The sequence below is a fragment of the Patella vulgata genome, chromosome 9 (assembly GCF_932274485.2).
Source record: "Patella vulgata chromosome 9, xgPatVulg1.2, whole genome shotgun sequence".
NCBI classification, from domain to species: Eukaryota; Metazoa; Mollusca; class Gastropoda; family Patellidae; genus Patella; species Patella vulgata.
This window is the reverse complement of record NC_065887.2, coordinates 2346376-2417549: the sequence shown is the minus strand read 5'-3', so window position 1 is coordinate 2417549 and position 71174 is coordinate 2346376. Positions and strand designations below refer to the sequence as shown.

General features: G+C 37.1%; 4 protein-coding genes across 4 annotated transcripts; all 4 read left to right on the top strand.

Annotated features, from left to right (window-relative positions):
- The first annotated feature begins 12070 nt into the window (after positions 1-12070).
- On the top strand, positions 12071-15267 carry LOC126832187 (sulfite oxidase). The gene is made up of 2 exons (XM_050562899.2): positions 12071-12402; positions 12969-15267. The coding sequence occupies exons 1-2, from the start codon at positions 12174-12176 to the stop codon at positions 13790-13792; spliced, it is 1053 nt and encodes a 350-aa protein (XP_050418856.2). The 5' UTR covers positions 12071-12173; the 3' UTR covers positions 13793-15267.
- A 1999-nt stretch (positions 15268-17266) lies between these two features.
- LOC126832184 (sulfite oxidase) lies at positions 17267-23728 on the top strand. The gene is made up of 2 exons (XM_050562893.2): positions 17267-17563; positions 20432-23728. The coding sequence occupies exons 1-2, from the start codon at positions 17347-17349 to the stop codon at positions 21907-21909; spliced, it is 1695 nt and encodes a 564-aa protein (XP_050418850.2). The 5' UTR covers positions 17267-17346; the 3' UTR covers positions 21910-23728.
- A 2886-nt stretch (positions 23729-26614) lies between these two features.
- Positions 26615-66421, top strand: LOC126832182 (muscle M-line assembly protein unc-89). Its single transcript, XM_050562890.2, has 7 exons — positions 26615-26740; positions 57034-57315; positions 58666-61647; positions 62224-62470; positions 62995-63092; positions 63911-64108; positions 65236-66421. The coding sequence occupies exons 2-7, from the start codon at positions 57054-57056 to the stop codon at positions 65403-65405; spliced, it is 3957 nt and encodes a 1318-aa protein (XP_050418847.2). The 5' UTR covers positions 26615-26740; positions 57034-57053; the 3' UTR covers positions 65406-66421.
- LOC126832188 (uncharacterized) lies at positions 26806-30176 on the top strand. Its single transcript, XM_050562900.2, has one exon. The coding sequence runs from the start codon at positions 26906-26908 to the stop codon at positions 27857-27859; it is 954 nt and encodes a 317-aa protein (XP_050418857.2). The 5' UTR covers positions 26806-26905; the 3' UTR covers positions 27860-30176.
- Positions 66422-71174: the final 4753 nt, after the last annotated feature.

The window sequence follows — 71174 nt, the reverse complement described above, 5'->3', positions numbered from 1 at the left end:
TGAGTGCATATTATTTAAAGAGGCGTTCCCATGATCAACAAATTAAATGGGGTTTAACGTCCTACTTTTCTGCACCGACTGGGCTAATGAAGACAGCGTGCGATGAGGGGAAATTTTGCCCGGACAGCGGCGCTACGGTTTACTCTTATATCGAAATCCAATTGTCCATGGATCTTTTACGTGCACGACAAGGTGTACACACGACTTCGGGTTTTAGTACTTTCCGAATGACTAGACACTATCCATATCAGGAAACCGCGCCGGCTAATTCCGAGGAACTGTATAGCCGTTCGGATGGGACGTAAAACCGAAGTCTAGTTTACACATGGGCGTGTAGTAAGAGAACCCCTGACAGTTGGATATCAATATAAGAGTATGCCTTGGCAATAATTTGACTCTAAGTACACTGTATGGTGTACGCCCATCTTCATTATCCCAGTCGGTGCAGACAAATAGAACGTTAAATTACACTTCAGTTAAACATGCATTATGCAAGAGCTAAATCTGCCTATTGCAGGTCTTTCTTTAGGCCTGAAATGTTTTCTAAAGTATTAATTAGACATTAATTAACTGATCCAGGCCTTAATCAACTATCGATGGCATCAGATTTCTCCGATATTAAATAGATTAGAATGGTTCAGCGATACTTTGATTTAATCAAATATGGAGGACCGAGACTTAGCTTCGATCAACCAGTACGGTGGTTGAAATTATTAAACACGTCTGTCAAACCTTCAAAGGCTAATATCTTCGCTTGCAATAGAGTAATTTGAATGAAATTTTTAAATCATTCATTTTACATCATCTACTTTCGAACTATTATAGCAAGAAGGGCTAGTTCTTTATCTAAATCTTACATAATGTATCTTTAACCGGTGCACCTTATTGGACGTATTAAATATGTTGCAGGTTCTTATATAAGCCTTTTGATTTCCTGTCTTTTACATATGTCAGATCGTCCCAACACCGGGTTCTTTTTAAAAATACATCATTGATTATTTCAAATATCTATTGTGTTTTAATAATATAATTGTACAGGAACCGTGGCTGTTTTTATCGCTGGGAATTACCTACAATAAAATATTCAACACGTAGATTTAATGTTAGCCTTTTACCCAAACATAGTTTATCTCGGTTATATTCTAAAATCATAAAAATTTTATGATGGAATTAATTATCTCAATTAAACATCTGCCCCGGTAATTGATATGTGCACGTGATCACGAGCATATCTTGCACGTGCAATACTGTATATTAGATTTTATGTTCTATTAATTTATGTTAATTTATGTTAATTTATTCACAGATGAAATATGTTTTTCATCATGTGGCATATTTAGATATTTCTGTCGGAAGACCAGACAGGAAAAAAACCCAGATAGAGATGGTTCCATTTTATTTCAATAATTCGTTTGCGCGTAGGGGTCTTTAGCAATGGGAAAAAACGGGAGGACCCGGAGAAAACCCACAATGTTGGAAGGCATCCCTACTCCTTGGCAAAAGCGGGAAATCGAAACCACGCCACTTGACTCAATGACAGACCTTGGCTCAATGGAACCTTGGTGGATCAGTGCCTAAGGCGCTGGCTCACTAGGAGGTTCGCTTTTCGATCCGTGGAAGTTTCTCGAGATTTTCCGGCGTGGTTTTTCCCTTGTCAATGCCATGGAGGGCGGAGGGACTGACAAGATGTCTAGTCGTTCATATGGGATAAAAAGCCGAGGTCCCTTGTACATATTGGAGTGCAGGTCAAGAACCATTGGCAGTTGGAATTCGATATAAGAGTGGGCTGTAGCGCTACTGTCTGGGCAAACTTTCTCTCACAGCACACTGTATGGTGTATGTCAGTTTTCATTAGCCCAGTCGGAGCTGAAAAGTAGGACATTAAACCCCATTTCACTGATTGATTGGCTTTTACAAACTTCCAATGGTGTTAAGTCGCACGTGTAAATCCCCAAATACCAATCAAATGAACAGCCATTTTGAAGGAGTTCTAGATCGAATTAACACTTCAGTGGATTTCAACTTTTAATTAGCCACACAAAAACCTTTTCAAAATGTGTTAAAGTTTTCTCAATAAAACCATGTTTTGACAAATTAACAACTAATGCATTTTAGGGTTTTTCTTTAATTGGCCACTTGTGTTGCGGCTAGACCTGGTTAAGTCGTGTTAAGGGTGATTTAAGGGTGTTTGATTAGGGTCTCGAATGTTAAAATAACACCTCCCTAATACCTAGCCACTTATTGCAGAAATCAAGGGGACAATTAAAAGATTCAGGGGCGACAATCGCGTGTTGAATGTGTGAAAATAATGAGTTTTTATAAAGAAAGACGGGATTTGATATGACGTCAGTGTTGAATGTGACACTAGTTTATATAAATCTGACGTAAACAATGGAAGCCATTACGGTGTGGAATTTTACACCTTTATGAAGCATGACTGAACCGTCAAGATATCTGATGGATTCATTAAAGTGGTTCTGGATTAATACGTCTCTAGATTAAATAACCGGTTTCAACTACCAGCAGTGGAACACATGGGCAACCCTCTCAAAATACAGCCCACCGAACGCCACCATTGTTAGGCCTATATTATTTAAATGGTAGGCTACGAGAGGAGCTCCAACCATAGCGAGTTCTTACCATTGCACCTAGGTTTTGCTGGCCCCTGCGATCGCCCCAAACATGTGTTAATGACCTAGTTCGTGACGAGTGGGCGTTACCCCCCCCTCTCTCTCTCTCTCTCTCTCTCTCTCTCTCTGTCTCAACACTTACACGTATTAATGTATGATTATTGAACATTTAAAACAAAAAACAATCCAAATATCAGTCGTGGATAGTCCTTCACCTTGGATTATATCGGGTGAACAAAGGGGAAATGATAATCATGTTGAGAGGGGTTCACTAGCCCGCAGCTATAAGAAAATCTATAAATATGGGTATCAATAAACCTAACCCTAACCCAACCCTAGCCCTAATAATAGATATCGCTTGACTAATGAACCCTTACCCTTACCCTTACCCAACTCTGACCCTAATAATAGATATCGGCGGACTAATGAACCCGCGCACTAGTGAACATTCCACATTATGTGACGCTGGTTTGTGTTTGCAGTGGATGATGGATGTTGACAAAGTTTCATTTCATCATCTTTATAAATACTGATCGGTGTTTCCTTTTAGTGTCTCAATCGAGTCGTGGTGGCTCAGTGAGTTAGACGATGGCTGGCTAGCCTGGAGGTCCCGACTTCCATCATGGTGTTGGTCGACAAAGTGCCTCGGGGTTTTCCGGCGTGATTCCCTCTTGTCAATCGTACAGGCAAAAGGCCTGGCACTGATGATGACGATAATGATGACGACGATGAAAATAACGATGATGACGATTAAGGGTACATAATCGGAGAGAGATAGAGAAATGGGGTTTAACGTCCACTCAACACAAACTAGGTCATTTTGGGACTAACAATAATTCGCTTGCATGTAGGGATCTTTAGCAGTGGGATGAAACCGAGGACCCCGAGAAAACCCACGAGGTTGAACAGGTGACCTTACACGTTGTCGGGTACTGGCGGGAATTTGAAACCACGCCACGTTAGGCGTGAACTAGACTGATAGAATACTCGCTAGAGTAATCATGAATCAAGACGTATCGCCCAAACTCACTGTCAAGCCGTACTTGAAGATCAAACGAACCAAATAAATAGTTTAACAAGAGCCTGGTTGTAAATCAATACTTCGAGCGGTGATATAAATACACTGTTTGACGTGACGAGCTTTATAGTACACGTCAACTCTGTAGTGGTCATTTTTGTCTTATTTATTTGTTCTGAAAGAAGTTTTAGATGGCGTTAGGGTGTTTGTTTGTTTGTTTGTTTATTTGTCTGTTATTTATTATGTGTATTAGATCTATATTTGTTACACAATTCTCCAAGTAAACTGAACTATTTTATTTATACAATTTCTGAATATGGAAAGGGCGTTTGTAAGTTTTAATAACTTTTGTCCAATCCAATTGTATCAAAATTGTTTTTGTTGGTGCAATATAATATGTTTTAAGAGAGAGAGAGAGAGAGAGAGAGAGAGAGAGGGAGAGAGAGATGGGGTTTAACGTCCACTCGACACAAACTAGGTCATTTCGGGACTAACATATGGTTTACTTTTATTTCAATAATTCGCTTGCGCGAAGGGGTCTTTAGCAGTGGGAGGAAACCGGAGGACCCGGAGAAAAACCACGAGGCTGGACAGGCGACCATAATCCTTGTCACGTACAACCGGGGATTCGAAACCAAAAATACGTTTTAACCAAAACCAACAAATTAAGATACAAACGTCTTACTTTTCTGAAGCAACCGGGCCAGTGAAGAAAGGTGTATCCCTTGCAGTGTGCTAAGAAGGGCGTACCCCATGCAGTGTGCTATGGAGGGAAATTTGACAGGACAGCGGCATTTACGTCTACTCTTCGTCGAATGCACATTGACATGCACGTAAAAGATCCCTTGACAGTTGCCCGCTGTCCGGGCAAAATTTCAGTCGTAGCTCACAGGCCGGTCTTCATTAGCCCAGTCGGAGTAGATCAATAGGACGTTAAACCCCATTTCATTTAATTTCGTCGTCAAATTCCAACCGTCAAGGGGAAACCACGCAGAAAAATCCCTGGGGAGACCCTGACTAATCGTGACTCCCTATTACGCCTTAAAGGGCATGTCGTCCTTGATTTGGACCAAAATAAAAAGTGTTGATTAAATTTTGTGGTGAACATTTCGTCTTGTTTACGATTTTACGTGTTATGATTTATTAACATAATTTACTTGTGTGTTTGTGTTGAGTTATAACATGTCTTACTTGTGTGTGTTGATTTATAACATATTTTACTTGTGTGTGTTGATTTATAACATAATTTACTTGTGTGTGTTGATTTATAACATATCTTACTTGTGTGTGTTGATTTATAACATATTTTACTTGTGTGTGTTGATTTATAACATATTTTACTTGTGTGTGTTGATTTATAACATATTTTACTTGTGTGTGTTGATTTATTAACATATCTTACTTGTGTGTGTTGATTTATAACATATCTCACGTGTGTTAGTTTAGAACATATAATTTCAATGGAATGTAGTTGAACATCATTACAATATTGTTAAGACGAGCGCACGATTAATTATTTTTTTAAATTTTAATTTTGCCCAGACAGCGGTGTGCCGGCCTACTCTTAACCGATTGACAGTCGTCTGGGGTTATTTAACGTGCACGTCGATGTGCACACGGGAAGACCTCGTTGTCTTCGTCCCTCCCGAATGACTAAAAATTCCAAAGGTTATTTTCGGCGCTTACTGGGATTCCAACCTTGGACCTCTACCGTTCCCTCCCTGTAAATTTTGGGGAAAATTGTCCATTTCATAGTATTGTATATGTTGATTTGATTGGTAAGTTGATAGGAATCGTGTGTCTGCGATATCACCATTGATGGAAGCGGACGTTAAACCCATAATAAATCAATCCAATTCAATACTTTATTTTGACTATAATCAAACAGGTTCCGCACCTTTAAACAATTTATACTTAAACGTGAGAGCGAGCTATCCTACGTCAACATTTAAAATAAGGAAATTAAAATGAAGTTTAAACGATATATAATAAGTCCCATTATAGTCAATTAAATTAAATATAATATACAACAATTATAATATTATTGACAGAGTTGTACCTCTTGTTATGTATAGTTCAACCACTGAGATATGTGAGATAGTATTTGATAGTATTTAATTAGTATTGGGCGATATCGGGTAGTATTGGGTAAATCGTCCTGCCCATAATTTCACTTTATTAGAGTAACCATCAGAGATTTAATTTCAGTCAATTACAACAAATTTATATTGTACCTAATTTTCTCCAGTTCATCCCAATTAATTTGATCATAATTTACTACAGAATATTTTGGTTATTATATTGATGATGAGTGTACCTGTAATTAAACCGGGAGACATTGGCGTGCACGTAAAAGATCCATAGACTATTGCTTGATACTGATAAAAGATGATGTGTCGAAACGTCGTAGTGTATAAACCAGTGATTGTTTCCACATAGATTATGCTGTTTTTTTCAATTGTGCTCAGTAGGATTAAAATACTGATCTATATTTCGTTTCGTTATTTTATACTTTCGCTTGCCCCTACTACAGCCTACTAGTGAAGTAAAGACAAGTAAAACGAAATTTTGAACTATAAAAAACGAAACGAAATAGGATGTGTGTTTTAATCAGATTGTTTGGTGTTCAGTCGTTAAATGTCCCACAAGAATTAAATATTATAATTTGTAAGACATTTCTCAAATAAGGACCAGATATTGTAATTTATCTTATTAAAGAGTGTGGTACACGAACCAGGGTATGCACGGATTTTATCCACAACCCCTTATTGTTACTTCCAGTTTTTATATATAATTTAAACAGCTACAAATGTTTGTTTTATATTAGCTAGGTGGTCTAGTGGTTTAACGCGTGCGCGTGGAATCATGGGGTCTGTCATTGAGTCAACTGGTGCGGTTTCGACCCCAAACGTTTACGTGACAAGGAGTAGGGTCGCCTGTCCAATCTTGTAGGTTTTCTCTGGGTCCTCTACTTTTTACTTTTCTCCCACTGCTAAAGACCCCTACGCGCAAACGAATTATTGAAATAAAATTGAAACATATTACGCCGATCCCAAATGACCTAGTTTATGTCGAGTGGAGTTACCCCCCCCCCTCTCTCTCTCTCTCCCTCTCTCTCTCTGTTGAATTTAAAGTCAAGTTATTATTACTTTCGGACGTCCAAAGAAAATAAAACCGAACAACAAAAAACGTGTTCATCTTTGTGATTATGAAAAGAGCACATGGCTCTTTGTTGTATTTCCCATTAAATATTTCGCGACTTATCAAAGGACAGTGTTTAGAAACCCAGAGAAAACGACATTTTGTTTCAAAAATAAAATTAAATTCCATTTTAAATAAACCTGAGAAACGTCAACATTTAAAATTCAAAAATAGAAATAATCTATAATAATATTATAAGTTTAAAAACAAACCATATTTTGTTGAGAAATAACACGGATTCTTGGCGATATTATTTTAAAATTTATTTACAGAAAATCTTAAAAATTATGTTTTTGTGATAAGGTAACAAGTTCCTAGTTTTAAAAGATTACTGTAAAGAAACATGAAATATTTATTTAAACAGCTTATTTGACTTTTAAAATAGATTTATTAGTTTTTTTAACGAAAGTTTCACCTTCTAAAAGCCTAAACGTGCCTAAATTCTGAGACAGTATATTGTGTAACTGTTAATCTATAAGGAGTAAAGACTTGTTCATGTATTTATTTACTCATTAAATATTTACATGATATATTAAGACACCATTTAATTAGTGGATATGAAAGCTTATATAAATTTGCCTCCTGTTACAAATTATTTATAATTGTTTGAAGTTATAAATTATTTTTAAAATATCAAATTACAAAGAAAAATGTAAACATTTTAAAGATACATTATGTAAGACTAAATCTGCCTATTTGAGGTTTTTATTTTGGCTTCAAATCTTATATAAACAATTATTTAGACATTTATTCACATGAAAATCCTATAATCAATTCCCTAGACCATCGGGTGACGGATTAAAATATGACCGCCATTTATTGATTTAATTCAATAAAGGAGAATCAAGACTGAGTCTCGATTAACCAGTAACTTTGCTACGATAATAAACACAACTTCAAAAAGTGATAACTTCACTCAAAATAAAGTAATTTTAAGTTATGACTCGAATATACCAGTGCCCTGGTTACCACAATGCACACATCTTGTCAAAACTACAAACAGTGATAACTTGGCTCAGAACGAAGTAATTTGAATGAAATTTTCAATATTTTCATTATCTATTTTTGAGCTATTATAGCAAGAATGGTCAGTTCTTTATCTAAATCTTACATAATGTATCTTTAAATCGGTATTCAAAGGCTTTTTTTTTTACATATACTTGGCTATGGGACTAACTTAACTGCGCACTTCAAATATGGAATACCCACACTAGCCAAAAAGCGTGAATATTTATCTTATGGAATAACCTCCACTACTAAAAATTACTCACGTCGCGCGCAAGTTATGTCCCCTTAACAGCACCACTATACTGTATTAAAATCACATCTCGCAGTGTTTCGTTCGATTAGACCTAATCAGTCCATTGCTTCAGAAATATGGTTAAAATCTTAGTTGTGTCATATTATATAGAGGATATTTGTCTTTTTAGAGTGAATAACATATTTTATTTCATCGAGAAGCAAGAAAACTTATATTTTCACGAATGTGTAGCATGAGTGAAAATATAAACGTTTTCTTGCTTCGAGATGAAATAAAATATGTTATTCACGACAAAACGACAAATGTTCTATTTATTTTATGATTTTACAATCATTTTAGGTAAAAACAACATGGACTACTGCTAGCCAGTGGAATAACACTTTTATTTCATGGATAAAACGCGGTATTCCACTACTGATCATAAAATAAATTGAAATATTATATTGTTACACATGAAAATGGTATGACTATAATTTATGATAAATTATGATTGTACGCATTCGTTGTCGGAACAGTTGTTTTCGTAGATGGTTTTCAAGAACTATAGATTCCAATAGCAGTTATCGAATAGTATAATGATGGATATTGTAAACCTTATCATTTTTACAATGAATAACGAATAGAAAACAACATATTGCCAATACGCAGGGCAAATCATTCGGTGTTGTTTACCGATCTATTATTTGAGAAATTCATAGAAATTATGTCAGTGCCTACAATGTAGGATGCCAAAGGCCTGACCAAGACGGTACATTGCGTTATTTTATACCTGAATTAATACTAACGATTAAAACGCAATAAGTATCACGAGACATTAATTGTAAATTATTGGTGGCACGCTTCGTTCAGCGGTCATCATTATTATATTTGTAAATTTATACAAACGAAGACAAGAACATGTTGCTATCAAAACTTCAAATATGTATATACATGCCTTGTTCCTCGCGGCAGTATAGATATTTGCTGAAATCTACAATGGAATGTCATAGCAATGTCGAATTTATAAATGAATTTAACGCACCAAACTTTATTATATGACAGTCGTGGAAAACCTGATTAAGAAATACGAACATGACAAATGATCGAAAAAAAACCCTTGACCATCTCGGTGGTGGTAGTAACCTTATACACTATTATGGCGATACAAAATCAAAGCTGATGATGAACAAAAAAGTTTAAGGCCAGCTACGCTCGGCGAGATTGTCATTGTTTCAACCTCAGTCCCCTAACTTTTAAAATCGCCATTACGGACTTGCTACTACATTGTATACTCCGTTTAAAGAAGTCCTTATAATCTCACTTAACTTTAAGGTACCTCCCATAGGTCTCTTAAAGTTAAGTGGATGTTTCTCACTTAAACTGGCCTTTGAATACCGCTAAAAGACTAAACACTTATATCCTTTGAATCCGGACCCAGCTCTTAAATTACATAAGGCATATTTAACATTGCAATTGATTAAAGAGCTATATAGGATTTATTATAAATTAAATACGTATAAAATTATATATACAGAAAACGGGCACCTGCAAATCAGACACCTGTCACCGACAGTGACAGGTACAAATTAAAGGGCGCATGTCTCTATATTTTTAACCTTGAAATAGATAGAGAGAGAGAAATGGGGCTTAGCGTCCACTCGACACAAACCAGGTCATTGAAATTAAATTAAACCATATGTTAGTCCCGAAATGACCTAGTTTGTGTCGAGTGGACGTTAAACCCAATCCCCCCCCCCTCTCTCTCTCATCACGGTATTAACGAGGATGATGTCCGTGTGTTGTTAATGGGCCCAATCTCATTCTCGTTAACATTGTAATGATTTCGCAGACGGCTCGTTTTTAAAAATCACACACGTTAAAACCTCAGATAAGCTACTTTTATTTTCACTCAAGGTAATTAAATGACGACCGAGTCCAATAAAATTTAAAGACTGAGGTTTATTTAATTACAATTAGGTTTAGTCGGTGAAGTGCTGTATAGAAAACCATCGTACAATACCGTGGAACAAGTTTTAGTCGAACAAAAGTTGTATAGAAAGCGATCGTACAATTACTGAAACCCTCTCAAGACTTTTTATTGAGACTAAAAGTGATTACAATTCCCTGTCCGATTTTTCTTCGATTGGCCTAATTAATTATAAATAGTTTTTTTTGTTAAAACTGTATAATCTCAACTCACAAAGCGATCGTAAAGTACGTCGTAAAATTACAGACGATAAAACTCCAGAAAATCTCGCGTTACGTGGTCATATATGTCTTTAAATGGCGTGTCCGCTTCTGATAATTCTTCGAATGACGTAATAAAGTATTGAATGACGCAATAAAGTATCAAAATAGAAAAGTTTCAGGGTATTCCGGAAAAGGTTTTTAAAAGGCTAATTGTGGGGGTTTAATCGCTGAATCCTATTGAAAATAAAGTTGTAAAATACATTGACTTATAAACAATAAAGTTGTAAAATACATCGACTTTTTGACTAACGGAGACATTATAAAAATGTAGCAGGTGTTCGTGTTCCTATTTAAATGTAATTGTCCAATACTAATGCAATGACACAGTAAAAGGGAGAGATGGAGGGGAAAGGGGAGGGAGATGTGCGAGGAGGAGGATCAGCGTGTGGACGATAGATCATACTGAGACAAGTATCCTGTCAGCTCGGCCATGTTGTATTCTGGTAGATGAAACAGACATGGAGAAATCGACAATTTTATCATTTTAAAATAAATTTCGGTATTTTCAGATCCATGGAGGCCGGTATAGCGTCCATTTAGATTGTCGTGTTACTAGATAATACGGGAAAGTCGCCGTGAAGCCGGCATGAGAAAAAACGCATCAATTGGTGATTTTTTTTTTGGGGTACTGTCTAGCCGGCGATCCGCGATTTTCAAATCATAGTACGATCTATAGAGGCGCCCTTTTCATGAAATGAAATGGGGTTTAACGTCCTACTGTTCTGGTCCAACTTGGCTAAAGAAGGTGTGCATACGCCATACAGTGTGCCATGCGGGAAATTTTGAATTCCAACTGCCAGTGCCAAGGGGTCTTTTACGTACACGTCGATCTGTACACAGGACCTCGGTTTTCCATCCCATCCGAACGACTATACGTTGTCCCTCTGTTCTGCACCACTGACAATTGGAAACCACGCCGGAAAAATTCGTTGGACTTTCTCGGTCAACACTGAGATCGAACACGTGACCTCCAAGTTAATAGCGAGTCAGCGTCTTACCCACTAAGCCACCATGCCCCCACCCCGCCCGCCCCACATACACTTTAGGATATCGTCGTACTGGCATAACGTTGAATTGCCCGGTCAAAATTTCCCTCCTAGCCCATCTTCATTAGCCCAGTCGGCGCAGAACAGTAGGACGTTAAACCCCATTTCATTTCATTTCGCATTCTCTTTTATGCTGGATTCACGATGATTGTGGCGTTACCTAGAATACGACGATCTAAATGCGATGGGTGGGCGGGGAGGGGGGGATGGCGTTTAACGTCCACTCGACACAAACTATGTCATTTCGAGACTATTATATGGTTCAATTTTATTTCAATAATTCGCTTGTGCGCAAGGGTCTTTAGCAGTGGGAAGAAACCGGAGGACTTGGAAAAAACCCAAGAGGTTTGACAGACGACCCTTCTCCTTGTCAGGTTAAGCCGGGGAATCGAAACCACGCCAGTTGACTCAATAGCAGACCTAATGTTACAACGCGCATGCGCTAAAACCCCCACCTCCCGATCTAAAAGGACGTCATCAGACTCGGGTGATAGCTCCTGTTCTTCGTAGTCTTAAACTCTAGAGTGTTCTATTAAGTTATTTTTAATTTTAAAAATAGTAGCTACTGGACGTCTATGTCTATAATTTGATAATAAATTACCGACATGAGTTACTCGGGTCAAAGAAGTAATCATCCGGTAAACCTCCCATATTCATGATGAGCCGTATGGAATAGACAAAGACGCTTTCATGACCTTGACTTGTCTCAATAAAACGTTATCTGTGAAGGCCGTCTACTGCCTGGACCTTGGTTTAAGTCCATTTTATCCGTGGCTTGGCCAACAATCATGCTTAATATACGGTTGTTGACCCGGTGTTGGAATGCTGCAGGGATCCCCAGAAAGAGTCGGGGAGCGCTGTACTTATGTGACAATGTACACAAATATGAAGAACAGCCATATACAGCAACAAGACATTTCAGCTCTGATCGCAGTACTTCGGCGTCTTCCGCCTCGGGAGAGAAGTCATCAAAAAATTATGATCTGTCCAGAATTGGAGCCGCAGGGGTTTTGTTAGGTATTGATAATGTTTTTTTTTTTTTTTTTAGTCCATTTCACCACGCAGTTCTCTGAAAGGGAGAGTATGGTGGTCGGCAACCATTAGATAAAGGTGTAGGCGATTTCTATAAATTCACATCCCCAGTTGGCAAAGATCTGAACGTCTGCAAACCTTTCGGATTTGGAGGTTTATTTGGTATAAAAATTCTAGATGACAAATTTTATCAATGCACAACAGCCTGGTTCCGAACCTTACGTCACAGATATGAGGCCACGCCACGTAGTCGTCAGATGACCCCATTGTACCAATAAATTGCTCCAGTGTTGTAAATACACATGTACTATGTAGATCCCGTTGTAAATTCTCATATTTTAGAACTATATGTATTGTGGCGTTTATTATCTAATTCCCCCGAAAACAAAATGAAATAAAATTGGATTTAACGTCCTGGATCAATATATCCATACAGTGCATTATACAGCGACCTTTACGACTATGTCATGAAAGCCTTATTTACACCAGGGTGCAAGTCAGGCGTGACATTTTGGGGGCTGAGTTTCACACTATCTGATCCTTCATTGCAGGTATGGGGTTATACTGGAAGCTAAAGAAGGATGTTGTCACCGCAGCAAAGATTGACATTGGCGAACATAGGAAGGATTTGCCGACGTATACGACCGAAGATGTCGCTCAACACAAGACAAAAGATGCACAGATTTGGATGACGTACAAATGTGGCGTGTATGACGTCACGGATTATGTGTCGAAACACCCGGGAGGCCCGAAAATACTTTTGGCTGTTGGAAGAAATCTCGAACCGTATTTTGAATGGTACCCGGTGCATAAAAAGGCGGAAGTACTGGGTATTATTGAAAAATTCAGAATTGGAAATATTATTCCTTCTGAAAAAACAGACCAAAAACCTCCACGCATCCCAGAGATCGACTTGAAATCCTACAAATTGGAAATAGCTGTTGATGGTAAAAATAAACTGAAATTAAACGTGGATGAATTAAAAAAGAATTTTCCAAAGATGAGCACCCAGGCTGACGTGCACTGCTCAACGACCAAAAACAAGATTTCAACTGTTGGGCCAAACGTTACGGCTACTTGGACGGGCGTGTCATTAAATGAAGTATTGAAAGCTGCAGGAATTGACGTGGATAAATGTAGTTATAAGCAGGTCGTGTTTGAAGGGATGGATAAGAAACAGGATGGATCTCCGTATATTTCCGTCGTTCTCATGGAACTCGCGAGAAAACACAAGAACAACATTGTGATAGCCTACGAGAAGAACGGAAGTGATTTACCACGTGAGCAAGGTTATCCTGCTCGAGCTATCATTCCTCGTGACGCGGGAGGTCGACATATCAAATGGCTGAATAAGATCTATATAAATAACGGATAAAAAAACCAGGGAACTACAAAAACAATTATATGATACATACGACATAATATACTTTCCCTTTTAAAGCCGCTGTGGGGGATTTTAAATCCCAAACAAACTACAATATTGTGAAAGTTAATCTCAGAAAGATCATCAGATCAAAATGGTTGAATTCCATTCTTTGGTTACAACAATATGATGAATTGGAAATTTCGCAACATTTGACCGACTTTGTTATAATCCCATTGAATTCAAATCGAGCCTTGATATTTGGGTTTCTTAATTTGGATAAATTTTACTCTGGATTCAACCGTAGGCCTACCCGTAAAAAGTAAATGGCGATTAATCAGCGACTTTTTACACGCCATATTTAATATGGTTCTGTCGTGAAAGCCTTAAACTAATTGTTGTAATTTACGATAAAATTTATATTTTGTGATTTTATGTTGTAAAGTAATATTATTGCCTTATATTGTCAAAATAACAGGGGAGCTACACTTTATGGTCTCGTACTGTCTTATGACATGAGCAGGCCCCAAGTTCCCAAAGCATTATCAGACTTAATTTAAGAAATTACTCAAAATTGTTGGCCTTATGTTATTTTAACTAAAATATAGGTTTTTATAAAACTTTTGTTTTTTAAATGTATCAAATAAGAAACTATGTGCAGAGTTTTGATTTTCTGGCTCAAATAAAGATATTTCTCATAAACAGTGATTGAAAGTTGAGTAAATTCTAAACTTAACTGAACTGAAAATGCTTTTTGAACTCAAGGCCAGGGGCCTGTTTCACGAAATGTTTAACTAAAATAAAATCCAAATTTAAGTAATTTGATTGGATAATACTAGATTGATTTTAGTGCTTAGCCAATAAAAATTGAAGTATCTAATAAAATTTGGATTTTAACTTTAGTTAAGATTTCGAGAAACAGGGCCCAGATCTGGTAGACCCGTACTTACGACATTGTGGAACTCGCTACGTGAAAATCTTTGATCCAGTCCATCATTAGACTCCTTAAAATCCAGATTGAAAACATAATTATTTGAGAAATATCTGTAAGAGTGATTGTGTGTTTTGTAGCGCCACTAGCACGACTATATGTGGAATTAGCGCGATATAAATGGACTTATTTTATTATTATTATTATTGTTTAGTAAAGTGGTCCTGTTCTTACAAACAAGGCCTGGTCGTGTGGAGGCGTTCTTGTGACAAGGCCTAGTCGAGTGGACTCGTTTATGACAAGATGTTGTGAAACGATATACCGTTGACAGATTATCGTTTAGATAATGACCCCGAAAACAAACCTTTGTGTCAAATCCATAAGTCTTAACAAAACTGATATATACTTTTTGATTTATTTTGATGAATATTTATAAATTATAAACTTCCTCTATTTTGTAAAGATTTTAAATATTTGTTGGAAAATATATGTTTAACATACATTTACTGTTGTAATTATTAATGAATGATGAAATAAAATGGTACTATTGTGGCTACTTATGTGGAGTGGAACAATTAACATGGAGGGTGGGGGTACCTTTCGAGGGATGTTCAACTGATTATCCCCAAAGGCGTTGTTTTGATATCGGCGTATTGTCTGTCTGTATTATGTAGACTATATATCGAATGAGTATTCTCTGATGTTTTTTTTTTCTTTCTCCCAGATTTTCCGACGCGGTTCCACTTGTCAGTGATGCAAGACGGAGGGCCTGACAAGGACAGTTGTCTAGTCCTTCGGATGCGACGAAAAACCGAGGTCACGTGTAAACATTGGTGTGCACGTAAAAAAATCTCTTGACAGTTGGAATTCGATATAAGAGTAGGCTGTAGTGCCGCTGCCCGGGCAATATTTCCCTCATAGCACACTGTATGGCGTATGCCCATCTTCATTAGCCCAGTTCGGAGCAGAACAGTAGGATGTTAAACCCCATTTCATTTCATTTTTTCTTTTGCGGTGCGTGCAAAAACGAAGCAAATGGTTCCCCACTGATCATGCAAAAGCTGGTTAATTATTTATAACATATGGTTTAATTGTATTTCAATAATTCGCTTGCGTGTAGGGGTCTTTAGCAGTGGGAGCAAACCGGAGGACGCGGAGAAAACCCACAAGGTTGGACAGGCGACTCTACTCCTTGTCACATACAACCGGGGATTTGAAACCACGCCAGTTGACTCAATGACAGGCTTTATGATACAGCGCGCACGTGCTAACCATTCGGCCATCCAACCCCCTTACCTATCAGAAGAGTTATAGCTATTTCCGCTAAAGCCCCACGTTTTACACCCCCCACCCCCCCACCTCCACCTACCCTCCACACACTACTTTGAGAAACGTTTTCATACTTGAATTTTGAACAAAGATACCCAGAAGGAAATAGGACAATATTAATGAAATTACGTCGAACCATTTGCTATTTCTTCGGTGACCCCCCACCCCAAAAAATACACAAATACACAACAGTCAATATGATTAAAACACAGATAATATTTCGTTAATTTTTTTTTATAGTTTTGTCTTTACTACACTAGGATCTGGAAGAGTTGTTATATAAACCCACGTTCTGGATGGCGGGAGGGGTTAGCCAATGAAACCATCTGTTACAGCGACTTCTTTGCGTGTGTGTGGGGGGTTGGATGGCTGAATGGTTAGCGTGCGCGCGCTATATCATAAAGCCTGTCATTGAGTCGACTGGTGTGGTTTCGAATCCCCGGTTGTACGTGACAAGGAGTAGGGTCGCCTGTCCAACCTCGTGGGTTTTCTCCGGGTCCGCCGGTTTCCTCCCACTGCTAAAGACCCCTACGCGCAAGTGAATTATGTAAATAAAATTAAACCATATGTTAGTCCCGAAATGACCTAGTTTGTGTCGAGTGGACGTTAAACCCCATTTCTCTCTCTCTCTCTCTGCGTGTGATGCACGGAACTGTGGGTAAACCACTAGAAACGTTAATGCTGATTAATTAATCAATGTCTGTTGTCATAGGGTTAAAAGCCGATCATACGGCCCCTGATGTGACCTTCCAGTACAATTGGTCAGATCTTCATGTATTGTAGGCCATCGAGAGTATAAAAAAAAAGAAAGAAACGAAACGAAATATAGATCTGTATTTTAATCAGATTGCACACCATTTAAGTTTACTTGTTCAAAAATCGTAGCTGAAAATGCGAAGTGAACAGGAAATTTGGTTTATTTGGGGATAATGACAGTAATAGACCTTAAAAATATAGAAGCCTACTGACTCCAAGTCCAAATATACATGTATATATATATATATATATATATATATATTGTAATGATGCTACGATATTGTTCGGGGTCTTGTCATCTTGTTCAAGGACATATTTTTAGTGATAAGAAAGTAATGTGTGAGACACTAACAAAATTTGCCAATCCGTGCGTTTGATAATGTGAGTAATGGTGCGTGAGTTACTCGTGCTAAATTGGTAGTATGAGACGTTGTGAGCCGAATGAATGCAAAGCTGCGGAAGTGGCGGCCTTGACCTTGATGAGTGTCAACAAAACTTGCAAAGGCTGTTGTGCTCGGAAATCCGTATCAGCGTGGCTTGTTCTAGGAAAATGCTTAATGTTAATTTTTTAAATAGGTGTGTAAGTGCTGCAGCGATCTCGAAGAATGGATGGAGGACGCTGTACTTCGCTGACAACGCACACAGAAGTAAAGCACCGCCATTTCGAACAGCAAGAAATTACAGCTCTGATCATAGCACTTCGGAAGAGGCATCAAAAAATCATTATTATACACTGATTGGAGTTGGAGGCGTGGGCGCTCTGTTAGGTAATGCAAAATGACATTCATGTTTTTCTTTTCTTTTCTTTTGTATTTAATTTACTGTGAAAATTATAAAGAATGCTTCTCAAAATGTCAGATTTAGATCTTGTTTTGTTAATTGTCATCTAGCTAATAGCTGCATGGACTGGCACGGCAGCATTTGAACTGTTGCACCCATAAAGGGCGGAGGAATTGTCGATAACAAGGTCTGTCATTGAGTCAAGTGGCATGGTTTCGATTGTACATGACAAGGTGTAGAGTCGCCTGCCCAACCTTGTGGGTTTTCTCCGGGTCCTGCAGTGTGCTCTCAGTGGTTAGACTGATTGCAAACGATTTCTCGAAATAAAATTAAGCCATATGTAGAATGGACCTTGAATTCTCTCTCTCTCTCTCTCTCTCTCTCTCTTTTGTTTTACAAGGAACGCCCAACCTTGTGGGGTTTCTCTGGTTCCTCCCACAGTCAAAGACCCCTAGCTCTCTATTTCTCTCTCTTTTACTAACCATTTGCCCAGTCTGTGCTGCAAAGAAGGACTTTAAACCCTATTTCAATCTGCTACTTTTTCTGCACCAACCAGACTAATGAAGATGGACATCATACGTCATAGTGTGATATGGGGTAAATTGTACCCGAACAGCAGCATTAAGGGCTACTCATGGGGGTCTTTTATTTACATGTCAATGTCTACATGCGACCTCTGTTTTTCTTTCCATCTAAACAACTATTCACTGTTGATTGCCAGGCCCTCTGTGCTGCATCACTGACATGCGGAAACAATGCTTAGAAATCCTAAGATAACTTCTGATTGGCCAACGCAAGGAATGAAATCAGGGCCTCTTGATTAGTGAGGCGGCTTCTTCTTCACTGAGCCACCATACTGAAACAGCAGTGATAACTTTTTGCGATGCAAAGAACAGTGTTTAGTCCTGTGTACTAATTGCCTGCACATAGAAGATCTGCTGGCATTTAAAATTTGTCCAACCTTGTGGGGTTTCTCAGTTTCCACCCACTGCTAAAGAACCCTACATGCAAGCAAAATATAGAAAAACAAATGGCACCTTATGTTTGTGTTTAGTGGATGTTAATCCTCATTTGTCTCCCTTATTGAATATGAGAGAAAAAATATGGTTCCATGTTAGTCGAACTCTCGACCACCATCGAAGATCAACCATCAAGATCAATCGCACCATTTCTCTTACATCTTTCTTGTAAACATTTTTTTTTTTTCATTTTGAATGAAGTCTGTATCATTACAGGCTTGAGATTGTACAGCACAGTGGACGCTTGATTTGATATTTGTTGTTTATTTCTTGCAATGTCTATGTAGTCTGCAGGTTTATCTTGTAGATTTTGTTTTGTGTGTAGTGCGGTCCTCCTGCACTTATTATTGTAATGAGAGAGAAAACAGGTGAAAAATTCTGGCTGTCCGTTAGTACATGGCTACTTGCTTTGATCTGTAAATCAGTTCGAGATGAAATATTAATCTACATTGTAGTTGTAAGATAAAAGATATCTAGGCTACCATTATCATAGGTCAGATACATGTATATGTACTATACCAAAATATAGGTCAGATATAACATATATCACTGTCAGCAATAAAAATTGTTGAGTGTCTGCTGAAATGGTGACACAAAAAAAAAATAGTGTAAGTGAGAGAGAAATGAAATGGGGTTTAAAGTCTTTCTTTTCTGCACAGACTGGGCAAATGACCTAATGAGAGAGCATAGGCGTAGGAGCTCAAAGTAATTCAGGGGGGCATAAGAAATGAAATGAAATGAAATGGAGTTTAACGTCCTACTGTTCTGCTCCTAACCTGGGCTAATGAAGACGGGCATACGCCATACAGTGTGCTATGAGGGAAATTTTGCCCGGACAGCGGCACTACGGCCTGCTCTTATATCGAATTCCAACTGCCAAGGGATCTTTTACGTGCACGCCAATGTGTACACGGGACCTCGGTTTTTCGTCCCATCCAAACGACTAGACAGCTTTCCTTGTCAGCCCCTCCGTCCTGCATCACTGACAAGGGAGAACCACGCCGGAAAATCTGGATGAACTTTCTCGGCCAATGCAGGGATCGAACACCTGACCTCCAGGCTAGCGAGCTAGCGTCTTACCCACTTAGCCACAGGGGGGCATAAGAGAAAATTGCCCGAAATCAATACCGTTTTTTCGGGCATACATATCATAAGAGAGCTTCGGGCATATTTTCGGGCATGCAGTGGACAAGAAAAAGACAACAAATACATTTCGGGCAGTGTGGATCTCATAGAAATAAGTTAGTTATATTTTTTCTCTAAACATTAATAGAAAAAAAAGGTCGTCAAATTTTTCATTGCCCGAAAAAAAATTTTTTGGGGGGCATTTCCCCCGGCTCCTACGGCTATGTGAGAGAGAGAGAGAGGTTTAACCTCCACTCACACAAATTAGGTCATTTTGGGACTTGCACACATTAAACACTTCAGACTCCCCCCCCCCCCTCCTCCAAGATTGTAAGTTGTGTTGCTAAAGTGGATAACTGGTGACAATATATAATGTACATGTATTTTGTCAGAAGACCTGCCTTGGATACTCTCTATATAGTTTGTTTTCCCTCTCACCTATTTGCGTTTAACAAAATCTCATAACCGTTGGAATTCAAATTAAGAGTAGGTCGTCCAGGCACAATTTCTCTCAGATCACAGTGTATGGCATATGCCTGTCTTGATTAGCCCATTCAGATTAGAACAGTAGGACGTTAAATTTCATTTCATGTCTTGTGATCTAGGAATTTCTAGTTTTACTGATGTACATCGGATGGGACAACAAACTGGGGTCTCATGGTGTGCACGTTGGACGAAGAGTAATAAATTCATCAATTTATTATTTTTCAGGTATGGGATTATACTGGAAACTGAAACAAGATGTTGTCTCCGCAGCAACGATTGATGTAGGTGAACAAAGGAAAGACTTGCCTACGTACACGGCCGAAGATGTCGCTAAACACAAGTCAAAAGATACAAAGATTTGGGTGACGTACAAATGTGGGGTGTATGATATCACAGATTACGTATCGCAACATCCGGGAGGTTCGAAAATAATGATGGCAGTGGGTGGATCTATTGAACCATTTTGGGATTTGTATGCAGTGCACAAGAATACGGAAATATTGGAAATATTAGAAACATTCAGGATAGGGAATATTGTCCCACCTAAAAAAACGGATGTTAAAGATAAAAACGATCCCTATGGCAACGAACCAAAGAGAAATCCAGTTCTTATCCCAAGTTCCCTAAAACCGTTTAATGCCGAACCCCCATCTCTCTTACTCACGGAGCAATTCTTGACCCCTAAGGACCTCTTCTTTGTCCGAAATCACCTCCCTGTTCCAGTCGTTGATATGAAAGCGTACCGGTTGGAAATAGGCATTGAAGGTAAAAATAAACTGAAATTGAACATCGACGAATTGAAAAAGAATTTTCCCAAGATGTATACATCGTCGGTGGTGCAGTGCGCGGGAAATCGACGTAGCGAAATGACGAAGATTAAGCCTGTTAAAGGATTGAACTGGAATAATGCGGCAATTAGTAATGCATCCTGGGCAGGTGCAACTTTAAACGATGTTATGAATAAAGCAGGCATTGATTTAGACAAATGTAACCATAAGCATATTGTGTTTGAAGGGATGGACAAGGGTCCTGAGGGAGCCCCGTACGGCGCCTCGCTGCCGATCGAACTGGCCAGACAACTTAAGAACGATATATTGCTGGCATATGAAATGAACGGAACGGAATTACCTCGGGATCATGGTTACCCTGTCCGAGTGATCATCCCAGGTGTCGTTGGTGCACGACAGGTAAAATGGCTGAATAATATTTACCTCAGCAACGAAGAGAGCACCTGTCATTGGCAGAGAAAAGATTACAAAGGATTTAACGCGTCGGTCGACTGGCATAATGTCGATTTTGAAAAATCGGAAGCCATTCAACAACTTCCTGTAATTTCGGCGATTTGTGATCCAGCAGAAGGAACTGAACTGGAAAACGGAGCAGAGGAGGTCACGGTGAAAGGTTACGCATGGAGCGGAGGAGGACGAGCCATTTTACGAGTGGACATTTCAGCAGATGGAGGCAAGACATGGATGACAGCAGACCTACAACCAACCAATCAAAGCCTTTATAAGACATGGGCGTGGACGTTATGGGAGGCAACTGTGCCTTTACCAGCGAATCATGGCGGTAAAGCTGAGTTAATCTGTAAAGCTGTGGATGTGTCGTATAATTGTCAGCCTGATAACGTGGAGGGTATCTGGAACTTGAGGGGTGTTCTCAGTAATGCCTGGCATCGAGTCAATGTTAAAATTCCATCATAATCTTTGTTTATTTTGTTATGCTCATTGAAAGATAATCTAAGTACAGGCCAATGTAGCCTAATAATTTAAGTACGTAGCCTAATAATTTGTGTTTAAGTACAGGACAATGTAGCCAAATCATCTAAGTACAGGACAACATAGCCTAATAATTTTCTTTTAACCGAAGTTAATTTAGTGACTCACAATCCTCATGTATTGAGAAGTTCTTTAATACCTTTAAAGAATCATATTATTAATACACAACATTTACTATACATTGTATATACATGTATACACCATTTAAATAGTTATATAGGGACATTGGATGGCCGAATCAAACGGTCTGTCATTGAGTCAGCTGGCTTGGTTTCGATTCCCGGTTGTCCGTGACAAGGAGTTGGGTCGCCTGTCCAACCTCGTGGGTTTTCTCCGGGTCCTCTGGTTTCCTCCCACTGCTAAAAACCCCTACGCGCAAGCAGATTATGTGTTAGTCCTGAAATGACCTAGTTTGTGTCGAGTTAAACCCCATTTCTCTCTCTCTCTCTCTAAATGTTTTTTTATAATCAGTGCACTTAAATATTCAGGATTTTTTTATCCGCATCTATGTAAGGTAATAGGAGGGGAGGTGGAATATTGAGTCCCAATTTTTTATCCAAAAATATCTCAGGAACCACTTTAGATATATTTATGGACATTTGTATTCACATTAGCCTATTATTAGTAGTAGTGGTTAGTTTTGCTAATTAGAAATGAATGTTTATGTTTCCCATGGAAATTAATTTGACTGGGTTTTTGTGCAGACGTGTAGGACGTTGAAATGTTATATTTTTAGTATTCATCTACCATATCATTTACATGTAGAAGACAGGAAAACATTTCTTGGAGAAAAGTTAAATTTTTTTAATATTTCATAACCATAAAAGGGGTTCCAGTTCCAGGCTAAAGGATAAATTTTATCTGGAATTTCTATTTTTGCTCAAAATGTATTAAATTGTTTCAATGGCATTTAGTAATTAAACTGGCGTATACAGGTCACAATTTTATGGAATATAATTACTGCTTATTACTGAGCGACATTTCGACTAGGCTTCTCTAGTCATTATCAACCAATGATAGTCAAAATGTCGCGCAATTATAACAATAATTGTATTCCATAGAAAGTGGGGGTTGGGTTGTCTGTGTGTGAAATCTTAAGGTCTCTCATTCCCCACTTGTACGTGACAAGGAGCAGGGTCCCCTGTTGAACCTCGTGGGTTTTCTCTGGGTCCTCCGGTTTCCTCCTACTGCTTTAAGACCCCTACGTTCAAGAGAATTATTGAAATAAAATTGTATCGTATTTTAGTCCCGAAATGACCTACTTTGTGTCAAGTGGAAACCCCATTTCTCTCTGTCTATTCCATAGAATTGTGACCTGTGTATTCCTATTTATTATTGGCCAGAATTATGATAAAGAATTTTGTAATGTCTGTTTCCTGTATCTCTGTATAGCTATGTTTAAACGTAGGATTTAAAAATAATCTTGTGATAAAATTCTATTTCATGATTTAAAAATAATCTTGTGATAAAATTCTATTTCATGATTTAAAGATAATCTTGTTTTATATGTAAATGTATTTCATGATTTGAACATATTCTTTTATAAAAATTAAAAATGTTAAAACAGGAATGTTGTTTAAATGTTAAATATATATTTCCTGATTTAAATGTGACAATGTAAATATGAAGATGTAGTATAAGTGCCTTAAATTCTTTAATTATTGTGGCTTGTTGTTGATAATATCTTTATTACTCCACAATTGTTTACATAATATACTTACATATTAAATTTAACTTATCTACATACTTGTTGTTTTTTTTCAATTTATCTACCTGCTCAGGTGAGGTTCAATTTATCTACATACTCGTTTGTCATTCAATTTATCTACATGCTTGAGTCATGTTCAATTTGGTTGTTTTTCAATTTATCTACATACTTGGTTGTTCAATATATATTACCCCAATCCAAAAGCTGTTTAAACACTGAAGGAAATGGTATCACGCCATACTTAGGGGCTCCAGGATCCCCGTTCAGTTCAATAAAAGGGTGTGCGGCTTCCGTATAACATTCTGTGAGACCTATCTCAAATAAAGGAGACTTGGGTGACCGTATGGTTTGATGCATGCACTTTAGATCATAAGGTCTGTCATTGAGTCAAGTGGTGTGGTTTCAGTTCCCCACGTCTACGTGACAGGGAGTAGGATCGCAGTTACCTCTCACTGCTAAAAGCCCTAAATAAGAAACCTCATCTCCCAAACCCGCACATCAGTATATCTCAACGTTTTTTTAGCTACGTGCTCGTAGCTACTAAAGACCCCTACATGCAAGCGATTTATTGAAATAAAATTGAAACATTTGTTAGTCCCGAAATGACCTAGTTTGTGTCAAGTGGAGGTTAAGCCAAAACTGAAACACATTTTATACCGAGCTGCCAAGATCTCAGAATTGCTATTGTCTGTTGACATTCAGTTTGTGATTTGTTTTTGTGTAAATTATGTGTGGTGCAGCCCCACTGCATTTACTATTTGAGTGGAGTGTAAACCATGTAATCAACTTGGGCCATTATTTAACTAAGTTGCTGCTATATTGTTCTTTATGTGTATATAATGTCACACCATATTTTATGGTTGTATCACTCGCTCAATAAAGTCTAGGGAAGTTAGTTGAAACGTTGCTCAGTGAAAAGTGGTTGTGAATCAACGTAGATTGTGATTGTAGTATAAGGGAGATAACCACATTTAAAACACGTTCGGCTGCTTCAAGATCTAAAGCAAATTACATCTGAAATAAGTATTGTCATGAACTATTATAGCAAAAACGGCCAGCTCTTTATCCAAATCTTACATAAAGCATCTTTAACCCAGACAGTGTATTATTATGTAGAAATGTTGGTGGTTGGTAAAACCGAAGAGGAGTAACTTGGCTTCTCGTCCCATTCGAATGACGAAACCATGTTCCTGTCATAATTGCTTGCGCGTAGGGGTCTTTAGCAGTGTGTGTGTGTGGGGGGGGGGGGGGATGGGGTTACAGCTTCAATTTCCAACTGCCGGTGTTTTTTTATTAGGTGTATGCCAACGTGTGCATTGGACTTCGGGTTTTCGTACCATCCGAACGTCTGGAAACTTTTCCTTGTCAGGCCCTCCGTCCTACACCACTGACAAGGGAAAACCACTCTAGTGAGATTCGTGCTTTTGTCCCACCCGTGCGACTAGACAGACTTTCCTTAACTCCGACTGGGCTAATGAAGACGGGTATACGTCATGCGTACAGTCTGCTCGGGGGCGGTGGGATTGTGCCCAGAAAACGGCGCTATGGCCTACTGTTATATGGAATAACGGGGCCTCGGTTTTTTGTGTCATCCGAACGACTATACGCTGTCGCTTGTCAGACCACCTGCCCTGCACCACTGACAATAATGAGGGGCCACGCCGGAAAACCCGATGAACTTTCTCGGCCAAGGCTGACGACTTGGGCTTGATAGTTCTTGTAGAATATAGTGAGAAGAATATCAACTTCGTCCTGGGTTGGGGGGGTAACAGTCCGACGGGTTTGACTGGGGGAGAGAGAGAGGAGAGGGGGGAGAGAGAGAGAGAGAGAGAGAGAGAGAGAGATAGGTTTTAACGTCCACTCGACACACACTAGGTATTTTCGGTACTAGCCTATGGTTCAATTTTATTTCAATAATTCCCTTGCGCGTGGGAGGAAACTGGAGGACCCGGGAAAAACCCCACGAGGTTTGACAGGCGACCCTACTCTTTTCTCACGTACAACTGGGGAATTGAAACCACGCCGGTCGACTCAATGGCAGACCTTATGATACAGCGCGCACGTGCTAACTATTCGCCCCCCCCCCCATTCAAATAATGAAGTTGGGATAAAATTAATAAATTAAACGATTTATATGTTCAGGCAGTAATCAGAGATTTGTCGGTCAAAATGTTATTTCAATTAATACTATCTAGTGTTATTTCAGTTAATAGTCAATAGTGTTATTTTCTATAGTCATTCAAGTTATTTTCAATCAACAGTCATTAGTGTTATTTTCAATCGGTTTCCTCCCACTGCTAAAGACCCCTACTATACGCGCAAGCGAATTATTGAAATAAAATTTAAAACCATATGTTAGTCCCGAAATGACCTAGTTTGTGTCGAGTGGACGTTAAACCCCATTTCTCTCTCTCTCTCTCTCTCCCTCTCTCTCTCTCTCTGTCTCTCTCTCTTATTTTCAATCCATTCTGAAAAAAATCTAAAGAGCTCCCCTTCCTTATCCCCAGACAGTAAATAACCAAACAATTATATCAGCAAATATCTATTTATTTCCATATGTATAGCGTATATATAATACTTGTCAGTCACGTGAGCACGCGTCGAATAAACTACGTTTATAGCCTATACATATTATATATGTAAATCGGTAACAAATAAATAAGCCGTGAAGATAACACGGAGATCAAAATGTCGTCTGCTTAAAGTAAAGAAATTCACCTGTGTATAACGGACACGCGTTTTCTTCGTAATCAAACTGTAATTAAAAGTTAAAAGTGGCCGACGCACCCGCAACACAAATCACAGGTAAGTATAGAGTTAGATAACGTGATTATTAATTAACCTGCTCGGTTTCATGTCTCAGTTTCAAAAAACGTCCCGTTATTTGCTGAGTGATTCACGGGATTATTGGGTTAGAGGTCAAGTTAATGAAGGTCAAGTTTAATCCAGAAGTTGACAGTTTGACGAGACAGTTAGTGCCCCATCATCAAACGTGGCCACGTAGAACGTGAACAAATGGTGGAGTAAAACTCTGAACAGACTAAAAAGGTAAGTCGACAAAACATATGTTAACGAACAGAGAGATAAACCGATAAAGTCGCTAAGCAATATTTGACGTGTAATGAGCCGCGAACAGGTAAGTGATCAGTGAGTTATAGATCTCCTCGTTCTCACCTAGCAACTACAAGTGTCAACTTCCGGATAACTGTCAAAATGGCGTCCGAGGAGCGATTTTACCAGGCGTTCCACAAGTACGTGCTCGATGACAATCCTGTACGAAGAAGTATTTCAGCTAAATCTATTAGAAGGTTCCGAGACCCACACGAAGCGCTCGAGAAAATTTTAAATAAAACGACCCTGACAACACAGCGAGCCACCCATGGCAATATTATCTCACTTGGGGGTGATATGCTCTCTAAAAACAATGACGATAACTTGGAAGGCTTCGAGAGGTCCGTGCAGGAAGCAGTTGATGCGGCTGAAGTACGAGCAACACGTGAGCTGAAGGCTGCACTCACGAGACTCCGAAACCAGAAGGATGAAGAGAGGCACTGTGCTCTCCAGAAGCAAAAGGAGTATGCTGAACGTCTTGCTCAACGCATCTCGGATCAAAGAGATCGCGCGGAGGAGGAACGGATGAAAGACCTGATGGTTAAATTAAATCTGGAAAAACAAGAAGAACTTCGTCAACAGTGGAAAAAAGCGGAGAAAGTCAAGGAAAGGGCGATAGAAAAAGCGTGCGCAGAGCTGCGATTGGAACTGGAAAAGGTTCACGAAGCTGAAAAAGACAATGCTGTGGAAGAGGCCTTGAAACAAGCGAACATCGAATTTGATCATCGGGAGCAGGAAACAATCAAAACAACGAGAGCTATCTGTGCCGCAGAAGAAAGCGTCAGAGCCGCTCAGCAAGAAGCGAAACATGCCGATCATGTGGAAAGGCTGAATAAACGTTACGAAATATTACAAGATAAATGGCGTCGGGAAACAGAGTTTAGGATTAAAGTGGAAAAGGATTTTACGGCCATGCAGGACGATTATAAACGATTCTTGGATTATACTGATGGACAGTTTCATTCTGACTATTTGATGCGTTTACGGAATCTGGGTGTGATGTTGCCAGGGCGACGTGTTAATCGTATTTCTTACGAAGATATAAAGGAACTCTGAAATGTGTTAAAGATAATTTACTTTATGAAATCTGGACGTGATGTTACCATGCGTTAAAGATGTATTATGTAAGATTAAGGTAAAGATCTGATCGTTCTTGCTATAATACATGTAGTTCAAAAACAGATAATGAAAAATGCATATCTTGAAAATATAGCTGCTACTAACTTGATGCCATTGTTACGATGATAAACAGTATCGGATATCCAGTTTTGAATTAGATAATTAAAAAGCGATCATGTCTCAATCTGTTCAAAATCACAACCATGCGATGATCTAGAGAGTTGATTATCACCTTGTTATGTGAATAAATGTCTAAATACTAATTAATATAACATTTGAATTGCAATAGTCAGACATAGCTCTAACATAATGTATCTTTAATGATTTCCTTTCTGTATTTTTATGCATTCACAAATGGCCTATCTTTCCTGGAATATTAAACAGATAAGGAGCTCTAGTTACAGGCATGTTTCGGATTAGTCCAAATGCTAAAATGACAACAAATTGATATTTGCCCACATTTCTAGCTAGACTTTAGAATCGGTCCACCACGTGCCTTACCTGTATGGAACATGCATTGAATGAGGGTTAGAGTTTAGGTAAAGTATAATATTTGAAACATTGGTGGACGACAGATTCTGAAATCACTCTAAAACTCTGGATATTCGTCTCACATTGTTTCTGTATGTGAAATTGTTATTTGTGTGAAAGATATGTGCAGTAATAACCTGTATAGAAGTCATACGTAGATCCATATGTCAAATTGCAATTGATTTGAAAAACATGCACAGTAATATAACGGTATATATGTATAACACATTTATATAAGTCATTTTTAGACCTTTATCATGAATAGTTTGCAGTTCAATAAGGTATTGTCTTGGTTCAAGGATTTGAAAGCAGCAACTCATGACGAAGTCGATCAGTCACTATCAGAACAAAATTTATTCAGTTTTAATTTTGTGACAGCTGGGTTACCAATTGTAGTTCCCACAAAAAATATATTAGTTAAGTCTTAAAAACAACGTATATGCATGTGTTATTAATACTGCACATGTTTTTCAGACGAAATAATCATTTGACGAATATCCAAGACGATTATTATTTGACCCAATGTGCCTACAGATATCTTCTGTTTATTTATTTCATTAAAACAAGAACTTACACCTTGCCTATACAAAGTTAAGAAATAAATTTTGTTATATTTTTGATATTAGTTAGAAAATTTAAAATGCTTATTTTTATATTAGAATTATATCAAAACATGAATTTATGCCTTGCCCATGCTGATTTACAAGTTTACAACTGTAAGAAAATAATTTTGTTATATTTTTGATATAGGTTAAAATTATAGAATATATATAATGTTTGAAATGTAAAAGTGTGTGATATTAATGATAGATAATTTTATGTATCATGTGAAATATAGTAATATGCAGAGAGAAAAATGGGATTTAACATCCACTCGACATAAACCAGGGAATTTCAGTACTAACATATGGTTCAATTTTATTTCAATAATTCGCTTGTGCTTAGGAAAGTCTATAGTTATGGGAGAAATGTGGAGAAAATTTTGTTGTATATTAAACACAGGATTGTAGAGCATTAACATCATACTCCCAATATAAATACCAAAGAACATATTATAATCAAAACAGTTTTTACCCTGGTGATTCTAGCACCATGAGGGTTATAATCGTCGCTTGCACTCTATTCTGCTTTGATTTTTATGTATAGTTCTTTTGTCACCCTAATCACCCGTTCACGTTCACAACTTGATGAAACTTGTTAGAAACCACAGTCATTCTAGACAAGAGTTGAAGTTTTTAGACTTGATCATTTCTAAATTCGGTTATGGCCATTTGAAGTTTACATTGGTATCAGTTGATTTCATGCTGTCATTTTTATGTGTCTTAGCTCAAAATAAAAGTTAATGCTATATCATTGTTTAGAGCCTACTGATTTGTTCTGCTCTACAGTGTTTTATTAGATGGTAGTAAATTGAGCTCACACAAGTATTTGAATATTCACATTCAAATAGTTTCTTGAGACTATAGAGAAAGCTTAAAGTTTCCATTAGGAGCACTTGATCACTGCACCATGTCATTCTCTAATGATTGAAACCTTAAAAGTCCTCTACATTTTAAATAGTTTTTTGAGACAATAGAGAAGGCTAAATGATTTAAATGGTATAAAATCAACAATAACAGTCCTTTTAATTTGAACCAGGAATTGTTTTTCTACTTATTGATTTATTTATTTATTTTTGTCATGTTAACTTGTTATATATACATGTATATATATTTATCATATTCACCTGTAATAATATATATATATATATATATATATATATATATATATATATATATATATATATATATATATTTGTCACCTGTAATAATATATATTATATTTGTCACCTGTAATAATATGTAAATGAGTCGTTTTGATATGTATATATTTGTCATATTGGCCTGTTATATGTATATTTATGTATATATCGATTGTAGATTCTGTTATTTATATATTTATTATAATATTTATATTTTATTCTATATATATACATGTATGTTTCTATCAAAATATATAATCATGTGCCTATCTATTTAAACCAAATATTTGTAACAGAAATTGTAGTAAAAATTATATTTTCTAGATTTGTTATAACTATGATTTGTTGTTTTGGGGGGGGGGGGGGAATCTCTATAATCTTGATTAGGGGAGGAGTGGAGCTCTCACTAACACCCAGTATATATCAGCTATTTATAACATTCATTTAGGGAGAACTTCTCACTATAACCTTGTTATTTATGGAATCTTTGTTCGTGAAAAAGGTCTGTCTAGAATATGTATTTGGAGGAACCAGCAATCTATGGCAAATATTTATATGATTCCTTTGCTGATAAAATCAATCACCAGATATGTGTTTTTTATATCGGGGGAGTGTGTGTGGGGGGGCGTGGAATGATCTGTGATATCCTGAGTGAAGGGGGGGTGGGTTGGGACGGGGACCAGTAACGAAGCATTGAATTTATTTATAACTAAATTGATGGTTTATTTACACTGCTCCACCCCTCAACAACACCTGTTCAACAAATTGTATTTATAGCCAGAAGTGTTCCGAAACCAAGATATCCAACCTTTAAAAAATAACATAAACCCCGGTCTGATCTGATCTAAACTAGCATCACATCTCATAACCAGAAGTGCTCCCAAACCAATAAATCCACCTTTTAAAAAATAATGAAAACACGATACTGGTCTGGTCTGATCTGGTCTGACTTCACGGCAATGTTTAAAGACTACCAATTCTGCCAATTTATACAAGTTACATAAACAAGAACAGATGGCCGTAGGTTTTTAGCTATTTGAACTGAGTAACCTCCCCTTGGATTACGTTTCTGCTACTGCTGTTTGATGTATAAAACCTGATGGATTGAACTTGTTGTATAAACCTAATGTTTATTTCTGTATCTGATAGAAATCTATCGTTGTAGATATTTTGTATACAAGTGTGAGCATGTGTCTGCATGTTTGTAACAACAGTCATCGCGCGATGAAACATTGCTATTAAAAGAATTAGATTTTTTATTTCTGTATCAGAAGTAATTTAATACGATTGTCTGAAACAAAATAATAAATTGCCATGGGACTATTGATTTGAACATCTCTTGACAATAGAGAGAGTTTGTTTTTCTTATTTCTTTATCACTTAGATATATAAATCTCGGTAAAATGAAAAAAATGAAATTGGGTTTAACATTCTAATCTTCTGTATCGATTGGGTTAATGAAGAAGGGGTAATTGATAAGGGAGTTTTGTTTTTCTTTCTTTGTGACGTACATTAATCCACAATTAAAGATACATTCTGTAAGATTTAGATAAAGAGTTAGCCATTCTTGCTATAAAATTTCAAAAATAGACGATGTAAAATGAATAATTTCAAAATTTCATTCCAATTACTCGATTGCGAGCGAAGATATTAGCCTTTGAAGGTTTGACAAGATGTGTGCAATAATTTCAGCCACCGTACTGGTTGTTCGAAGCTAAGCCTGGCTCTTCCATTTTTAGATTAAATTAAAATATGGCTGAACCATTCTAATCTATTAATATCGAAGAAATCTGATGCCATCGAGAGTTGATTATGGCTTGGATCAGTTAATTAATCTCTAATTAATAATTTAGAAAACATTTCAGACCTAAAGAAAGACCTGCACTTGGCAGATATAGCTCTTGCATAATGTATGTTTAAATGGAACGATTTTAAAGCTTGTTATTGTAAAATGAATTATCGACTGTAAATAAACTGCCCACCCCCCACAAGATACGATATTCACTTTGAACAGTATATATATATACACATATACTCAACACAAGCTACCACTTATGATGTTCTCCAAGCTAGGATATTATCTACTGTTGGTGTTTTGATTTGGCTTTTTTTTACTTATTTAAATACATTTCCGCATGGATTAAGCTGTGAACCATTAAATATTGTCCACAAACTGCACAATGATGACGAGAGACTAGAATCAGATAGAGTTTAACAACCTGAAAGCATGACGGTGAACGCTCCTTTTACAAGACTCTCTTTATTTAGAATAAACTCACACTTTTTTTATTACACAAAGTGATAGTGTATCTCTTTTAAAATCATTTTTCAAACCCTGTTCATTTTTATCAACCTTTTATTGGCTTTATTCCGCAGTAAATATTATCTTGATATGATTTATTATTGTGTATCATTTTCCATATTTTAAAACTAATTTATGTTTGTTGGGCAAGGGAGAGCCACGGTGGTTAAATGGGTATGATGCTGGTACTCTAGCCTGGAAGTTGGGTGTTCGATCCCTGCATTGGCTGACATTACCCCTTGTCAGTGGTGCAGGATATGGAGGGCCTGACAAGGACAGCTGTCTAGTCGTTTGGATAACACGAAAAACCGAGGTCCCGTGTATATTTTGGCGTGCATGTAAAAGATCCCTTGACAGTTGGAATTTGATATAAGAGTAGGCCATAGTGCCACTGCCTGGCAAAATTTCCCTCATAGCACGCTGTATGGTGTATGCCCGTAATCATTAGCTCAGTCGGAGCAGAACAGTAGGATGTTAAACCCGATTTCATTTCATTTGTTGGACAGGGGGGAACTGCGGTGGCTCAGTAAGTAAACAGGAGGTCTCGTACTCGATCCTTGTATTGTCCAAGAAAGTTCCTCAGGATCTTCCAGCTTGTTTTATCTTTGTTAGTGGGGCAGGACTAAGGGCCCGGAATATACAAGCGTTCGGATGGGTCAAAAAACCAAGGTCCCCGGGTACACATTGGCATACATGTAAAAGAGCTTTGACAGTTGAAATTCGAAATATGAATAGGCTATAGCGCTGCTGTCTGGGCAAAATTTCCCTCATAGCACACTGTATGCCCAGTCGGTGCAGAAAGTAGGACGTTACACCCTCATTTCATTCTCATTTGTTGGGCATGATGATGGACCTAAATGTTTAATAACACAATGAAATAAATGTAATGAATACTTCAAGACATTTAGATATGGCTGAAAAATGGTAATGTTTTAATCAATCAATCAGATTTATTTATTTATCTTGACCATATGATGGCAGAAATTTACAAATTTAACAATAAAATGAATAATCAAAACTTAGTCTCATTTGTCCAGTACCATTGCTACGATAATAAACAATCTACGCTACAGCTTGAAACAGTCATAACTTCACTCAGAATATTGTAATTTTAGATATATTTTTTTTACATTATCTATTGTTAAACTATTATTGCAAGTAATTTAAATGAATAATCACTCAGAATATTGTAATTTTAGTTATATTTATTTTACATTATCTATTGTTAAACTATTATTGCAAAAACTGTCAGCTTTTTATCGAAATCTTACATAAGGCATCTTTAACCCGTTAAGTGCATAGGTCGTTATATAACGTCCTGGACAACTGCCGCTCACTGTGTGTAGGGCGTAATATAACGCCTTGGAGGTATTTTCCCAACCTATTCTTAGAACATAGTACATAGTTCTTCGTCACTTCGTCAAATTAATTACACAATAGGGGGTAGTTAATGTTTTAAAAACGTCATGCTTAACGGGTTAATACAGAGAAATTATGCATGATATAAATGTATGAATTATTAAACAAATATAGAAAATAAGGGACCAGTTACTTTTCGTTGTACTTTTGTAGGAAATGTTTAAACCAAAAGACGATGATTATTTTAATACAAAGAAATTATGAAATGTTCGAACAAAAAGATGATAAATTTAATTATTTTAATAAGAGAGGAATTATATAAAAATGATACAAAATGATACAAAATGATATAAAATGATATAAAATAATACAAAATGATACAAAATGATACAAAATGATATAAAATGATACAAAATGATATAAAATGTATGAATTATTAAAGATACATTATGTAAGATTTAGACAAAGAGCTGGTCATTCTTTCTTGTTATAATAGTTCCAATTTAGATAATGCAAAATGAAAATATTGAAAATTTCGTTCAAATTACTTCATTCTGAACCCTGTTATAGCTAATCTTTAAGAGGCATTTAGTAACTGGGTAGAGCAATACACAAAAAACACATACTTATGGAAAAACAGCTACTTATTTATTTGGGCGACGTTTCGAAGAGTATTCTCTCAACGTTATCAAGCTAATACAGTAATACAAGAATAATGAGATCAATATATACAGAAAACTGTAACAACAATTCATGAAACCATACAGGACAACAACAAGATCAAAGGGGTTTATTCTACAAAAACTGAGGCGTAGACCTTTGGGGATGATGTTGTTGTCTCTGCATCGCATCAGGAATGTGAGGTTACACTTCGTCTTAACATATTTTCCCTCCAACCTGTTGACTGTATTGATAGAGGTTACTGCCACATCTCCATATTGATGGCGATAATAATCTTTAAGAGGCATTTAGTAACTGGGTAGAGCAATACACAAAAAACACATACTTATGGAAAAACAGCTACTTATTTATTTGGGCGACGTTTCGAAGAGTATTCTCTCAACGTTATCAAGCTAATACAGTAATACAAGAATAATGAGATCAATATATACAGAAAACTGTAACAACAATTCATGAAACCATACAGGACAACAACAAGATCAAAGGGGTTTATTCTGCAAAAACTGAGGCGTAGACCTTTGGGGATGATGTTGTTGTCTCTGCATCGCATCAGGAATCTGAGGTTACACTTCGTCTTAACATATTTTCCCTCCAACCTGTTGACTGTATTGATAGAGGTTACTGCCACATCTCCATATTGATGGCGATAATAATCTTTAAGAGGCATTTAGTAACTGGGTAGAGCAATACACAAAAAACACATACTTATGGAAAAACAGCTACTTATTTATTTGGGCGACGTTTCGAAGAGTATTCTCTCAACGTTATCATGCAGAGACAACAACATCATCCCCAATATGGAGATGTGGCAGTAACCTCTATCAATACAGTCAACAGGTTGGAGGGAAAATATGTTAAGACGAAGTGTAACCTCACATTCCTGATGCGATGCAGAGACAACAACATCATCCCCAAAGGTCTACGCCTCAGTTTTTGCAGAATAAACCCCTTTGATCTTGTTGTTGTCCTGTATGGTTTCATGAATTGTTGTTACAGTTTTCTGTATATATTGATCTCATTATTCTTGTATTACTGTATTAGCTTGATAACGTTGAGAGAATACTCTTCGAAACGTCGCCCAAATAAATAAGTAGCTGTTTTTCCATAAGTATGTGTTTTTTGTGTATTGCTCTACCCAGTTACTAAATGCCTCTTAAAGATTATTATCGCCATCAATATGGAGATGTGGCAGTAACCTCTATCAATACAGTCAACAGGTTGGAGGGAAAATATGTTAAGACGAAGTGTAACCTCACATTCCTGATGCGATGCAGAGACAACAACATCATCCCCAAAGGTCTACGCCTCAGTTTTTGTAGAATAAACCCCTTTGATCTTGTTGTTGTCCTGTATGGTTTCATGAATTGTTGTTACAGTTTTCTGTATATATTGATCTCATTATTCTTGTATTACTGTATTAGCTTGATAACGTTGAGAGAATACTCTTCGAAACGTCGCCCAAATAAATAAGTAGCTGTTTTTCCATAAGTATGTGTTTTTTGTGTATTGCTCTACCCAGTTACTAAATGCCTCTTAAAGATTATTATCGCCATCAATATGGAGATGTGGCAGTAACCTCTATCAATACAGTCAACAGGTTGGAGGGAAAATATGTTAAGACGAAGTGTAACCTCACATTCCTGATGCGATGCAGAGACAACAACATCATCCCCAAAGGTCTACGCCTCAGTTTTTGTAGAATAAACCCCTTTGATCTTGTTGTTGTCCTGTATGGTTTCATGAATTGTTGTTACAGTTTTCTGTATATATTGATCTCATTATTCTTGTATTACTGTATTAGCTTGATAACGTTGAGAGAATACTCTTCGAAACGTCGCCCAAATAAATAAGTAGCTGTTTTTCCATAAGTATGTGTTTTTTGTGTATTCCTGTTATAGCTGTTTGTAGTTTCGACAAGATGTGTGCATTGTGGCCTCCTTTCCCATTTTTAAATTAAATTTTTAAATGTTAAACCGTTCTAATCTAGTTAAAGTCTTGAGTATCTGATGCCATCGAAAGTTGATTATGGTCTTGTATTTTTAATAAATGTCTAATTAATAATTTAGATAACATTTCAGGCCTAAGACCTGCAATTGGCAGGTTTAGCTCTTGCATATTGTATGTTTTATTAAAGAAAACAATTATTTTAATAGAAGGAAATTATGAATGATAATAAATGTATGATTTATTAAAGAAAACATTTATTTTATTACAGAGAAATTATAGATGATATAAATGTATGAATTATTAAAGAAAACAACTATTTTATTACAGAGAAATTATAGATGATATAAATGTATGAATTATTAAAGGAAACATTTATTTTATTACAGAGCAATTATGAATGATATAAATGTATGATTTATTAAAGAAAACGTGTGGCACATTGCCTTATATACCGTAGGTTCTTTCTATATTTACCGGGATATACAGACCAATAGACCATATGTTCTACACATTCTCTCAAAGTCATGGCAATTATTCTAACACCTTCCACTGGCTATCCCAACATTCAATATAAACCGATATCCACAAATCATGAGTGCCGCGATTACATCTTTAAATGTCACACAGATGTATGATGGGAAAGTTACGTTACCTGTCTAAATAACGGTGATATAGATATATATAGATATACACGCACCAGGTAATTGTTTTTATCATATGGGAAAATCTTTTGTTTTGTCTTGGCTGTGAATTATTTTCTGGGATATTTATTTGGAAAACTTGTTTTTTCTTTTAAGATTTTTATACTATGTTTTATTTTTTTTTGTTATTTCTAAAAAGATTTGAAGGTGACTTGTAGAGTATTTTGATCATGATTTTATTCCATGTATATTGGGAACATTTGAAATGTTTACTTTTTTGTGGAATCGAGCAGGTTGGGGGGCTGGGGTGGGGGGCGTTGAGAGAGTTTTCCTATATTATTTTTTGGGGGAAGGTGACTTGTTGAATAATTTGATCATGTTCTTATTTTACTCATATTTGGTACATTTTATATGTATATATTTTTTTTAGGGGTGGGGGGGGCATATGCTACATCGATCATGACATCTGTCAGGGTCGGGTCTTCTGTGGGTTTTTTGACCGGGTGCACAGGTTTCCTCCTACTTCTTGAGACCTCGACATGCAAGCAAATTATTTAAATAAAGATTACAACATGTTAGCCCCGAACAAACCTATTTTGTGTTGAGTATAGATTTCTATTAAATGTTGGGGGTTAGGATGGCCGAATAGTTAGCACATGTGCGCTGTATCATAAGGTCTGTCATTGAGTCAACTGGCGTGGTTTTGATTCCCCGGTTGTATGTGACAAGGAGTAGGGTCGCAATTCCAACCTCGCAGGTTTTCTCCAGGTCCTCCGGTTTCCTCCCACTGCTAAAGACCCCTACGCACAAGCGAATTATTGAAATAAAATTGAACCGTGTGTTAGTCCCAAAATGACCTAGTTTGTGTCGAATGGATTTTACACCCTATTTCCCTCTCTTTCTCTCTTCCCTATTAATGTCTGAAATAACCTAGGTTGTGTTGAGTAGACCTCTTTTAAATGGTACCATATTAGTCTGAAATAACCTGGTTTGTGTTGAGTGGACTTCTATACCACATTAGTCCTGAAATAGGTTTTTTGAGTGGATGTTAAACCCTATCTCTCTGTATACTACACTCAATGGTATGTAATATATGTGTAAGTATATTGAAGAATCTCCAGGTCTTCAAGTTAATCAACTAGGATATAAATAAATACTTATCAATGATATATAAAACTATACTGGTATATAAAAAGGTTATACCCCAGGTCTCAAGGTCACCTACTGATAACCTTCTCATGGCTAATCAGGAGATTTTGAAATAATTTGTTCAATGTGCTGATGTGGATATTTTTAAATAGACCTCCTCTGTTAACTGTGGTAGTAGTCCCTTGATTGTATAGATTATAATGATAATTCCCTAGTATTGCATGTATATATGATAATAATAATAATTCACCAGTAGTATAAATTGTATATATTATAATAATAATAATCCACCAGCAGTATATATTATAATAATGATCCACCAGCAGTATAATATTAATACACCAGCAGTATATATACTATTCAAAAAAAGTAGGGGATATTTGATTTTTAAGTGTTATTAAAGTCACCTAATGAAACTGACGAAGAAACAAATGACAAAATGAAATGAAGTTCACATTCATCGATTTATTCCAAATGATCGTTAGACTAAGTAAGACACAGACTGACCATTATAAGGGTAAAATGATACCCGGGGTCAAACAGCAAAGTTACCACAGCATCACAACCAAGTCAGTAACGGGTAAATCCTCCTCTGTTTGCCAAACAAGCATTGATCCGACGTGGCATACTCCTAATGAGACGTCTAAGGTCATTTTGGTCCAGATTGTCCCATTCCTGTTGCAACGCAGCAGCAAGTTCTTGGACATTGGCAGGACGTTGTTGACGTTGACGTAACCTCTGTCCAAGCATGTCCCAGACATGCTCGATGGGGGAGAGGTCGGGACTCAGTGCTGGCCAAGGTAATGTGGTGATGTTCTGTTGTTGGAGGTAACCTGTAACGATCCTGGCCCTGTGACATCTTGCGTTGTCATCCTGGAAGATGAAACGGCGGCCATGACGTCGTGCGAACGGCACAACATGGACTGCCAAGATGTTGTCCCGGTAGTACTGGCCTGTAACACGCCCTGCAACAACATGTAAAGCCGTTCCTCCAGCAACAGTGATGCCTCCCCACACCATAACAGAACCACCCCCAAATCGATCATGTCTGATGACGTTAACGTCTTCGAAGCGCTCGTTTCGACGACGCCACACCCTCCTACGTCTGTCCAAAAAATCAACAGTGAACCTTGACTCATCTAAAAAACATCACATTGCTCCAGCGTCGATTATCCCAGTGTTGACGATCCCTACACCAACGACGTCTTGCCTGAATGTGATGATCTCTCAAACAAGGGATCACGCGAGGACGTCGGGCGCGAAGGTGACCCCTATGCAGTCGATTCCGAATCGTCTGGCCACTCACTCTCACACCAGTGTCTGTTTGAAGACGAGCGCTGATCTGATTTGCTGTGATGACACGATTTCTCAAGGCCAAGGTACGGATAAATCGATCCTGGGCTTGAGTTGTCGCCCTTGGTCGACCTGAGCGTGGTCTGTCCTGTACAGATTGTGTATCACGGTATCTGGACCATAGCCTGCTTATGACAGACTGAGAAACATTCATCGTCCGCGCCACAACCGCCTGAGTTGTGCCGATCTGTAGCATGCCAAGGGCACGTAACCTTTCATTTTGGGTAAGCCGACGCATATCAAAATTTGTTTTCTGGTCACTAAAACAATTAAACTGATGTTTCCACCCTGGAATTCAATGCCACAATGACTGTAACATTCAAAGTCAGAGTCGTGCAAATATTCGGTTGGACCCCCATGATGATCCCAAGCATCACCTGCATTCCATGCGGTAGCTATTGGTGCGTTTGGGCGTCACATGTAACTGGAAATGTTTCTTCTGTTAGGTTCTATAGTGACTTTTTTCGTAGTCATTTGCATATTTTAGTATTATGCCCCCAAAATCAAATATCCCCTACTTTTTTTGAATAGTATATTATAATATTAATACACCAGCAGTATATATTATAATAATAATACACCAGCAGTATATATTATAATGATAATCCGGCAGTATAAACTATTAGCTAGAAATATATTTATAGAAACGAAACAAAATTCTGTTTTGGTGTGTAAAAACTTTGATTACCTCTGTGGAGCGAAATAAGTTGAACATTTATCCAGCTGTTTTAAACACAAGTCAGTTACATAATTAGCTCAAGTAGATTAAACCAGTCAATTAGTTTAATGTATTAAATTCTGATTAGTTCAAAAAAGATCCCCCTGCAGTTTAAATTCACTTTAAATGACCCTTTGCAGTTTAAATTCACACCAATGAACTATCTAAATGATCCTCATGCAGTTTTAAAAATCTAATCGATTAGGTAAATGCTCTATAGCATTTTAAATTAATGTTACAATAAAGGCATAAATATAAATTTAGCTTTGCATTTTAGATATATCCTCTCGCAGTTTAATCAGGGGCAGATCTAGGAATTTTGAAAAGGGGGGGGCGCTGCAAAATGAAGGCATTGACCGCGGAGACGGGGCACGCCGCTGAGGGGGGGGGGGGTCCCCAAGAAAATTATCCGTCATTTCCTTGCATCTGTAGCCATTCCAAGAGCTATTTCCCAGACTGGTGTGTTTGAGTCGATGGTTTGAGTCATTTTGGATCCCTACAACGGGTTGGGAACGGACATATTTGAGTCTGAGAAAAGGCACTTTCAGCAGTAAAAAAGGGCACTGTCGAAAATTAGGGGGGCGCACGCCCCTCGCGCCCCCCATTGAATCTGCCTCTGTTAATAAATTCAACTTGATCAATTAGCTAGATGTAAATGATACCCCAGCAGTTTGAATTTAACATGAGATGTTTTATAAGAAAAACAAACTCTTTGATGTAACTGCATGGTCTTTCAACTGCAGATCCCTCTGCAGTTTCAATTCATATTAAATAATACCTCAGTAGTTTAAATCTAATGAGTTCAATTATCTAAAGATTATTAAAACTGTATCAAGTTAGATATATCGAGAAATAACTAGCTATATATGTAATAAATACCTCAGTAGTTTAAATATAATACCCTAGCAGTTTAAATATAATACATCAGAAATTAATACCTCGGCTGTTTAAATATAATACGTCAGAAATTAATACCTCGGCTGTTTAAATATAATACGTCAGAAATTAATACCTCAGCAGTTTGAGTATAATACCCCAGCAGTTTAAATATAATACCCCAGCTGTTTAAATTTAATTAAATTATGTTTATAAAGTATAAGATTTAAATCTGGATGTTTAAAGCAGTATTAAGTCAAGTTTATATCAGTTGATGCTAGCTATGTGGATGTAGATGTAACGGTATCAGTAACAGATATATCCTCTAACATTGATATCATACCAGCTGGCTGCTGGCTTACTTCATGTCCAGATTACAGCTGGGAGGATCTAACATTTATTAATAGAGAGGGTTGGAGGGGCTTTCTTTATGTCCAGATTACAAGCTGTGGGGATCTAATATTTTTTCATAGAGAGTCGGAGGGGGCTTACTTCATGTCCAGATAACTAGCTGGAGGGATCTAACGTTTATTAATAGAGAGGGTCGGAGGGGGCTTACTTCACATCCAGATTACAAGCTGGGAGGATCTAATATTTATTGATATAGAGAGTCGGAGGGGGCTTACTTCATGTCCAGATAACTAGCTGGAGGGATCTAACGTTTATTAATAGAGAGGGTCGGAGGGGGCTTACTTCACATCCAGATTACAAGCTGGGAGGATCTAATATTTATTGATAGAGAGAGTCGGTGGGGGCATACTTCATGTCCAGATTACAAGCTGGTAGGATCTAATATTTATTGATAGAGAGGGTCGGAGGGGGCTTACATTCTGTGAGATTATATGTCAGAGCGGGTCATGGTGTTGAAATCTCTTGACCGACTTATTTATGATCTAATTGCATCCAGACTTGAAGATTATCTACCTTTGATAATTTTGGATTTGTTTTCTTAATTAAATGAATCAGATTTAAAAGTCTTATTTATAAAAGATATCAAAACCCCAATAGCCCATGTTATAATGTACTCAGATGAAAATTAATGATGAAATATCATGTAATTAAAACATATTTCTTACCCAACCCACCCCCCCATATAAATTAGAAGATGTCAACCCCTTGGATTAACCCTACTTTTTGCGGGGGGGGGGGGGATTCTTCCTGGTAGTCTACTCCAATTTGTGTCAACCCCTTGAATTCACAAGATACTACATGACTCTCAAATATTCCCACTTTATCAACCCCCTGAATTAAGCAGAGAGTACATGACTCTCTAATACTCTCACAGTATCAACCCCTTGAATTAACGAGAGAGTACATGCCACCTGAATACTCCCACAGTATCAGCCCTATAGATTAATCTATGTTTTTTTTCCTCTGTTCATCTTTCTATCTGACTAGTGACTGGGTCGATCTAATGTTATGTACTCCACGCATGTTACGCACACCATGTGTGTAGTCTATTGTTCTACTTGCCTTATAAGGGGACGTAACTCCTTCACCTATTGTAAATGTCAAAGGTCAGAGTATATTGGCTAAAGATAGAAGAAGTCTTAGACTATATGTAACATGGAAACAATTGTATACACGGATTCAATAGAGATGTAATATATGATGTACGTGCATTTCATATCGGATGTGTGTTTTTTCGTGAATTAATGGACTTGTTTTCGATATTGCTGGGATTATTTCGTATATAATTAACATTAACTGGATATATTTTAAAAAAGATTAATTGATTTGGTGTGAAGGTAAATTTTTTATTTTTTTGATGATGATAATTTTTTAACCTTCAGATATCATTTTAAGAAATGAATTCTAGTGGATAAAATGTATATTATCTCTAGTCATTTTCAGTAGGTTTGAATTAAACTTACTTTTTTTAACATTTATATTGCTCTTTTTAAAAGAAACTTTGAAAAGAAACTAAATTGAATATTTTTAATTTAAAATGATTTGATGTTGGATTTTAAATCCTTTTCCAACAACAATACCTGGGGCCTCTTTCACCAAATTTTAACTAAGATAAAATCCAAATTTTAGTAGTTTGATTGGATAATATTAGATGGATTTTAGTGCTTAGCCAATCAAATTGAAGTATCTACTAAAATTTGGGTTTTATCTTTAGTTAAGATTTCGAGAAACAGGGCCCTGTTTTGTGGAAGTTGAATCTCCAAAAAGGACTATAAGTCCAATAACGATTGAATTTCGTTGAGTATTTACTGCAGACAAAATAAACAAATTAGTGCCACTGTTTGAGATGAGGGTTTTTAATCTGAATGAATCCAAGCCGGTGATAGTTTGATAAAAGTTTATTTTAATTTGATGTTAAATCATCAATTTGAGTACAATTTAGTATTCATTAAAGATGCATTATGTAAGATTTTAAATAAAGAGCTGGCTGTTCTCGCTGTAATATTTTAAAAAAAGATAATGCAGAATGAATATAATGAAAATTTCATTCAAATTACTTTATTTTGAGCAAAGTTATTAATGGTTGTAGTTTTGGCAAGATGTGTGCATTGATTGTAACCACTGTACTGGTCATTCGAGTCTTAGCCTCTCACTCCTCCATTTTTAAATTAAATCATTAAATGGCTGAACCGTTCTAATCTACTTAGAATCGTAGCCATGCATGGCATCGAGAGTTGATTATGGTCTTGTCATGTTAATAAATGTCTAATTAAACATACATTATGCAAGAGCTAAATCTGCCTATTGCAGGTCTTTCTTTAGGTCTGAAATGTTATCTAAATTATTAATTAGACATTAATTAACTTATCCAGACCATAATCAACTCTCGATGGCATCGCTAGTCTGCGATGTATATTGGATTAGGTTCCGATTTCCTGTTCGACTTCCATTCATAATTTAATCATGAAATGGATAATCGAGACTATGTTTTTTATCGTACGGACTTTAGTAATGATGATCGAGGCTAGCCCGAAACTTCAATCGCTAAAATCTTGGCTCATAGAGGATCAATTTGACCGAAATTTTCAGCAAATTGCGTTTACATTATCTAGTTTCTAACTATTATAGTGAGAACTGTCAGCTCTTTATCTAATCTCCTATAATATATCTTTAATAATTTATGTAACATTTAAGGCACAAAGAAAGACCTGCAATAGACAGATTTAGTTCTTGTATGTTTAGGCCATGAAAAATGAGATATTTTCCTGAAAATGGGGATTAGGAATATATAATGTTTTAGAATAAATTCTGGGTATGGTAAATGCCCAACTTTATGTTGTCTTAATACCAACTAGGGTGATTAAAACTAGTTGGAGAGAGAGAGAGTGAGATGGGGTTTAACATCCACTCAACACAAACTAGGTCATTTCGGGACTAACACATGGTTCAATTTTATTTCAATAATTTGGTTGCACGTAGGGGTCTTTAGCAGTGGGAGGAAACTGGAGGACCCAGAGAAAACCCACAAGGTTGGACAGGCAACCATACTCCTTGTCACGTACAACCGGGGAATTGAAACCACGCCAGTTGAATCAATGACAAATCTTATGATACAGCGCGTACATGCCTACTATTCGGCCATCCAATAAGAAAAATGTTTTAACCATATATTCTGTATGTAAAAGTAATGGTTCACCTGAATAATAAATTTAATGATGTTAGTGAAGACACCATGTTTATATTTACTACAGTTGAACCGTTTTACCTTTAAACTAATTAATAACACCCGAGTTGATTAAACAGGTGGAAATAACTACAGGTATAAGACAGGGTTACAAGAGCAGTTGTCATTCAGAGTTTAAATAGAGATTAGTATATTAATCGAGAGACAATTTTTAAAGTTCACAATTTTCTTAAAGATGCATAATGTAAAGTTTAGATAAAGAGTTGGACGCTCTCACTGTAATAGTTTAAAAATAGATCATGACAAGGGAATATATTGAAAACTTCAAATTACTTTAATCTGAGCGATGCTATGATTGTTTCAAGAATAACTTAGTCTTGATTTTTATTGCTACCATTGTTACGATAATAAACAAAGCCTTGATTTTCTATTTTTGAATTAAATTATTAAATGTTTCAATCCATTTAAATCTCGGCCATCTGATGATCTAGAGAGTTGATTGTGGGCTTGTCATGTGAATATATGTCTAAATTATAATTTATATAACATTTGAGGCCCCACAAAAACCGATCTGCAAAGAATCTGGATGGTGGAAATGTGTTCTCCATTTTATAGCCATATGATTTAAAGCACTGGATCATAAGTCTGTCAGGGGAGTTGGATGGCCGAATGGTTAGCGTGTGCCTGTTGTATCATACACTAGGGACCAGGTATCATTCAGATTTGATGAAAAAAGGAAACAAACTGAGCTTACCATCTATAATCTAATACAAATATTCAGTTAATAGATTGCCATGCAGAAAGTGTTAAATACCATCAAGATTCATCAAAAACCACCCAGTTTGTGCTACCGTTTAGTTTGACATCGGTTGTCTAGTTTATGAAACTAAATGGTCATAAACTGGATGACCGATGTCAAAACTAAACTAAATGGTCATAAACTAGATGACCGATGTCAAAACTAAATGGTGTTTCTTAAACTAAACGGTAGCACAGACTGGGCGTTATTTGATGAATGTTGATGGTATTTAACACTTTCTGCATGGCAATCTATTAACTGAATATTTGTATTAGATTATAGATGGTAAGCTCAGTTTGTTTCCTTTTTTCATCAAATCTGAATGATACCTGGTCCCTAGTGATAAGTTCTGTCATTAAGTCAAGGACTAGAGTCAACAACCTTATGGGTTTTCTCCAGGAATATGTTATTTGGGACTAACAAGGTTATTTATTGATGAAAGATAGTAATAATTATACACTAACAGTGTTGATATAACCTGTAGAAATAACTAGAGGTATTAACACCTGTCTAGTGTGTAATTAACTCAGGTGTAACAACTCACTACAAGCTGATGATAGAAGCTTTACTATATAATTGGACTTAATTTGTTATCAGTGAGAGAGAGAGAGGGGGGGAGAGAGAGAGAGGGGGGGGGGGAGAGAGAGAGGGGGGAGAGAGAGAGAGAAAGATAGTATGGACTAACAAATTGTATAATATTCTTATTTCAATAATTCTCTTGAGCCTTAGGCATCTGTAAATGTGGGAGGAAATTGAAGTACATGTAACTCGAGAAAAAACCCATTAGGTTAGGCGGGCAACCTTACTCTATGTCAAAACAAACCTGAGAACTGCATGCATGACCTACACAGTGCGCTCTGCCACCCAATTCCCTGGGGAAACCACGTTGAAAAGTTTTTCTCGGCCAATGCTGTAACCTAAACAGGGACTCTGTGGTAAGTGAGCTGAAACCTAACTCACCGAGTCACCGTGGCTCCCATAAATCCAAGACAAGACAAAGTTTCCATGATTATAAGAGGTGTAATAAATCTTTATATAGACTCATGAGGTGAATTGCATTAACTCCAGGTGTGTTGTTCTACAGGTATATATACAGGTACAGGATATATATATATATATATAGGATATTACAGGTAGATATAGGATATATATATAAAGATACAGGTAGTGAAGTAATACAAGATTTTTAACCTTGTATAGGGTAAATACCTAAACATTGATAAATCACACTTTTGTCTATATATAATAGTATTTATACCTGTCTGTAACATATATATATATATAATAGTATTTATACCTGTATCACTAGCTTATACACTTGTATTAAAGTGATAAAAAAAGATATTTGAGTATCAATAACGATTGAGTGAATAAATCAATTCATTGTATTTTCACTGTCTTATAAAATATGTAGCTTGAATATTGAGAGAGAGAGACAGAGAGAGAGAGAGAGAGAGAGAGAGAGAACTAACCAGTTGGACAGACGACCCTACTCCTTACTCCTTGTCACCTACAACCGGGGAATTGAAACCATGCCAGTTGACTCAATGACAGACCATGTTAAGAATATATCCTGTAACTCTTTATATTTAAGAATAAATCATACAAATCTATAATCTGTAGAAATATCTTGAATTCCTCTATTAAGTGGTATAAAATATTTAACATTTTGTATCATAACTGTCTACTAGCATTTAGTTTTAAACTAAACCCCCCCCAAATAATATTGAAAGAGCTTAACCCCTTAACTGTCAGACTTCCATATGGAATTAACGTTTGTATATTCACGAGTTTAAAACTAAATGACGGGGGTTGGATGGCCGAATGGTTAGCACGTGCGTGCATTGTATCATAAGGTCTGTCATTGAGTCAACTGGCGTGGTTTCAATTCCTCGGTTGTACGTGACAAGGAGTAGGGTCGTCTGTCCATCCTCATGGGCGTTCTTCGCCCCTCCGGTTTCCTCCCACTGCTAAAGACCCCTAAGCGCAAGCGAATTATTGAAATAAAAATTAAACAATATGTTAGTCCCGAAATGACCTAGTTTGAGTCGAGTGAACGCAAAACCCCATTTCTCTCTCTCTCTCTTAACTATATACTTTCCTAGTCGAAACCCCCAAAACAATCCGACTGTTAAAGGGTTAAATATGCCGTAGATCACCAAAGATTTTCCCTTTAATGTTAATTCTCATCCCTTTTGCGCTGGTTCTGCTATTTAAAAAGATTTGTCACAGGTTCGAGGTTCAGGTCTGAGGGCCTGGCCAGGCACAATGTATAGTCGTTTAAATGGGATGGAAACCAAGGTTCTGTATACACATTGGCGTGCACATAAAATATCCCTTGGCATTCGGAATTCAACATCACAGTAGACCGTAGTGCCGCTGTCTAGGCAAAACTACCCTCATAGCACACCGTATACCATATTGCCATCTTCATTAGCCGAGTAGGAGCGGAACAGTAGGATGTTAAACCCCATTTCATTTCATTTCCCAGATTCGATTCGGGGTGTAGGCCGAGAAGGTCCTTCAGGATTTTTCAAGCGCCAGTTCTTATTGTTGACATTTGCCTAGTCATGTGGATGGGCCAAAAAACAGTTCTAATTGTGGATACATTGGCATGCATATAAAAGATGATGTGACAGTTGGAATTTGCTAAATTATTGCAGAAGCACATGATATTATTGTTCAGGCAAAATTCACCACCAAGCATTGCATATGTGGCAATTGAGATGAAAATTACCATATGTTAGTCTCAAAATATTGTATTGTTGAGATATTCAACCCAATTACGTTACATTTTATTAATCTGTCAGTTACATTTTATTAATCTGTCAGTTACATTTTAAAGTTACCAAGGTTACCAAGCAGGTTCCAATCAGAGAGAGAGATAGAGGAGAGAGAGAGAGAGATAGAGGAGAGAGAGAGAGAGATAGAGGAGAGAGAGAGAGAGAGAGAGCACTGGCCTGGTTTGAGAGTCAGCTGGCATGGTTTTGATTCCCGGTTGTACATAACAACCAACCTCAACTAACCTTGTGGATTTTCTCTGCGTCCTCTGGGTTTCCTGCCAATGCTAAAGATCCCTACGCGCAAGCGAATTATTGAAATCAAATTGACCATATTGTTAGTCGTGTCGAGTGAACACCCCATCTCTCTGGTGCGCGGAAAAAAAGTCACAGTTTTTTTATTACATCTCAAATTCAAATTCAATAACAATATAAACAATAACACATATTTAACCTTTCATTACACATATGTTCATTACACAGATGTAACCAGACTGTTTTAGTCTTTAGAAATCAGCACATTTTGATATCATAGCACATTTGACGTATTAGCACATATGGCATATCAGCACATCTGACATTTTAATACATTATAGCACATTTGTCTGCATCTTTACAAACTTCTTCTTGACCTTCCTGACAGGTGGATTTCCGATGGCATCCTGGGCGACGACAGCCTGGACTGTCAAAGACAAATAACTTAAAAGATCAAAGATATATCAAATACTCACCCTACAATACAATATATATAAGTTGTGACTTTTTTACCTGTGTTTTTTTTTACTGTGTTTTTTTTACTGTGACTTTTTTACCTGTGACTTTTTTTCCTAGATTCATCTCTCTCTCTCACTCTCTTACATGTACAGTTATATAATTATATAATTTTCTGTTTGCTGTTCAGATCATTTCTACCAAGTTATATAAGTGTATCATTGACATCTTATCTTGAATGGACTATTACCAGGTATCATTGAGATCTAATTTTACCTGGACTATTACCAGGTATCATTGAGATCTAATCTTGACTGGACTATTACCAGGGATTTTTCCGTTTATTATCTGTACTCTTAGTAAAGAGTAAATTTGTAGCAGTCTTAGATTTAATATACCCGTAGATTTTCATACGTAATTTCTGTTTAATGCTGATATATGCTGTTTAATGCTGATATATGCTCGTTAGGTATAATCAAGGATGAAGCAGTTGTTTTTGTCCGTAACGAAGGTTAAATTGTTATAGGTAATCAGCTCGGTTTATCTGGCCTCCAACTGTGGAACTATTCAAACTGTTACAGGTAATCAGCTTGGTTTATCTGGCTCCAACTAGGGAACCAGTTCAACTTAAATGAATTTCCGTAAACAGTTAGCCAAGTTATCCTGATAAATACTGATAAACTAGTTATTTTATATCTTAAATATGAAATAAAAAAGAATATTTAATCTTTTTCAAATGTGGAATAAAATTACTATTAGTTAAACGGAACGACTCCAATTTAGATACCAAGAGTTTCTTTATTCAATTTAATTCAATTTAGATGGGTATTGCTATACAGTGTGCTATGAGTTAAGTTTTGTCTGGACAGTGATGCCCCCTACTCTTTATTGTCCCCCACCTTTCGTCATTTTGGGACTAATATATGGTTCAATTTGTTTTTAATAATTCCCTTGTACATATAGGGGTCTTTAGTAGTGGAAGAAAATCAAAGGACCGAAGAAAACCTGACGAAGTTGGACAGATGACCCTACTCCTTGTGACGTCCTAGTGGGGAGTCGAAGACCGAGTAGAAATTAGAGTATCTAGAATGTATATGTGACCATGGTCATCTGTCCAACTGTGTAGGTTTTCTCCGGGTCCTCCGGTTTCCTCCCACTGCTAAAGACCCCTATGCGTAAGCGATTTATTGAAACAAAATTGAAACATATGTTCGTCCCAAAATGACCTAGTTTGTGTCGTGTGGACCACCAACCCTCTCTCTCTCTCTCTCTTTTTTTTTCTCTATTATCTTAGAATAATATAAGAGAATGTACGATGAATTAGTACCATCTGTATAATTGTTAATTATTTACTAACGACATTATTCTACAGTTTTTATCACAACTATAGTTTTTGTTGGCCAAATTCCCACATGTTACAAGAATTTTCAATCTGTTCTCAAGTATAAACAAAGGTCATTACAGCCTCTTGTCGAATGGGGGACTATAAGTGGGTCAAGATGCTTGGCTCACAGCTAGAAGGCCCCATCTCATCAATTGATGACTTGTATCAGGGTTTTCACTGCTGCTATCGCATTGACCCTGCTCTCAACAACACATGATTTTAAAATAGACTTATTTGTGAAAATATTTGACAACTCATGATTTTGTGAGGGGTTGAATGCCCTAATGGTTCGCACATGTGTGCTGTATCATAAGGTCTGTCATTTTGTCAACTGGCGTGGTTTCGAATCTCTGAATGTATGTGACAAGGAGTGGGGTTGTCTGCCAACCTTGTGGATTTTCTCTGGTTCCCTCCCACTGCTAAAGACCCCTATGCGCAAGTGAATTATTGAAATAAAATTGAACTACATGTTAGTCTCGAAATGACCTAGTTTGTGTCAAGTGGAGGTTAAACTCTATACGATTTCAACGTTTACATGTATGTCTTATAGTATTTCGGTTTATTAAAGATACATTATGGGAGATAAGATAATGAGATGGCAGTTCTCGCTATAATAGTTAAAAACTATATATTGTAAAGGAAATTTGCTGAAAATTTCAGTCAAATTGATCCAATATGAGCCGAGAAAGAAGCAGGTGAAATTTTGGCATAGTCTCGGTCATCATTACTAAAATCATTAATATAAACAGCTTAGTCTCGATTATCCACTTTTTTTGATTTAATTATCAACGGCCGTTTGGAAACATTAACAGGGTGATCGTATAACTCATTGTTCATTTCGATGGTGACTTGAGTAAGGATATAGAAATGATTCAAATTATCGCCAAGCACATGAAATCCGACTGTTTGTATTATTATTAAATCAGGCTTCAGCTAGTTGCACAGAACCAATATAAAGCTTTCTTTAGTATCTTTCACACATAGTTAAACAGGCTGATATTTCTGGCATGGTCCCTCCCCTTGACAGTGATGTAGAAAGGGTGTGCACGTAAAAGACCCCTTATCAGTTGGTATTTCATATAAGAGTAGGCCGTAGCGCCCCTAATCAGTTGGTATTTCATATAAGAGTAGGCTGTAGTGCCGCTGTCTGGGCAAAATTTCCCTTATAGCACACTGTATGATGTATGCCTGTTTTCATTTGCCAAGTTCGGAGCAGAAAAGTAGGACGTTAAACCCCATTTCATTCCATTTCATTTCATTTCATTTCCTACTTTATTATGAAAGTTGAATCTCCAAAAGGAATATTGATCCAAAAATGTTTCAGTGAAATTTCCCTTCAGTATTCCCAATATGTTGAATTAAAACATTTGTCAACATTTGGGATCTTCTGAAGACAGTATAATTAAGCCAGCACCATCTTTTAATATTGGGTAAAATTATTTGAAGGGATTCTATTTTAAAATGATTAATTCCAGGTTGTTGTTTTTTTTTATCACATATTTTTGGCAGATAAAGTATTCCAGATGGAGAAAAAGAAAAGAAAAAAAAGAAAGTCAGTTTTGTGCATAAAAAATATGATCCATTTCGGCAGAAAGAAAATGAAGACTAGTGTGAGCCCTGAAGCTGGGAGAATGTTAAATTCCCCTAAATTATACGCACCCATAGCTCAGGGGGGACTCCCCCAGTTAAAAAAATGTGTGCTGAACTTGTGCATTTAGGTGTGGATTAAGATCTTGACGAAAAATGTCAACTTTCAATATGACTGAAGTTCAAAGCATTTTTAGCTAGTATGTCTGATCTGGCCCCGAGTTCACAAAGCATTCTCAGACTTAAGTTGAGAATTTACTCAAACTTGTTCACCTTATTTTAACTAAAATATAGCCCTTTATAATAATTTTATTGTTTGAATGTATCAGATACATCAATAAGAAACTATGTGCAAAGTTTTGTATTTCTGCATCAAAGATATTTGTCATAAACAGTGATTAAAAGTTGAGTAAATTCTCATCTTAAGTCTGAGAATGCTTTGTGAACTCGGGGCCAGATTAAAACACAGATCCTATTTCATTTCCTTTTTTATAATTCAAAATTTCGTTTTACTTGATCTGGAAGTGTTGTTGATGTAAGGAATTAGTCAATGAAACAGTCTGTTACGGCGAATTCTTGACATGCTCTACACTGAACTGTGGGTAAACCCCTAGAAACCTCAGCGCTGATTGATTAATCAATATCTGACGTCATAGAGTCAAAAGCCGCTCGTATGACATCTGACGCGCCCCTCTCAGTACAACTGGTCAGATCTTCATGTAGTAGAGGCCATCGAAATATAAAAAAACGAAAGGAAATATAGATCTGTATTGTAATCAGATTGCTAGTATGTCTATTTACCTGTGTACCTCAAATTTAAGCTGTGAAAAATGAGTCGGGTATATTTTTCTTAAAAAAATACAAATACGATTAGCGACTTTGAATATAACCCAGGTTTAAAGCATTTTTACCTGTAGTATATGTTGGTCCCGAAATGACCTAGTTTGTGTTGAAGGGGCCTGAATCCCTATTTGATTTTGTAGTATAACGACATTGGGTGGCATTAAAAGTCCGAAAATCATTATCAGTGAGATTTTTACCTGCTGTGTCCATTTACCTGTAGTATAACAGCCCTGATTGGTATTTTCAGTGGAATGTACGTCAGGTAGAAAATATTTTGTTTGACATGTAACAGACTGTAGTGGAGTTTATATCAGAGTAAATTAACACCTGATTATATAGGTAGGGGGAGAATCTATTTATACATATATTTACCTGTATCTACAGGTGTAAACAGGTGCCCCTCTCACATCTTATCATATTACATATATACCTGTATATACTTACCTTACATAGAAACTCTCAGATAGGAGGAGCCAGGCTCGCTAGCCTGGAGTTCGCTTGTTCAATCCCTGCATTGGCCAAGAAAGTTCATCAGGATTTTCCTGACGTGGTTTCCCCTTGTCAGTGGTGCAGAACAAGGACAGCTGTCTAGTCATTCGGATGATACGAAAAACCGAGGTCCCGTGTATACATTGACATGCATGTAAAAGATCCCTTGGCAGTTGGAATTTGATATAATAGTAGGCCATAGTGCCGCTGCCCGGGCAAAATTTCCCTCATAGCATGGTGTATGCCCATCTTTATTAGCCCAGTCGGAGCAGAACAGTAGGACATTAAACCCCATTTCATTTCATTTCATAGATAGGATAAAATAATCACAATAACTCTGTATTACAAATAAATTCCTACAGATGGGGCTAATCAAGACTGCATAGGCCTACATAGAAATGAAATGAAATGGAGGTTTAACGTGAGAGAGTGAGAAATGTGCTTTAATGTCGACTTGACATAAACTAAGTCATTTTGGGACTAACATATGGTTCAATTTTATTTCAATAATTTGCTTGTGCATAGGGGTCTTTAGCAGTGGTAGGAAACCGAATTAACCGGCGAAAACCCATCAGGTTCGACAGGCGACCCTACTCCTTGTCACATACGATACAACACGCACAAGCTAACCATTTGGCCATCCAACCAATGAACACAAGCATATGCCATACAGTGTGCTATGAGGGAAATGTTGTCAGGAAAGCTACGGTCTACTCTTATTTTCAAATTCCATCTGTCAAGGGCTCTTTCATGTTTACACGGTACCTTGATTTTTCATCCCATCCGAGCGACTAGATGTTGTTCCTTGCCAGACTCTTCGTCCTGCGCCATTGATAAGTGGAAACCATGCTGGAAAATCGTGGGGAATTTTCTCAGCCAACACTTTCTAGGATAAAACTATCTCACTCACTGAGCAACCACGGCTCCAGAAACACATCATAGATATGATAAAATAATCAGAATAACTCTTTATTACAGTCGTATATATAGAATGGTTTAAAGGCGATGGGATCTGTTAGGCTGAATGGTTTATTGTCACAAGGTTTGTCATTTGGTCAATGGCTACCTTTTTTATGATCTGAAAGTGTGTCATCTGTAAGGGAGGTTTGGTCAATGGCTACCTTTTTTTATGATCTGAAAGTGTGTCATCTGTAAGGGAGGTTTGGTCAATGGCTACCTTTTTTTATGATCTGAAAGTGTGTCATCTGTAAGGGAGGTTTGGTCAAAGGCTACCTTTTTTTATGTCTATGATCTGAAAGTGTGTCATCTGTAAGGGAGGTTTGGTGGTCGAATGGTCTAACTCATAAACTCATAAGTTTTAGACCATAAGGTCTGTCTTTGGGTTTAGTTTGAATGTATCAAGCCCATATTTAAAGGATTCCCTGTCCAACCTCCAGGTCCTTGTCCTTTAGAGCAAGCAAATTAATGAAATAAAATCACGCTATTTTACCGACATTTCGCCTAATAGTTTGGATGCAGCTATGACGGGTGTGGCGCCAGGCAGGGTAAGCTTACTCTTCCGGACACCTGTTACCACTGTTTGTCGTGTAATTTGTACACGAGGAGCAGTCCATTTGCTGATTACACTATTTTGCTTGAATACACTATTTTGCCTATAACGTTTTTTAGGACTTCGAATTCTGTCTTATGGTTTGGATTGTTCGTACTTGGTTTTATTTTATTGAACCATATGTAAGCCCCAAAATGGCCTAGTTCATGCCAAGTGAATGTTATACCCAATTTGTCTCTAAATATATAAGGGAAAAAGAGTAGTGTTGTCTGCCGAACTTTGTGGCTTTCTCCTTGTTTTCCAGAATGCAGCTGATCGAAGACAACTGCACACAAGTTTATCTATTGAAATCAAAATACCAGTCCAAAAACAGATTAAAGATACATTATGTAAGATTTAGATAAAGGGCTGCCCGTTCTTCCTATAATAGTAAAAAAATAGATAATGCAAAATGAATATGTGGAGCGGAATAACGATTGTTTGACAACAGTACTTGACCATTTTAACTTTAAATTTTCAAATCTCGCGAATGTTTAAATCCATTAAAATCTCTGCCATCCCATAATTTAGAGAGTTTATTATGGGCTTTGCATGTGAATGAATTTCTAAATAATAATTAATACAACATTTGATGCCAGAAAACAGACATGCAATGGACAGATTTAGCCCTTGTATCTTTAATAGATTGCATGGTTTTATCAAACATTTGGTTAGTCACTTTATGCCATTGCACCAGGGGGGTTGGATGGCTTAGTGGTTAGCAAGTGCGCGCTGTATCATTAAGTCTGTCATTGAGTCAACTGGCGTGGTTTCGAATCCCCGGTTGTACGTGACAAGGAGTAGGGTCGCCTGTCCAACCACGTGGGTTTTCTCCGGGTCCTCCGGTTTCCTCCCACTGCTAAAGACCCCTACGCGCAATCGAATTATGGAAATAAAATTGAACCATATGTTAGTCCCGAAATGACCTAGTTTGTGTCGAGTGGACGTTAAACCCCATTTCTCTCTCTCTCTCCATTGCACCATATGGTTGCAAAATGTTTGATAGGGTTATAATTTTGACTCGTCTGAAATGCTAATGTAATGTTAAATACTAGTTATTGTTAAGAATAATGGATGTTCTATCTAGCTTTATAATTTTTCATTGTTATTAGGTATTTTTTGTTGATTCGTAGTTCAGTTGTTTATCAAACGTTGTTGTGATCAGTTAATGGAAGTCTTATATAAGCAGCTGTAAATGGCCTGATAATAGATCAAGTTTACATTTTGTGGGATTCTGTCTATTTCTGTCTATAAGAATCCTGTTTTCCAGAATTGTTTGTGACGCTGATATCCGAGAATAAACTATTGTTAGATGTATCGGTTTATAACATGAAGAAAGTAAAGGACTTTTCAGAACAATGCATCAATTCTATGGAATTCGCTACCACATTCCATTCGAAAAATGGGAAACATTGTCTATCTTCAAATCAAGTGTGAAAACCTGGCTGTTTAGTCACTATTATTAACCCACATGAACACTTTTATGTGCCTAGAGCAAACTCAAGTGGGATGAATTGATGCGTAATATAAAGTTTGTTATTAATTCAGTTGAGAGAGAGAGAGAGAGAGACAGACAGACAGAGTTTAACGTCTACTCAACACAAACTAGGTCTTTCGGGACTAACAGATGGTTCAATTTTATTTCCATAATTCGCTTGTGCATAGGGGTCCTCAGCAGTGGGAGGAAACCGGAGGACCTGGAGAAAACCCATGAGATTCGACAGGCGACCCTACTCCTTGTCACGTACAACCGGGGAATCGAAACCATGCCAGTTGACTCAATGACAGGCTTTATGATACAGCACGCACGTGCTAACCATTCAGCCATCCAACCCCCCGTATCTATTTTGATTAAATATTCATAAAATGTTGTCTCGCAGTTTAATGTGCATGACAACTCAATCGAGGTTCCTTTTGAGTTGTGTCTGGGCGGATTTAGCCCTACCATTATTTGATCCTCAGAAGCATGAAGTTCTTTGGGTAATTTCTTGATAGTTAATAAGTACATATTATATAAATGTCTGTTTTCTGTAACCATGGTTATACTTCATAGTTTCGTTGATTGATATTTTTCAGGGGGTGAGTGAGGTGTCATTATGACGGAATCAACAGAAGTTGTTTTGGGGGGATCAAAACGCTTTGAATGTCGTGTGCTTGGTTTCCCCCGCCCAGAAATACGCTGGTATAAAGATGGAGTGGAGATTACACATGTTAAGAGATACAACTTCGACTTTACTCACGATGGCGTCATCTCGATGCTCATGGAGGAGATATCGCACAAGGATCAAGGGATGTATCGATGTCGAGCAGATAACTCTGAAGGAACAGCCTCAACATCAGCCTATCTTTTTGTCAGACGTAAGTCCTAGACATATTGGTTATTCAGATTAGGAACAATTTTCCATTGAAATTTTTGGCTAGTCAAGGAGAGAAGGTTTGAAAAAAAACCATCAATATTTCATGACCGTTGGAACGAATTTAATATGGGAGTGACGGGGCAGCTCATCGAATCAAAATTCAGTTGGGGTAGGGAAGGTGGGGTGCTTGTCCCAAGACAACTTTTAGACTAATGAATATAAACTCTTCAAAAAAAGAAACACTCAGCCCATTTTTCACAATTTTTTTATTTGAACAGGATCGTTGTTTCCATAAATTTTACTTGCTTTTAATGTCATTATGCAAGGATAAAAGAAATTCATTATTGGTTTTAAATGTCAGGTCACTAATTGTGACTAGTCATACTTTTTGCCGAAATTTGTTTTCGCTTGATTGCACCAAGAGACACACGCGTTTAACAACTTCGCAAGCTTTTCGTGTGAAACTCAAATCTAAGGCCTTTAAAATCCTGGGGTTCTCGGTTTCAAAATCAGTTGCACATGTAAACATTCAACGAGCCAAGTGATACCATATCTGAACGAAGACCAATGCAACAATGCTATCGGTCGGTTAAAAGCAGGTGAATACCAGACAGATGTAGGCAGGCTGCTGAATGTTTCCCAGAGTACCATTTCTCACCTTTGAGATAGGTACTGACAGCAAAGTTCAAACAAGCTCAGGTCAAACAAGAGTGACTCCACCTGCCCTGGATCGTCACATCTGGTTACGTTATTTGCAGAAACGGTTTGCAACAGCGACCTCTACTGCAACAGCAATTTCTGGACGGTGTAGGATCTCAGACCAGACAGTCCATAGACGCCTAGCTAAAACCGTATTACGAGCCAGACGTCCCGTTAGAGCTGTTGTTTTGAAATACGCGGACATCGTCAAATCCGACTTGAATGGGTTCAGACACACAGGATATGGCCACAGCAACGCTGGAGAACAGTTTGGTTCAGCGACGAGTCACAGTTCTTGTTGCAATGAGCCGATGGTAGATCGAGGGTATATTGATGACGAAACATCACTATGCGTTTCTTTTTTTGAATAGTATATATTTCAATTTAATGGAGGGGTCGGGTGGTTCTGATATTTACTGGAATTTAGTAACAAATCATGAAATTCTGACACTCCAATCACTGTATGGAAAAAAACTGTTAAAAATTTTGAGAGCGGAGTCACTCACCTCACTCTGCTATTTGACTGGTGTTTTTTATAATTTGGATTAATGTCACTTGATGAAATTGTATTTCTGTTTGTTCTGTATCTGTTTACACTTGAATTTTCAAAAGATTATAATTTGATATCTATGATCCTCCATTTTTATTTCAGAAAGACGTGGCTTACCAGATGAAGACACCATGTCTATTCATTCGATGACCATGAGCGAAGTGGACACCGAGTACGAAGAACGAAAACTGGAACTTGAAAGCTACGCTAAAAGAATGCAAGTAGATTTTGGTGGAGAAGATTTTTTGGATGAATTTGGAAGCAAGAGAACATTTGAGGATTTGGTCAGTGAAGAGAATCGTGAAAATCAATTAAGCGCTAAACTTGGTTTGGATGAGGTTAAAAAAGGACAGAAAGATAAAACAGACAAATCGATATCAAATGGGTATTACGAAGAATCTTTTTCATCCAAGCAAGAATCCTCTTATTATGAAGAAAGTTATGAAGAGTCCTCCACAAAGAAAGTTAAAATGAGTAAAAAGGAAGAGTATGTATCTTCTAAAAGTTCTAAAACATCAGTTGAATCTCAGGAAGAATTTAAAATGACAGCCGAAAGTTCACAAGTTGCAATAGAATCCAGTAGATCTGAACAAAATTCCAAAATATCCACAGAAACCTCAATAGAAGCCTGCCAGTCAGAATCCTCGTCTTCTCAAAAAATATCCATAGACTCAGAGATAACCTCAAGTCAGTCTGGAACAAGCTCACGATCTGCATCCCAATCTGAATCCCAGTTGCTAATAGAAGCCTCAGAGAGTTCTTTTGACAACTCTTCCAGTTCCTCTAGAACAACAGTTGAAGAAAGTGGTCTAAGGCTTGTGTCGTCTGAAATTGAAGTAGATGGCCATGTCACTTCACGTGAAGGAACTCTAGAACATGAAACCACAGTGGAAACTGATTCTGCAGAAGTAGACAGCTCGTTAATAATGGAAAGTAGTGTGGAAATCGAAAGTAAGAAAAAGAGAAAGAAGAGAATGAGTGTTGAAATGGAAATTGAAGAAAAGTCCACACAGGGTTTTGATGTGGAGTCTAAAACTACAAACACTAAGAAAGTCGAGGAAATAAAGACCCTAACTGCTGAAATGAAAACCATGACAAAAGATAATTTCCCCACAGATATGGGCAGTGTGAGCTCTATTTTCAGTTTGGTCTCAGAAGAAGGAGCAGAGGAATCTCTTACTCCCCTTAATCCAAGCGACGTGCTCGAGACCAAAATCCGGAACAAGCTTCAAGCGAAAGTTTTGGAATCAGAGAGTAAACAAGAATCGGGAAGTCTAGAAGAACTGGTTTTCTCAGAAGAGTCATTAACTGAAATAAGGAAAGAGGAGGCTAGTTCAAGAGCAGAACTGAGAGCACAACTTGAAAGTCAAGCACAAGAGGCATCCCTACCACAAGACAGGCTCCTGGATATTCCAATGGATGAGAAGGAAATCCTTGCAACAAGTCTTGGACATGATAGTGGAATCTTTGATATGTCCATGGTTGACACTCCCTCTCGTGTTGGGGAAAGTTCAATTGAAGCTTTATCTGAATCACCAAGCCTTTTGGACTCAACTTTGACCGAGGCACAATTTGTATCAGCTTTAGAATCCAAAGAAGGGGATGGTCAATCATCACAGGCAACATCCGAAAAAATTTTGTCCCAGACTGAAGAACAGAATCTAGATCAAGCAGATTCATCGCAACTTACAGATGTATCCAGAATTGAATCTCAGCAAGTCCAAGAACTCAATGATTCAGATAAAAAACGTGCTTTGGATAAAGCCAAGTCATCACGAGAAACTGCTTTAGCTGATGAACAGAGTGTTGTAAGTGATGATGCTTCCGTAGTGTCAAATCTAGATTCAATGAGTGCTGAAGAATTATCCATTAGCAGTCAAATTGATATGAAGGAAGCCTTAGACAAAGCCAGGTCTACTCAAGAAATTGCTCTGGTTGATGAAGTCCAGGATGGAAAGGAAGATGCCTCAATTGTTTCTGATCTTACAGATCTAGATTCTATCGTAGCAGATGAATTATCAGTTGATAGTCAAGCTGATAGTAAGAAATCAAGATCACAGTCCAGAAAGGAAGCTGCCTTTGTGGATGAAATATCCAACAGAGATGATGCATCAATTGTATCAGATTTAACAGATCTAGAATCCATCAGAGCTGATGAAATGTCTATAGATGGTCAAAGTGAAATTACTGAAGCAGAACTAAAAGGTCAAGAAACACTACATACAGATCAAGTTAGTGTTGCAGGGTCAGAAATAGATGATTTATCAGAACTTGCTTCTGTGGAATCAAACTTAAAAGCAAAGGAACAAGAAACCAGAGATTCTCTTTTGGCCAAAGATTCTGTTAAAATAGGTGAAACTGTTGATTTATTGGATGGTCCTGCTGAGGAAGCATCAGGAGTGGAGCTCTCAGATATCAAAGATCAGGATCTTCTTCAAGAACCAATTAATGAAGAAACAGTATCTGAATTTTCAGAAGGATCCATTCGTGAAGCATCAGAACTAGGTTTAGAAGATGCCATTCCATCTAGTGGACAGATGGTCACCAGTCCAAGTGATTTAACATCACTGGTCAGAGATGCGCAAGTTGCATCCCAAGCTGATCCTCAAGTTTCTGAGGCAGTTCAAGACACAATAGATGGAGCTTTGAAGGATCTGCAATTGGTCAGCACAAAGGTGTCAGAAGAACCTAATCCTAACAAAGCTGATGTTGGAGATATTCCTGAAATTCTTGAAGCTGAAGCTGAGAAGGTTTCAAAGAAGAAAAGAACCGAGGATCAAGAATTGTACTTTTCATCAGAAGTTGAAACAACCGAGAAGAAAACTAAGAAGAAATCAACTGAGGAAGAACTAACTTTAACTACATCTGTTGAAACAAGCGAATTTGAAATATCCACAGAAGAATCATCCACAACCATTCAGGCCGAGGTGGATGTTTCAGATATTAAATATGATGAACAAGGATTGAAGATATCAGCTTCTGTGGAAGTTGAAGAAAGACGATTTCCACCAGAAGTTGTTAAAGTTCCAGAAGATGTCAATGTCCAGGCCGGGGAGACAATTCATCTGATGTCGGAAGTTACTGGTAAATGTTTTTAAAATAATCTTAATTGGAATTATATCAACCTGAAATAAACAAACTCAAGAAAGAGGGAGAGAAATAGGGTTTAATGTCACCTAGGTCATTTCGGGACTAACATGGTGCAATTTATTTCCCATCTTCAATAGACCAGTCAGAGCAGAACAGTAGGATGTTAAACCCCATTTCATTTCATTTTACAATTTATTACAATAATTTGCTTATGCATAGGGGTCTTCACCTGGGCAGGTGACCCTACTCCTTGCTTGTCAGATTGAAACCATGCCACTTTACTCAATGACCATCGGTATGATCTAAAGCACGCGCATTAGATCTTTCGACCACTATGAAAGGAAGGGAATCATCCTTTGTAACAAAGCTTGCCGGTGCCTGTTACTAAAAGAATATAACTCCTCTTTATCTATCCAATTCAAGCTTAAGTATAGTTTCTCTGCTTCAGATGTCGTTCAGGTACTACTTCCTGGTTTGATTAGAATTGAAAAGGACTAAAATAAATCGATTGGGATCACAACAAAATCGACTCAACATTATTTTCTTGCATATTATATTTTTTTTCTTCAGGAAATCCTAAACCGGATGTTAAATGGTTTAAAGAAGGAGAGAAAGTTTGTGAGAGTCAGCGAATCACCTTGGTAACAGAAGACAGTGTTTATTCACTGGAAATTCGCGAAGCTGAAAACAGTGATGGTGGAACGTACACATTGACAGCCCACAATGCTGAGGGAACCATCTTAAATGATGTTCACGTGAATGTTTCCGTGCCACCAGGACAGGAGGATAAACTGATAATGGAAAACGAGAATATCAGGTAAGGAAAGGGAGTAGGGTCACATTTGGTAAATTTTATTTTTATGGCTGTATGTGAAGGAACAGTAATTTTCCGTAGGCAGTGGTTCCTATGTCTTGTCACGATTTGTACCCAACATATTCTAATCAGGAGTCCATTAACTTTGACTATCATGGTAAGCTGTTAGGTTTCAGATGGGACAAAAAAAAACCAAAACGACATCCTCTGTTTACCAATAGCTACATGTTAAATTTCTCCTGACCAATGAAATAAGAGAAGGCCTAACACCGTTGTCTCCACTCAAAGCACGCTGCATAGCGTACACCCATCTTCAATAGACATTATCCAAAATGGCTTCACAATTACTCTATCTGGAGCATTATAATGATTTGGGACCTTGTGAATTTCTTTTTTTATTTTACTGCAATTAGACAAATTTACGGACATAAGGCAAGACAAGGACATTATAAGCCATCACATTACTACTAATATTTTGTAATATAGGTTTAATAGTTTATCTGTATATAATATTTGTGTATTTACAGTGTTACAGCTACACTATCCCTACCAAAATTTACAAAAAAACCAGAAGACACAACAGTATCTGAATTTGATCAGGTTCAATTTGTTTGTGAAGTACAAGGTAAGAATATTCTAGAGTTAGATTCCCCGGTTGTACGTGACAAGGAGTAGGGTCACCTGTCCAACCTCGTGGGTTTTCTCTGGGTCCTCCAGTTTCCTCCCACTGCTAAAGACCCCTTTGCGCAAGCGAATTATTGAAATAAAATTGAACCATATGTTAGTCCCAAAATGTCCTAGTTTGCGTCTAGTGGAAGTTAAACCCCATTTCTCTCTCACTTTTATCTTCTAGAGTTAACTCTTCTAAGAAATGTTGCAGAGTCAAATACCTTCATTGGGAGGATCAAGAAGGGTTTTAAGCTCTGTTTCAGTGACTAGGGAGCAACAGTTTTAAAAATGAACTCAGTTACAATCTTCTACTATTCCTCTAATTTGTCTAAGGTTGTTGAGTCAAATAGCTTCATTTTCGTCGAGTGGCGTCTCTTCCGTCATTGAAACATGCATCGAAACTGGCATACAGATGTAAAACAAAGAAGTCGTAAAGAATTACTCCCCCCCCAGCACCACTGGAGTGATGTGAAGTATTAAAGAGCTGTTTACTGGTTTTGAGTTTTGGACTTTAGGCAGTCTAGGGAAAAGTAGTTTCGGGAGTAGTAGTTTCAGTGAGAACCTTGCAACGATAAGGATTTAGTCTTTCTGGTGGGGCAACCCCACCCCACCCTCCTCGAATGTTTCTCATATCGCACTGCAGTTGTTTTTCCATAATCCTGTTTCTTTCAAAGATCAGAGTCTTGTCGTTTGCATGCCCCCACCCCCAAAAAGTCGTCATTCTCACATCAACCCTGTTAATTTCTATAATCCTGTTTCTGTGTCGTTCCCTAGGTAATCCTGAACCCAAGGTCAACTGGTTGAAGGAAGGACAGAAGTTAAAATCCGATCAGAGGATGAGAATCTACCAATCAGATGGTCAACATTTCCTGGAAATCCCACAATCCTCCATTCTGGATTCTGGAGAGTATGAATGTCAAGCTAGTAACAGCGAAGGTTCTACTTCCTGTCATGTGATATTAACAGTTGAAGGTAACTAATTTTATTTTGGATATTGCAATATTTGACTATGAATTAAAAATACAACTTCCTCTTCTCCAGGGTCAGTACAGAATTGAGGAGCTTTACGTAGATATATCACATTAGTTGGGTTTGATAATGGTCAACAACAATTTTTATGTCCAGAAAAGCTGGGTTGAGGGCAATGGTTCTGACACTGTTCACACAGAGCATATTATTTCTCTTACATTCATCGAAATAAAATCGATCCAAAACTGTAGGACGTTAAGTCCCATTCCATTTTTTTTGGGGGGGGGGGGGCGGAGGGGGGGGGTCTGTCTTTGAGTTGACTGGCGTGGTTTCGATTCCCAGGTTGTATGTGACAAGGAGTAGGGTCGCCTGTCCAACCGCAAGAGAATTATTGAAATAAAATTGAACCATACGTTAGTTTCAAAATGACCTCACTGTCTCTCTCTCTCTCTCATCAAAATAATGTCAAACAAACAAGTGTTCGAATCATCATTCCCTCCGTTTTGACCTCACTCCACTCTAATTATATATATGGACGTACCTAAATAAGCAGAAATATTGTCTCGGGTCTTCTTATATGATAAAAGCAGATGCCAACCACCGCTGCTCAAATTTATGGAATGTTTCCAGGTTCAATTAAAAGAAACAAATAATACTCTATAGTTCTCTCCCTTCTTCTAACCAGCCACAAGCATTTTATTCTTTAACCTGAAATGTCTTTGCTTGATAAAGACGATAGCACCCTCGTGGAAACGTCTCTGTAATAAACCCTTCAAGTATCTTGTATTCCATATAATTGTGTCATGTGTTATTCTCATCCAGTTGCTAAATGCCACTCAAACAATAAAATTTCTTTTTTTAATATCTCATCTCATCCCATTCCCCATCCTATCCCATCTCAACCCTTCCATTCCCAATCTTGTTGAATATGTACACATTGCTCATCCTAAACTGTTTTTGGACATTTCAGCCTTTGATAATTCTATGCCAATTACCCGGAGCCACAGTGACTAAGTGGGTGAGACACTGATTGCTAATCTGGAGGTCGCGTGTTTGATCCTTGCATTGGCAGCAAAAGTTCATCAGGATTTTCCAAGTTTTGAACGTTTTGCTTTTTTTTTATTTTCTAGCTGCAACAGAACAAGAGAGTGGTTTATCTGCTGCAGAAGAAGTTCCACAAGCCTCAGAATCAGACGTTCGTACTCGCTACCTTAAATTATTTGGTGCTGCTGCGGCCTTTACCCTTGTAGCATTTGGTTTCCATAAACTCACGGAAGGAAAACTCCCCCTCAGTCGTTAGTGTAGTATTAGTTATCTGCCCATGATATGTTATGTTAAAGTTTGTATAAGGCATGTTTTCCATGGTTGCATTTCCCCCAGTGAAAAAGTTGGTCTGATACAAATGTAATGGGACTGTTTCCATGTAACTGTCGGAAAACGAGTGGAAACGCATACATGGAAGACAGGCTTAAAGCACAATGCATAAAAATACATTCCTATCTGAAAAAAACAACTCACAAACTAAAAAAATGTGTTAATATGAGACATTTGGATAATCAGATCGACTCCATCTCTGTGTGTGCTTTAGAATTTAAAGCATGTTTGCATGAATGTTTGTTTGAATGAATTTTAAAATGACCATGATGTTATTTTATAAAGAACACCTTATTTTGATCTCAATATGCTGAACTGATTCTTAAGAAAGAGACCAATCTCTTTCTCAGTGTTTGGAATAACACATTTTTTTTTTTTTTAAACTTAAGCTGCCTTGACTAAAATAAAGTTTTTTATTAGACAACATGAACTAATTTAAACAAAATTCTTTTGGTTGGGGCGCAGCAGGGGCGGGGGCGAAGAGAGAGAGAGATACAAGAAATTAAATATAAAAATAGGTGATGTCATAATTAATTACTTCTAATAATTATATTTGAGTTGACATCTGATAAATGAACAAAAGAGGTAAACGTGAGCTTCAAAATCCAACATGAACTTTTGATTTATTTAGTCAAATGATACCAGATTTCATAATTATTTCGCTGAAACAGGAGGTATTGGATGGCCGAATGGTTTTAACGCAGGTGCCTTAGATCATAAGGTCTGTCATTGATTTAGATGACAAGGTTTTGATTCCCCGCTTGTCCGTGACGAGGAGTATGGTCACTTGTCTAACTTCAGGGGTTTTCTCGGGGTCCTCCAGTTTCCTCCCACTGCTAGATTACTGAAATAAAATTGAACCATATGTTAGTCCTGAAATTACCTAGCTTGTGTCGAGTGGACGTTAAACCTCTCTCTCTCTCTCTCTCTCTTTCTCTCTCTCTCTCTCTCACTCTCTACAAAATGAAAAATATCACTCGGCTGTACAAAATGAAGTGTTCTTTAAATATCATTGTCTGGTGTAGTGGTTGTTTTGAAAGGATTCAGGTTCTCTTAAGTTTACAAACATATAAATCTTCAATTGATTTATTGATTTGATTTGATATTCAAATTACATTTCAAAACGAATAAAAATCTTTTAGTTTGAACACACTGATAATATTTTATAAAAAAATCTAATCTGCTATTTTAAAGTCAACACTGTTTATTATTTTGTCAAAGTAGATAATTAAACAAAAGCGAGACACTAACACTGTTTTCATCGTCAGATATTATTACACCAGCGTTTCGAAAAAACAGGATATATACCTCTTCAAAACGTTGGTCTAATAATATCTGACGATGTAAACGCAGTGTTAGTGTCACTTTTGTTTATCTACTTCAATATTTATCTAGTGAAGAACACTTCCGTATCGGATTCCTCGATCCATTTTTTTCATATTCCTGTTGGACGCAGATTCTACACAAGTTTTGTATTATTTTATCCAAAGAGTACCTGAATCTGAAGAGAATGTGCTTGATTTGTTTTGTTTTTGATGATGTTTAAAATGGTTTTTGTTCTGTTAATGCATGTGTTGAAGTAGTTAATTAAGGATTTTAATCGCCCCATTGTTAAAAGTTACATATAATTTATTCATGATCAATGGACCCAACAGATCACCAAATTATCATTTTTTACCAAAATATATCTCTTGGAATATATTGACTTTTATTGTTTTTTAATTGGGTATTATTATTATTATTGATTATAGTTTGTTAATAGAACTCATCAATTGATAGTAGAAATATTTTAGTAAAAGTCATTATTTATTAGTAGGAATTATTACTTTAATATTTCCAAGTTTTGTAAAATGTAAAGATATTAAGTTTTTAATTTAAAAACTCTCTAAGGTTATGTAAGTATTATACATGTAGTTTTTGATTATTAATATTATTGTTACTATTAAAAAACTATTTTTTAAAATTATCATTAATCATTATTAAATTTTTCTTGTTGATTTTTTAGATGATTTTTACATTTTTCAAAGTTTTTATTAATCGTGAAACTTACCCTTATTTTCTTGATAAGACAATCGTTTATTTTACTAATAATTAAACAATAATTAATATTGATTTTTGGTTAAATTTGATTGATTTTGAAGTACATTCCATATTATTTTGAATGACACATTTATTTCAATTTTTTATTCCAATCTATTTTATTATCAAAAGTTAAAATTTCAAGTTTTTATTCCAATTTATTTTATTATTGAAAGTTAAAATATCTTAAAAGATTTTATCCCTTTTTAAAGATTAAAGCGATATTAAATTAGTACCTTTTGTATTATAATGGTTCTGTTGAATAAGTTTTTCAAGGACATCATTAAAATGTAAATTTATATTTTGTTCAAATAAACATTCCTTCATTATTAACTCACTTGTGGAATATTTCCAGATATTTAGATTTTGAATCATTATAGAAAGATCATTATTTTCTATTTTATGGCAATTAGTTTATCATTAACTCACTCTGCGACGTCAACATTTCCAGAGATTTCCTATCATTATTGAAAAACCATTATTTTATGATAATTATTTTATACTGCCAAATTTTATATTTTAAAATTTATTGTACAGTAATAAAAGATCTGTGATATGATATTGAAATGAAATAAAAAGTTATATTGGGACGTTATGATTCCATATATTCGGGGAGCCACGGTGGCTCAGTGACTAAGTAAGACATTGGCTTGCTAACCCGATGGTCCCCGTGTTTGATCAATGCGTTGGTCGAGAAAGTTCTTCAGGATTTCCCAGGGTTGTCATTGGTGCAGGACCGAGAGCCTAGCAAGGGACAGCATATAGTCGTTCGGATGGGGCGGAAAACCTAGGTCCATTGTACATATTGGCGTGGATGTAAAAAATGCCTTGGCAGTAGGAATTTGATATAAGAGTAGGATGTAGAATTGCTGTCCGGGCAAAATTTCGTCTATAGCAAACTGCTGTATGGCGTATGCCCATCTTTATTATCCCAGTAGGAGTAGAAGAGTAGGACAGACATTAAGCCATATTTCATTTTATTTCGATTGCAATCACTATGGTTATGGTTGAATTACCGTACTGTATATATTAGGACAACATTATATAGTGTAGGGCCTACAGGATTATCAAAATTACCGTTATATGTGATAATTACTTGTTTCATATGAACCATATGACCGATTCTCACTAAGGTATGACTGTTATTGGAGTTACCAAGCCTGTTCATTAACTTCTTAAAGTAATAATAACCTCTTTGTAATTATTGAGCCTAAAGTTGATGGATTTAGGATACCATAATGGCCGCTTCATTGTTTTATCAATCAGCTTTTTCAAAAGTGAGGCAGCTCATGCCAACTATAATCAGCCGGTTAAGATCCCTTGTGTAGGCCACAGGCCTTTTGACCCAAATGTCCCTGTTTCAAATCCTGGTGAGGGCAGGTGGGAAGAAGCTTTGGTATGTTACAAACGTGGCTCTCACTTGTCAAGGGTTTGTGGAGATGGCTAGTTACCGGTACGTGTTGCAGAGAGGGGTTTACTAGTCCGTGGGTTCACTAGTCCCCCAAATTCTTAAACCTAACCCAACCCCTAATAATAGATATCGGTGGTCTAACCTTAACCCTAACCCTAACCCATCCCCCAATAATAGATATCGGTGGACTAATGAACCCGTGGGTTCATTAGAGAGCATTTCCTGTGTTGCGGAGTCTTTTGACTGTATCAATAAGATATCCATGGTTTGTGAAGGTGAAAAGTTATGTGTTACCTAGTATATATAAGGGCTTGCAAGATTCCTTCACATGGAATAATCCAGTTTTATTCACTAACATATATTGGGGATTTCTCCTTTAATAATCTAAAAGAAATTTCTAGGTCGAAATATTTTGACCAGTTAAACTTTTCAAAAATTTGAATGAAAAATAATAATGACCACTTAAATATAATAAGTAATTTTGATGATCTAATTTGTTTTGAACGGAGGGCCTGACAAGGACAGCTGTCTAGTCCTTCGGATGAGACGAAAAACTGAGGTCCCGTGTATTCATTGGAATGCACTTAAAAGATCCCTTGGCGATAGTGCCGCTGCCCGGGCAAAATTTCGCTCATAGCACACTGTATGGTGTATGCCCGTCTTCATTAGCCCAGGTTAGGAGCAGAACAGTAGGACGTTAAACCCCATTTCATTTCATTTCCTTTCTAACATGTTTTATTTTACTCCAATCAGTAATGCATAGTGACTAGTAGTATGAATTGAATGCAGTATTTTTATACATACACATTTTCATGTGGATGTATATTGTCGTCGCACCTGTCCTTCCACCATTTCACATTTTGTTATGGACACTCTACAGGTCACAATTTTTAACAGATTTTGACAAAACTTGATATGTAGGTCTATATCTCAACACTCTCAGTTCCTTTCGATATTTTTATGTATGGGACGGTAATCTCATGGATTATGCCCCCTCCCCCCATGAATGTATGAAAAAGCAGGTTTTTAGCTTGTGGATACTCTAGAGGTCTCAATTTTTGATCCGATTTTATGAAACTTGAAATGTATATTTATAACCCAAATATCTCAGCTCCTTGCGATATTTGTGTATAAATTCCTGGGTTGTGGTCCCTCTAGAGGTCTGAATTTTTATCCAATTTTGATTAAACTTAAAATGTATGTTTATTTCCTAACGGATCTCGGTTTCTCTTATATTGATGGATGTCGGACTGTAACATCCTGGAATATGACCCCTTATTGTTTGAAAATCGCTTTTTTTTTTTTTTTAGCTTGTTCTCTGTCCATCTCTTGAAAATTGTTGGTTGTGTCTTGCATGGCAACTGCTTGTTAATGGTGGTATAGTTTTAAACCCATCTATATATAGATTAAGGTACATGACTGGTGCATATTGATTGATTTAACTAGAGTATTTTATAATGGATGTGCTTCCCTGGTTATATACGTGACAGGGAGTAGGGTCGCCTGTCTAACCTCGTGGGTTTTCTCCACCTGTATATAGATTAAGGTACATGACTGGTGCATATTGATCCATTTAACTAGAGTATTTTATAATGGATGTATCCAGACTGAAGACATCAGCCCCCTCTACCCCCCCTTCTAAAAATATATTTAAAATATATTAATTAGCAAGGGGAGTGTTCCATTTCTACATTTACAAATGATATGTAGAACAGAGTTTTTTCAAAATTTTTGCCATTTTACCAGCTTATGTTGTTGGTAAAATTTGTATTATTATCTTGCCACCCATTTGATATTTTCACCCATGTGCCACCCTTATCACCATATTACCACCCATATCATATTACCATCTATATCCCCATGTGTCCACCCATATCACCTTGTTGCCACCCATAACATATTACCACCCATGCCATATAACCATTTATATCCCCATGTTTCCACCCATATCCCCATGTTGCTATCCGATCACAGATTACCACCCATCTCATATTGCCACCCATATTACCATCTTGTCACCCTAACCCAACCCACCCTACCACCCTAACCCATCTCACATTACCACCAGTATCCCCATTTTGCCACCCCATCTCACATTACAACTCATTACTACCCATCTCATATTATAATTCATACCACCGATCTCATGTTACCACTTATATCACCATATTATATTTTGTTACCATGACTACATGTTATCAACTG

Bases quoted from the DNA above. Each gene is read 5' to 3' on its own strand.
- LOC126832182 (XM_050562890.2), top strand. From the start codon at position 57,054: ATGACGGAATCAACAGAAGTTGTTTTGGGGGGATCAAAACGCTTTGAA. The intron at 61,648-62,223 runs GTAAATGTTTTT...TTTTTTCTTCAG, and splicing joins TCTGATGTCGGAAGTTACTG to GAAATCCTAAACCGGATGTT. The intron at 63,093-63,910 runs GTAAGAATATTC...GTCGTTCCCTAG, and splicing joins ATTTGTTTGTGAAGTACAAG to GTAATCCTGAACCCAAGGTC.
- LOC126832187 (XM_050562899.2), top strand. From the start codon at position 12,174: ATGCTTAATATACGGTTGTTGACCCGGTGTTGGAATGCTGCAGGGATC. The intron at 12,403-12,968 runs GTATTGATAATG...CCTTCATTGCAG, and splicing joins AGCCGCAGGGGTTTTGTTAG to GTATGGGGTTATACTGGAAG.
- LOC126832188 (XM_050562900.2), top strand. From the start codon at position 26,906: ATGGCGTCCGAGGAGCGATTTTACCAGGCGTTCCACAAGTACGTGCTC.
- LOC126832184 (XM_050562893.2), top strand. From the start codon at position 17,347: ATGCTTAATGTTAATTTTTTAAATAGGTGTGTAAGTGCTGCAGCGATC. The intron at 17,564-20,431 runs GTAATGCAAAAT...ATTATTTTTCAG, and splicing joins AGGCGTGGGCGCTCTGTTAG to GTATGGGATTATACTGGAAA.